Raw genomic sequence first — 55,954 nt, forward strand, 5'->3', positions numbered from 1 at the left:
AACCAGCGACCTGGTTCATAGGACAAAGCTCAACCACTGAGCAACACCAGCCAGATATTATTATTCTCATTTTAAAATACAATTTAGGCAGTGTCTTCCACTTGTGCTCCCTTCCTACCAGGTATGTGACTATTACAATACCCTATTCTCTTACAAATGGTTCACTTTAAAGGCCCTTTACTTGTCTGTAAACTAGAGGAAATAGCAGTCTCTCTCACACTGGGCTGTAGGGATGAAATAACACTACCTAGTGACTGGCATGTAGTTAGTTTTTATATAAATGTTAATCACTTATTACTATGTGTCCCCACTAAGTAAGGAAACTGACATTTAGCCTTTATTCATAAAGGGCCTGGCTCATGGTAGGCTTCGTGGGAGGGGGTGAAGCACTATTTCACTGGCTGGCACTCCAGTTCAAGCAAAGGCAGGAACAAACATTGTGTATGTAGACTATGAACTTTTTTAAAAAACGTATTTTTATTGATTTCAGAGAGGAAAAGAGAGGAGAGAGAGAGAGAGAGAGAGAGAGAGAGAGAAGAAACATCAATGATGAGAGGGAATCATTGATCGGCTGCCCTCCTGCACGCCCCACACTGGTGATCGAGCCCGCAACTGGGGCATGTGCCCTTGACCAGAATCGAACCCGGGACCCTTCAGTCCACAGACGGATGCTCTACCCACTGAGCAACCCAGCTAGGGCTAGACTATGAACTTTTGAAAATGTTTGAGCTGCGGTCGCGAGATTCTGATCAAAGATGGCTTTCAGGAAAGATTGGTGTGATGGATTAGAAGTCCCCTTCAAGGGTCGGCAAGCTCGCTGCTATGGTGGGACCAGAAAGGCACCGATGAAGCCCTGTGGTGGCACCTACGTCCTAGTTTTGCTTGCATCCGAGAGGGGATCAGGTCGCTGTGAAGGCCATTCTGGAGGGGGCTGCCGGTTCTGGGGTGGGAATGGAGTCCGATTTTGTCCCTGATTTCCAGGGTCCTCCAGCCCTGCTCCTCGTCCCCACTCCCCCAAATCCCCAAGATTCCTTTTCCCAGGAGTCCTTATTGGTTCTTCCCACACAGTCAGCTTCCCTCCGAGGCCCTCCCGGACCTGTCACTCACCTGCACGCAACCAATCAGCAGCCAGAGGTTGGGCCACTCGGAGAAGGGGCGGTTACTTCCTGCTTGCCCACCAATGTGCGTGCTCACAAGGGAGGGGCGGGCCTTGTGGTTGTGAGCGAGCCAATCACGGGCCCCCGGCGCCTGGCGGCTCCAGAAGCTGTTAGTCGCGCGCGAGCTTCCCCAAGATGGCGGTGGCTAGAGATGCCTGTGGCTTAGGAGAACTCGCTGCAGGGAACGGGCGGCGGCTGCACCTGGGCATTCCTGAGGCCGTGTTTGTGGTAAGAGACATGTTGGTCCTAGGCATCTTGATGCTAGGCCGAGACCCCTTCCGGCCGGGCGCACACCCTGGTCTTGACTGGGGGGAAGGAGTTGCGCTAAGGGATCCGGGAGAGCGCGCCGCATCCCCTCTTGCCCTCCGCCCATGTGTAGACTAAGCTGGGCTGGGATCCGCCGGGGGAAACGCAGTCCCAGAAGGACTGAGAGGAGATGGGGGCTTCGGGCGGGAAGACTTGGGAGCGGGGAGGTCCCTTACCCCCACCCCCTGCGCCAGGTTTCATCCTCCGCTGCCTGGAAAAGGGAGGCAGTGAGAGGCTTGAGTCTCAGCCTAGATGCGGGAGAGCCCGCCAGATAAAATGGTGACCTGGGATACAATGAGTAGGCAGAACATCTGGTGCTGGAAGTGTGAAAATAGGAAAGGAAACCTCCTCTGGTGAAGGAATGCAGTGTTTTGTTTCCTTGGAGATTAGGCTAAGGTGAGAATGTGAAGTCCTTGTTTGTTATGCTAAGGAATTGAGGCTCTATCCGGTAGGCAACGGGCTGTCACTAGGTGTCTAAATGAAGCCACGTTATAATCGCATTTGGCCTGGGGTACATCGTTCTAACAACTTAGTAATAAAATGTGTGGAGTTGAGAGAGGAGGCACGGAATGCAATTTGGAGGCTTCACAAAACAAAGAGGAAAAAGTAGATGCTGGGTCCGGAATCGAACCCAGGACCCTTCAGTTCACAGGCGGATGCTCTACCCACTGAGCAACCCAGCTAGTCCAAACAAAGAGGAAAAAGTAGATGCTTTCAATCTTGTTCTTCCATCAGGATGTTCTAGAAATAGTATTTGAAAACTGTTTGAATAATGAGAGAAAACCTGACTGGCCGTCCAGGCCAGTATTATGTCTTTTCCCACTCAGTTCTGGTTAAGCTACTATAAAGTCTTAATGGAATTTTCTCAACCTTTTGGATTGTATCTTATATTGCCTTGTCTCTTATCTTTTTGTTAATCATGTCTTACATCTTCAAAAGACCAGTTTCTTTTATTTGCATTACTTTTATATACACTGTATGTTGCATATTTGTGTTTGCTGATTCAATTGTGTAGTTATTCTCTTCAATTATTTTGCTTTTTCTCTCCCTGAGTGGTGCCATTTATTTCATTACATGTATCTCCCAGCTAATGGTAACAAGAGCTAACCTTTGTGGAGTGCCAGGCATTTTCCTAATGCTTTTACATAACTCTAGAGAAGGTGGTGCTGTTATCATGCCCATTTTGTAGATGATGAAACTGAGGCACAGAACCCGTGAGTAACGTGCCCCAAGCCACACAGGTGTGTAAATGAGTTACCCAGGATTTTAACTTGGGCAACCTGTGGGCTTCCAGAGCCTCTACTTACACATGCTCTGCCACGGGGAGACAGGGGAGGTATTTATCTTGCTCCCTGGCATTTTCTCCTGGTCCTAGCACAGTGCCTGACACATAGTATAAACTCATAACTAACGGTCACATTGCATTTCCACAGTGCCTTACATACCACATCATGGTGCTCAGCTATCGTTGACTTTACAAATCTATTTCAGGAGGATAAATTATCTGAGGGCTTTTTAAAGTCTTATCTTAAAATGCCCTTTCCCCCCCCCCTAAAATTGTTATTTTAAGAGTTAAAATTTCTACCGACATGATATAATAAGCCATCCAAGTTTTATGTAATTATTTTTACGTTCCTCAACTAATGAGAGTAGCATGGTATTTATTAGAGGAAGAACATTGCCTTCTAAATAGACCAGAGTTTGAATCCTGCCTCTTCTTCCCAATTGCTGTTTACTCTTGGATGTAATAAGTGTTAAATCTGATAGTGATCTTTTGGAAATCATATAAGACAAATATGTTATTTTCGTGTGTGTGTGTGTGTGAGTGTGAGTGTGAGTGTGTGTGTGTGTGTATTGATTTCAGAGAGGAAGGGAGAGGGAGGGAGAGATAGAAACATCAATGATGAGAGAGAATCACTGATTGGCTGCCTCCTGCATGCCCCACTACTGGGGATTGAGCCCACAACCTGAGCATGTGCCCTGACCGGGAATCGAACTGATCCATGCCGGCTGGGCACATCCCATCTTTTAACCAAGTCTTATGCTGCTATGGTTAATTCTCCTTGCTAGACTCTAATCTCCTAATAACATGTCCCATGTATTAGAAACTGACTTATTTCTCTTTCCTGCAGAGACTCTTCTAGGAAGATGGTATCTCCATTTTACATGCGCAACTCAATCATTGCCTCAGCTTCACCTTTTCGATTTCTTTTACTGCATCTCTAGTTTGATAGTTTCATAGTTCACTCCATTGCTGTGTTCCTCTTCCTTTTTCTTCTTGCTTTGCTTTGGCTAAAATATCCCCCTGTGATTAATAAGCATGGATAAGAATAATGATGTAAAGCCCTGGCCCGCTTGGCTCAGTGGATAGAGCGTCGGCCTGCGGACCGAAGGGTCCCAGGTTCAATTCCGGCCAGGGGCACGTGCCTGGGTTGCTGGCTCCATCCCCAGTGGGGGGCGTGCAGGAGGCAGCTGATCAGTGATTCTCTCTCATCATTGATGTTTCTATCTCTCTCTCCCTCTCCCTTCCTCTCTGAAATCAATAAAGAAATATATTTATTGGAAAAAAAAGAATAATGATGTAGAGATGCCAGAGACCATAGATTATTGGATTTAACTTACTTACAATGAAGGACCAGCAATGTAGGGTACATTTTTAAAATGCTGTTAGGTTTTACTGGTTCTGTTGGGCTTAATTATTCCTGTACAAAAGATTGTTCTGTTTGCCTTGTGAGTTTATTTTATTTCAACCACTTGATACTTACAGAGGTATTGTGGCTTGCCTTGGGAACCTAATGACCATATTTAGCATGATTTCTATGGTAGAACTTTCGAGTTAAGAATTTAAGTAATAAAATCAATAATCTTGGCATACAATCTGTTAATCATTTTGTGGCTAGGGCACATGACTGGGCAATGTGTTTGTTGGTAATTTTTATATTTATTAATAAGATCTCAGGGGGGATGCATAAAGCCAACAAGTTCATCATTCTTTCCCTATGCATAAATAAAAATAAAAAGAGGAAGGAGGAAGAGTAAATTAGCTACAAAGTGTATGTGCACTGCCCTGGCCAGTGTGGTTCAGCAGTTAGAGCATGGGCCTGTGGACCAAAGGGCCAAGGGTTTGATTCCTGGTCAAGGGCATGTACCTGGGTTGCAGTCTTGATCCCCGGCCCCCAGTCCCCAGACCCATCGGGCACATGCCAGAGGCAACCAATGGATGTATCTCTCACATCATGTTTCTCTCTCTCTCCTTCCCTCCCCTTGGGATGCCCTAGCTGGTTTCTCAGTGGTTAGAGTCTTGGCCCCTGGACTGAAGGGTCCCAGATTTGATCACTGGCCCCCATTCAGGGCATGTGCAGGAGGCAACCAATGGATGTGTCTCTCACATCCATGTTTCTCTCTCTCTCCTTCCCTCCCCTTGGGATGCCCTAGCTGGTTTCTCAGTGGTTAGAGTCTTGGCCCCTGGACTGAAGGGTCCCAGATTTTATCACTGGCCCCCATTCAGGGCATGTGCAGGAGGCAACCAATGGATGTGTCTCTCACATCGATGTTTCTCTTTCTCTCGAAATAAAAATCAATGGAAAAAATATCCTTGGGTGAGGATTAACAAAAAAACAAGCCTTGGGAGAAAAACTCAAGCTTTTTTTAAATGTGTTTTTTTAAAAATATATCTTTATTGATTTCAGAGAGGAAGGGAGAGGAAAAGAGAGATAGAAACATCAATGATAAGAGAATCATTGATTGGCTGCCTCCTGCACATCCCCCACTGGGGATAAAGCCCACAAACCAGGCATGTGCCCTTGGCTGGAATCGAACCCGGGACCCTTCAGTCCGCAGGCTGACACTGTCCACTGAGCCAAACCAGCTAGGGCTTCTTTTATGTTTTAAAAATAGAGCTAAAGAAGTAAAAAATCAGATTAGGCATGCAAATTCTAAAATTGTTTAAAAATATATTTTTATTGATTTCAGAGAAGGGAGAGGGAAAGATAGAAACATCAATGATGAGAATCATTGATCAGCTGCCTCCTGCACGGCCCCTACTGGGGATCGAGGCTGCAATCTGGGCATATGCCCTGACCAGGGAATCAAACTGTGACCTCCTGGTTCATAGGTCTGTGCTCACCCACTGAGCCATGCTGGCTGGGCTTAAAATTTGAAATGTATTATTTTTGATATTAAAGGAAGATGTGGATTCCTACATGAAACAGCCTGGGAATGAGACTGCGGATACAGTGCTAAAGAAGTTGGATGAACAGTATCAGAAGTATAAGTTTATGGAACTCAACCTTGCTCAAAAGAAAAGGAGGTAAGCATAGAAATTTCCAAGTTTTTAAAAAAGTTAATCATATATGACTTAAACTTTTAAAAAGTTGACATGTTTTTTTTTCAAGTTCCAGCTCTGATCTAAATACCTTTTATTGAAGTTCTATTTAGCAATCTTCTTCCTTAATGGTTAGTGCTTTTTATATCCTGTTTAAGAAATATTGGTCTCTTCCAAGTCCGTGAAGATATTCTCTTAATGCTTTATTCTTAAAGCTTTATTGATTTCTCATTCACATTGAGATCTATAATCCAGTTATTCAGAAGTATGTTGTGCTAAATTTCAAAGCAATTGTGGGATTTTCATACATGTTTCTTTGTCTTTTCCGCTTACTACAAATTGATAGTTGGATCTACTGTCTTGATCTTATTAAGGTTTTTTTGGCAACATTGCTTCATAAGTTTATTTATTGTTCTTCCATTAAGAGACATAGTATTTAGTTGTCCCTTTTTATGATACTCAAATGCCTAGATCCATTTATTATGAATTGCAAGAGGATGATGTTCTAATTCAGTTATTTCTTTTTTATTTATTAATAAGCTGGCATACTTCTATAAAAAGCATCCCCTCATGTGCTACTTGGGAAAAGTGGCTGAGGAAATCAGTTTACCTCTCAGTCTCTTTCCTTGCAGGAGTCTTAGCCCTGTAGTTCCTATCACCCCAGCAGCTCTCTGCTGCCTTCCAACAAAGAGGTGTATTTTCTCTGGCTCTTGGAGCCGTTAGAGGTGGGAGCGCTGGTCTGTTACCATCTTAACCTGAAATAATTTCTATCCTTTAAAAAAACCTTTTTCCTCTATTTTATTAGGTGCATGCAATCTGAGAATTATGTCATCTTGGTGAATTTAAGCCTATATAAATTTTATATAAGCATGTATAAAATTATGCTGATTGTGTTAAAATCTGTTTTGTTAGATACTTACAGCTACCCCAGCTTTTTTCTGGCTAATATTACTTGGTGTATCTTTTCCAATCCCTTTATTTTCAACCTTTTTATGATTTATATTTAAGGGTTTTCCATGTAAACAGCATATGGTTTATTGTTATTATATTCATCCTGTCTTTTTATATAAACAAATTATTGTTTTTAGATACTTTCAAGGTCATCTTCATTATAATTTGTCTATGTGTGGGGATAGCTTTCTTAACTTCTTAAATAACTATATTTGACCCTTGAGCAATGCAGGGGTTTGGGGTGTCGACCCCCCCTCTCCCCGCAGTCAGAAATCTGCGTATAACCTTTGACTATTAGTAGCCTACTGTTGACTGGAAACATTACTGATACATAGTGGATTAGCATATGTTTTGTATGTTATATGTATTATACATTGAGTCGCCAGACTATTATGATCTCTGAACGCATGATAATCTGGCCACTCAGTGTGTGTGTGTGTGTGTGTGTGTGTGTGTGTGTGTGTATGTGTATATATATATATATTAGAGGCCCGGTGCATGGGTGGGATCCGACCAGCCTGGCCAGGGGGAGGGGACATGGGCGGTTGGCTGGCCTGCCTGCTGGTCGAACTCCTGGTTGAGGGGACAATTTGCATATTAGCCTTTTATTACATAGGATATACACTGAGTGGCCGGATTATTATGCGTTCAGAGATCATAATAATCTGGCCACTCAGTGTATATTGTATTTGTACAATAAAGTAAGCTAGAGAAAAGAAAATGTTAAAATCATAAGGAAGAGAAAGTATGTATACAGTATTTATTTTAAAAATCCATGTATAAGTGGACCCACACAGTTCAAAACTCTATTCAGGGATCAACCGTGTATGTCAGCTTCCTGTAACTACTGTATGTATACGTCTGTGGCTTGCCTCTATCCATAGAGGATTTTACTTTGATTGGAACTGTGAATCTATACCAGCCTTGAACCACTTGAGTGCTGTTCCAAGTTCTTGAGCAAGTCAGGGGCCTAGGCTCAGGTCTATAGCTGGTATTGGCACCTGCCTTATGATGCCTACTTTTTGCCTGCCTTCTCACTGCTCAACTCGAAGCCTTTTCTTTTATTCTATTTTCCCTTTTATTTTATTTTTATTTATTTTTATTTTTTATTTTTTATATTTTTTTATTGATTTTTTACAGAGAGGAAGGGAGAGGGATAGAGAGCTAGAAACATCGATGAGAGAGAAACATCGACCAGCTGCCTCCTGCACACCTCCCACCGGGGATGTGCCCGCAACCAATGTACATGCCCTTGACCGGAATCGAACCTGGGACCTTTCAGTCCGCAGACCGACGCTCTATCCACCAAGCCAAACCGGTTTCGGCTATTTTATTTTTAAAAATATGTTTTTATTGATTTCAGAAGGAGGAAGGGAGAGGGAGAAACAGAAACATCCATGGTGAGAGAATCATTGATTGGCTGCCTCCTGCGTGCACCCACTGGGGATCGAGCCCACAAAACCTGGGCATGTGGCCTGACTGGGAATCGAACTGTGACCTGGTTCATAGGTTGACGTTATTCAACCACTGAGCTATTCAACTATTGAGCCACACCGGCCAGACCCTTTTATTTTTTTCTGAAATTCCCCTCACCTCTGTGATGTCAGCTATGTGTTTTTGCAGCAGATGGCTCTATGTAGCTTGAATACTAACCTTTTTCTTTGCATACGTTGCAAATCTTTCCTTGTAGTCTGTTATTTATCTTTAACTTTACCTTCAGCTATGTAAAATTTCTACAGTATTTCATAATTCTCTTGTGGCGATCTCTTTAATACATGAATCACATGCCTTTTATTTTTCTTTAACTGGAAATTTTGTGATTGTCATTTAAAAGTTGTTTTTTTTTTTTCCTATCATCTGTTAAATGTTTTTCTTCTCTCCTGGGATTGCCTGTTAATATGGATGTTGACACTTCCAATTCTGCCTTTCATTTCTTTTTATCATCTCTTCTCTTCTGCTGACTTTGTATTTCATTTGTGTTTTGGCAATTAGATGGATATCTGTGAGTCCTTTATTTCCACCATTATTAGATTTTCTATAACTAATCGTTTTGGTTGGTTCTTATTATATTTGCTTGTTTCTTCTTCATATTACCAATATCCTGTCTTTTCTCTTTGAGGTACTTTTAATACTTACTGTATAATGTTATTTTTAGTATTTAATTTTGTTTCATCTGATAGAGGTTGTTGAGTTTATTTTCTTTATTTAATTACAGTTGAGTTTATCAGATTACCATTTCTTTTCCCTGTCAGCTCATATTCTCTCAGGGATATTAGTTACTTTGGCCAGTAATGTATGTGGGGGTGGGAGTAATTTAAGTCCATCCTGGTTTGGAGGGGTAGGAAGAATGCTGCTGGCATTCAAATATAGGGCATGGCCACTAGACAAATGCTCCCTCTCCCTAACCAAGTAACTTGGCTTACAGGAATTCTCCTTTCCTTTGCCCTTGGCTCTCTTCACTGACAACACCCCTGGGTGTGGGAGTGGGGAATGGAGACTGCTGAGACCAGTACATACTTGTACTTATCTTCCCAGCTCCTCCTTTCCCTGGCCAATTCTACTGTTTTTCTACCCTGTAACAGTTATGGGGTAGGTATAGTGATTCACAGGGCAATTTAGAAGGAGAAAGTCCTTCCTTAGCCTACTCCGCCCCCCCCCGCCCCCATTGAAGACTTGGTCCACTTCCTTTCTAAGCTACTTCACTTCCCTACCTACTCCCAGGACCTAGAGATCTCCACTGTTCAAATAATAACAAAGACCAAGAACTGACCCAGTTGTCCATTACCAGGAGATTAGATAAGTTGCTTTGTATTCAGAATTGGATATTACACAGCAGTGAAAATGAATGAACAAGTCCTAGGGAACTAAATGAGGTTAAAAAGTAAACCCCCTAAAGTGCAGGAGATCGTTTTTATTGAGCTAAGAAACCAGTGAAGCGTATATTGTTTAGCGATTCACATGTATGTGATGAAGCGATTTGAAAAAGGATAAAGTGACTGTGAGCACACAGTTCAGGAGAGCCACTGTCTCTTGGGATGGAGAAAGGCGGGGAGGGATGTAGTGCTTGGACATGCACAGTGGCCTTGGCAGTCCGGTTCCTAAGTTGGCTGGGGCTGCAGCTGCTTGATTCATTAATGTGCTTCCTAATTTATGTATTACATACAATTTAGACATACAAAAATATATCATAGAAATAATTTACATGGCAAAAAACTCCATCTGAACATACTTGCGTTGTGTGTGTGTTAGATATTTTACAAATGAACACACCTAACTCTTTCTAACATTTAGGTCTGTGGGTCATTTTGACGTAATTTTTGTGAAGTGTATAAAGCCTGTGTCGAGATGTATTTTTGTGTGTGGATATCTAGTTCTAGGCTAGTAGTATTGCTGGTAGCTATTGATGTAACTTAACCTGTTGTATGTCATCAAACTCATCATGCCTATCATCATTTTTAAAAATTTCATCATTTAAAAATTTTTTTAAACAAATGACCTACCGTATTTTGTGGTGTATAAGATGACTTTTTAACCCAGGAAAATCTTCTCAAAAGTCTGGGGTCTTATATGCCGGAAAATACGGTACCTGTATCCCCAGCAAGCCGCTGTCCCAGTGCTGGAGCTGAGAGTGAGTACCGTATTTTCTGGCGTATAAGACCCCCGACTTTTGAGAAGATTTTCCTGGGTTAAAAAGTCGTCTTATACGCCGGAAAATACGGCATTTATAATTTAAAAGAGCATTTATCAACTTAAAGCATTTATCAAGAAAAAATTACCCAAAGCTTAAAAGAGTCACTTAAGTTATACTGTGTCATAATGTGGTGTGTTGCACAGTCAGGTGGATGTTGTACATTTCTTACAGTGTGACAAGTGTATGCCCTGAGACGCTGCCAGGGGACTTGGCTGGCATTTGGCTGACTGTGATGTATTTGTCTGTGCATTGAGTACTCGCCAGGAACAGCTACATGCAGCCCTGGAGAGGGAGTTGCTGGTTTCCAGTGGTTTCAAATTCAGAATATAATATTTGAATGCACGTTATTATTTTTTTTTAAATATATTTTATTGATTTTTTACAGAGAGGAAGAGAGAGGGATAGAGAGCCAGAAACATCGATGAGAGAGAAACATCGATCAGCTGCCCCCTGCACACCCCCTACTGGGGATGTGCCCGCAACCAAGGCACATGCCTTGACCGGAATTGAACCTGGGACCGTTGAGTCCGCAGGCCGACGCTCTATCCACTGAGCCAAACCGGTTTCGGCTGAATGCACGTTATTTTTAAAATTAATCCATTTAAAATGCAGTTTTGATCAGATGTGGAACCTCTGAATCATCTTTGTGGAATATGGTTTGCTCTTGAAATGTTAAGTAACGATGTGATGTCTGATAGAACAGGGCTTTGTGTACAATAGGTATTCTAGAAATACTGTTATCGTATCTAAATATGTTGGTAAATATTTATATCTTAAATATTTTGATAAACCTTATGAAATATCTTAAATATTTTATATTTGTAAATAGTCCTCAAGAACATATTCATAGAATAGGCAACGCTTGTAAGACTGTGTCCTGGTGTTTATGCTTGCTGCAAACCCCTAGGTTAACCTTTTTTCTTATTCACAGGCTAAAGGGCCAGATTCCTGAAATTAAGCAGACTTTAGAAATTCTGAAATACATGCAGAAGAAAAAAGTAAGTGCATTTTTGTTTATAAATGTGAGTGAATCAGGATACTTCAGAGATGCGTCTTTCTTGACTCTGCTCACTGGTACTTGATCTGTGCTGGGAGACCAGTCAGCCATCTCGACCACGTGTACTGATGTATGGACAGTGTGCTTCCATGATAAACGTGGTTTTGTGGCTTCCTCCCCCAAACCAGGTTTCATTCTAGGGCCCATACTTGGATTATTTTATTTCTATGTAGTTGCCAAATTTAAATGCAATTTGAAATTATTTCAGATACAAAAACAAGACGTTTTATTTTGCAGTAGCAGCATTGAAGGTTTTTTGTTGTTGTTACTGTTCTCCCCGAAAATAAGGAGGTAGTCCAAGACTTCTAGAGCTGGAAAGAATCTTAAACTTTATGTTTCAGATTCTCATTTCACAGCTGAGCATACAGTTACAGAGAAGTTCTTACCCAGTGTCACATAGCTAGTTGCTGGCAGAACTGGATTTGAGAATCTTCGGAGTCTTAATCCAATACTCATTAAATAAAAGAAATCTGTAAAAATTAGATTTCATAAGGATGTTGTATTAAAAGGTTATATGATTTATTACTTGACTAGTAGAATAACTGCATTTCTAGTACATTATTTTATGTCAGTGAACTTGGTAAGATTTCAGAACTGGTTGGTTGGGCATGAAACACTGATTAAGTAAGAATAATAGCTAACCCTTTTGTAGTGCCTGCTCTGTACCTGGCACTGGTGTGTGTGTGTGTGTGTGTGTGTGTGTGTGTGTGTGTGTGTTCGCACGCACGCTCTGCTTGTGATGGCCTTCAGAGGTGTGGGGACTATTATCCATATTTTACACATGAGGAACCTGAGACACAGAGGTTAAGTGATATGCCGAATTTACACAGGTGGTAGGCAGTTGAACCAGAATCCATGTCCAGCCATCTGGCTCCAAGCATTCATTTATTTTACCACTATACTTAGTTTGCATGATGGTGCTGTTTTTTATTTTTATTTTTTAAAATATATTTTTATTGATTTCAGAGAAGAAGGGAGAGAGAGATAGAACCATCAGTGATAAGAGAGAATCACTGATTGGCTGCCCCCTGCATGCCCCCTGCTAGGGAGCAAGCCCGCAACCCGGGCATGTGCCCTGACTAGGAATCGAACCGTGACCTACTGGTTCATAGGTTGATGCTCAACCACTGAGCCACACCGGCCAGGCACATGATGGTACTGTTTTAAATGGCTTAGATTCATCTGTGAGCTCTCTCCTTTATGACCTTGGCATTAAACTCGCCTGCTTATAGTACTGTCATTTTTTTTTTTAAGGAGTCCACCAATTCAATGGAGACCAGATTCTTACTGGCAGATAACCTGTACTGCAAAGCTTCAGTCCCTCCTACCGATAAAGTGTGTCTGTGGTTGGGGGTAAGTAAGTATAATAGCCACAGCTTTATTGGCTGACATTGTTTTCCCAGCACAGCAGTATTGTTTGAGCTACGTAAATGCTTATCTCCTTTTGGTCGTTGAAGGAAGGGGTGGGATTCGGGCGGTCCATATTAGAAATTGACTGAAACTAGGAGTGTGATGAAGATTGTTCCAAAAACCTGCGCAAGTCTCTCCCAAACAAACACAACTGACCAAACCCTACTTCCCTTCAGCTACTGCTTTATCTCTTATACGTAACGGAAGGCGGAGTAATAGAAGGAACTGCTGAACCTCAGATAAATGTTCCTTCCCAATAGGCATTTATAAGTTCTAGAGAGATCTCTCTAAACTTAGGAGGGGGGAAGATTATTATAAAAAAAAACTCTTGAGGTTAGAGTTCAATTTTTAAACCATACACTTCAATTTTAGATGATTTCATTGACCTTGCTTTGATGTTTCCTTTATTACTCCTCTCAGTCCCCTAACCAAGCCATTCCTGACTGTCTAGCTCAGTGGTTGCCAACCTTTCGGACCTCACGGACCACCAGTGGTCCGCGGACCACCAGTTGGTGACCGCTGGTCTAGCTAGCCATCCATAGGTCTTGTTAGCTCAGGCAAGTTCCCATACAAAAATAGAAAGTCAAGTGTACTGCTCCCAGCTTTCCCCACTGAGGACTTCCCCTTGCTGCTGTTTTGTGGACTCACCCCTGAGAGAGACCTATGAAAGGTGGACAGTTTAGTACACAGAAACTCCCCTCTCTGTCCCTTCGTTCCTCCTCCTGGTTTTTGTTGATTGTAATATTTTCAGAGTTGGTACACTTAATTCTATACAATCATTCCCACATTTGTTGAGTTTTACTTCTGCAAGTGGAACAGCTATTCACCACGTAACTCAAATCCTAGGGGTCATTCACCTTGGTTTCTCTTTCCCTCCACCCACATCCCATCAGCAGGCGGGGATGAGATGATTCCATACATTAGCCTGGGACAACAGGGAACTCTGGTAAGAATTACGGCTGGAGCCCACCTGACATCTCACACTAGGGTGAATTCCACATGGATCACATACTTACTCGAAGTGCTGACACCAGCAAAGTTTAGGCCAACTCCGAGATGACTTGTTTTGTAACCCTGAAATAGGAATGGTTTTTTTAGGCCACAAAGGTCGGAAATCGTAAGTCAAAAGACAACGGACAGGAAACTCATATTGCAGCAAAGCACTAAGCGGTTTGCAGGGGGACTTGGAGTTGTGTTTTGGGCATGTCAGTCTCTAGACGCCTATTAGACCGTCAAGTGCAGAGGCTGATAAGGCAGCGTTTGAGGAGTGGCTCAACTGAGGAGAAATTCTTGGCACAGCGTACTTCCTGAAGAACGATTGATGTTTTTTGGCATGAATGAAGTGTTTTTAAATGTAGTATCTGAATTTTTATGCAGTTTTCTAATTATCATGGATTGCCTTATTCAGTCGGTATTTTTGCAGCACCTACTTTGTGCCAAACACTTTCATTTTGTCTCATTTGATGCTTACAGTAATCCTGTGAGTGATTTTTAAATTCCATTTATCCGATGAGGAAAGTTGTTCAGGAAATGCTTGGTGGTAAGTCAGGTGATAGGAGGAGTTCGGAGCTGGGAAAGGTATGGTTCCCCCCTCCATGATGCATGCACCCCAAGTGTTGGCAGTAACACCAGCTCTTGAGAATCCCAGACACAGTCACCTTGCCTGCACCCCTAACATCTGTGTTGGAGGTAGAAGGGGGACAGTAAAAACTAGCTATTTTTCTTATTGAATCAAACATAGATGTATTGGAAAACTTTTAGACTGCTGTATCTTAACCTCAGAAACAGCTATTTAAATGGATTCAAATGTAACACTATTTAGTGTCATGATGGAAAGGTAGGATTTGGTATCTAAACATATTGGTTTTTATCCTAATTCTCCCATTTACTTACTAGCTATGCAAACATAAGCAACCTAACCTTTCAACCTGCTTTCTTAACTGTAAAGGTGAAAATAACTTGCCTTATCAGGGTTGTTACTAGGAGTAAATGATATAATGTATGTAAATATATTCTCTCACCCAGGGGTCAATAAACTTTTTTTTTTAGAGAGAGTGAAGGGAGGGAGGAGGGGGAGGAAGGGGGAAAGAGAGAGAGAGAGAGAGAGAGAAACATCAACATGAGAGACACATCGAATGGCCGCCTCCCGCACGCACCCTGACCCTGATTGGGCCGGGGTCAAACTTGCAACCATGTATGTGCCCTTGACTGGGAATTGAACCCAAGACGCTTTGGTCCGAGGACTGATGCTCTAGCCACTGAGAAAACTGGCCAGGGCTCAATAAACTTATAAAAGGTCAGAGAGTAAATGTTTTTGGTTTTGCAGACCACTTGGTCACTGTCACAACTACTCAGCTCTGACACTGTGGCTTGAAAGCAGAAGTGCGTGGAGGGTAGCTGGGTTCCAATAAAACTTAAGACAAAAGGCAGCCACCTGGATTTCGCCCAACCCCTGCTCTAACCTATAAAGCACTATGTAAATGTTCAGTAATTCTCATGACTTGCTCTCTTTCTCTCAGGCTAATGTAATGCTTGAATATGATATCGATGAAGCTCAGGCATTGTTGGAAAAGAATTTAACAACTGCCACAAAGAACCTGGATTCTCTTGAGGAAGACCTTGACTTTCTTCGAGATCAATTTACTACCACTGAAGTCAGTATCCTTTCTTAACAAGAAGCAAAGGGAGGGAAGGGTAAAGATGTTTTTAATGTTCTTACTTATATTGCTTAAATGAGAAGAATGTCCTTATTCTTAGACCAATCAGTCTTAGACCCAAGAGTCCCGCCAGTGACTCTTTCTGCCCTGACCCTCCCCCAGTGCAGCCCAACTTTTGCATCATCTCAATCAGTTATTCTCTCCCCCTTCCCCAAAGTGCCACGCCCTTTGCTTTTCCTCACTTTGTTCCTCCTGCCTGGAATGATTTCCTCCTATTATCTGGGTTACTTTAAAAAAATGTTTTTATTGATTTCAGAACGGAAGAGAGAGGGAGAGAGAGATAGAAACATCATTGATGAGAGAGAATAATTGATTGGCTGCCTCCTGCACGTCCCACACTGGGGATTGAGCCCACAACCCATGGGCACGTGCCCTGACCGGGAATTGAACCGTGACCTCCTGGTTCATGGGTCGCCGCTCAACCACTGAGCCACACTGGCTGGCCATACCTGGCTTACTTTTTATCCTTCATATTTCAGCACAAGCATCAGAACATTTCTGAACATTTTCTGACCCTCTCAGGGCGTTTTGTTGTTCCTCTGGGCTTACTTAGCACTTGGCACATAGTTCTTCATTTGTTTTTCATGTCAGACTTCGAGTTCTTCAAGTAGAGAAGCTGTACTTTCTCTCTCTCCTCCACAGTATGTAGCACCTGGCAGGCATTGAGTGCTTGGGTGAGGGAAGGCAGGCCTGTTTGAGGCCCAGAGCAGGGATGGTGTGTGACTTGAATGTAAAGACTTCATCTAGACCAGTGGTTCTCAACCTTTCTAATGCCGCGACCCTTGAATACTGTTCCTCATGTGGTGGTGACCCTCAACCATAAAGTTATTTTCGTTGCTACTTCATAACTGTCATTTTGCTACTGTTATGCATCGTAATGTAAATATCTGGGTTTTCCGATGATCTTAGGCGACCCTGCTAGCGGTTCTCAACCTGTGGGTTGTGACATTAGAACCGCTGCTGTAGAGCCTAAGACCATCGGAAAACACAGATATTTACATTAGGATTCATTAACAGTAGCAAAATGACAGTTATGAAGTAGCAACGAAAATAACTTTATGGTTGGGGGTCACCACAACATGAGGAACTGTATTCAAGGGTCGCGGCATTAGAAAGGTTGAGAACCACTGGTCTAGAGAAAAAAATCCCTGTATAAAATTCCCAGAAGGTAACATAGGAGCAAATCTAGATGACTTTGAATATGATGATGACTTTGTGGATACAATACCAAAGTCACTATTCATGAAAGACGTATTTGCTATGTGAGGGCCTACACAGGTGCTGCTTGTAGAAAGGAAAAGATGTAGGTGCTTAATAATTTTTTTTTTTTTTGGTGCTTAATAAATTGAGTGACTGTTCTGTTAAAGGGAAGGGTAAAATTATTGATAATTGTACTAATTTAAATATTACATATTAGATAAGGGGCTGTCTTTAAAACTGTTGACAGTGTCAAGCACATATATGTTAAATGTAATGCCACAATTGATTATATATGCTAAACAGTTGCTGATTTGACACCTTGACTTCATTTCGGTGGAATTTAGTGCCAGTATTTTCGTAGCAAATGATATTATAGCAAGATGGCTCACAACACTACTTGTCACCAGTATTTTGTGTGTGTGATTTCTGTCTTTGATTCAGTGTGTATGCATACCCAGTCACTGCAAATGTTATCTTTAGAATTGCACTTGCATTTTCTTTAACAATTCTTGCAGATATGGCCAGGGTTTATAATTGGGACGTAAAAAGAAGAAACAAAGATGATTCCGCCAAGAACAAAGCATAATTCTGGCAATGAAAAATGTGGTTCATTTTTCCAAACGTGTTCTTTTAAATATTCCAAGGTTTATTCTTAAAGGTTGACATTAGTTTGAATGTTTTTTTTAAACAGTAAGAATGATAATTAAAACTTTAAAAAGAGATAAACACCAACACCATTTTATTTATTTATGAAAACAAAAGTAGTTCCAAATATTTTATGGAATTAGCAGTATTTTTTATTTTTTATTTGCATTTCCAACATAGTAAATGCTACTTTCATCATTTTTTTTTGTTTGTTTATTATAAGAAAAGTCTTAATTGAAATGGCTGAAAACTGATGTATGCTGTGGAGGCTGAATTCAGGACACTTAAGCACAGTTTACTTTTTCTTTATTAAATGATGTTACTCTCATTTAAATATTTGCAGACTTGCTTTTCTTCAGCACATGTGGGGCTTTATGGTCCTCTGTTGCTGTTATTTATTATAATATTCTGTACTTTACAGGAAATGGTCATTTGCCTTCTAAGTTTTAAGAGGGCTATTAAGACAACACTTTTTCCTGTCCTCTGTCAGTGCACAGTGTCTTTGCAATGCCAACATAAAGATTTCAGCCAATATGAAATAACAAAATTACCCACTCAAAACTCTTGGCCAAGGTGATTTTGTATTTCTTAATTCTCCAAAAGCAGCTGAACAAAAATATTAAGATTAAAAACAACGGTTGAAAAGACTTGTGTGTTTTTTTGTTTTATTCATGTTAAAACCTTATAGGAATAGTAGTGGGTGTTACAGATTCTGGTAAAAACACAAATGTATTATTCCATTTCCATTACTTGTACAATGTTTTGTACTTGTATTTCGTGTTATTAAAACAGTGAAGTTAAAACTGGCATGACACCTTTTTCATGTCATTCTTTCTCAAGTTAACATGGGTCTTTTCACATACTCGTAAAGTTTATTTACTTGTACATATAACTTGCATGTCCTAAGAACTTCTGATGTTTGTAGAAAAAAATATAAAATCCCTTTGGAAGGATGGCAGATAAGCAAACAATTGAGAAGTTAAATCTGCAAGGTACCAAAGTTCCTTGAGTCAGTTTTTCTTCCATAATTTTAAATTTCCATGCTTTAGAATTTTTTTTTAATATATTTTATTGATCTTTTACAGAGAGGAAGAGAGAGGGATAGAGAGTTAGAAACATCGATGAGAGAGAAACATCGATCAGCTGCCTCTTGCACACCCCCTACTGGGGATGTGCCTGCAACTAAGGTACATGCCCTTGACCTGAATCGAACCTGGGACCCTTCAGTCGGCAGGCCGACGCTCTACCCACTGAGCCAAACCGGTTTTGGCCATGCTTTAAAATTTGAGGTTTATAAACATATTGCAATATTAAAAGTGCTACTTTTCCCCAAACTTTACTATGGTAAGAATATTGGTATAAAATGTTTTTGATAATATTAGTACTGGAATGATTTGCTCAGATATTTCTTAATTTAAGTCCATGAAAATGGAAATAATGAATTTTTGGGTATTCCAGGCAATAAAAAGAGACACAGCTCTTTAGAAATATATATATATACACTAGTGACCCCGTGCACGAAATTTGTGCACATTAAAAGGGAATTAATTAGAGGAAATATTTTAATACTGCTATTTGCCCTTTCTCTATAATAGAAGTGTCAGAGATGAAAGAAACTTAGTAAAATGTATTTGAAAATCTTCCTCCTGTCAGAGTCTGGGGCATGCCACAGGAACCAGAGTCAAGTCCCCACCCACCCACGTGCACCTTGAAATCTTGAGAGACCCAGACCCGGCGGGCCCCACCCCCATTGGGCTAGATCCAGACCCAGCCGGCCCCACCCCCATCAAGCCCCGCCAGTTGGGGAGCGAGGCCTCAGGTTGCCTGGCCCAGTGCCAGGGAGGGGGGCATGGCCTCAGGTCCCCATCAAGCCCTGCCAGGCAGGGGGTGCAGCCTCAGGTTCCCCGGCCCAGTGCCGGGGCGTGGTGCGTGGCCTGAGGTCCTCCGGCCCAGGCTGGGGCAGGGGGCATGACTCGAGGTCCCCCATCAAGCACCACTGGGTGGGGGGCTCGGCCTCAGGTCCCCTGCCCCAGCCCAGCGCCACACAGCCTCAGGTCCCTGCTGATTGCTTGTTTAGGCTCCTTAGGGAACTCGGCCTCTGCTGTGGGTGGAGCCATCTTGTGTTACAGAATCCCTGCCTCTGCTGTGGGTGCAGCCATTTTGTTACAGTGTGGTGGTCAATTTGCATGTTCCCTCTTTATTAGATAGGATACCTAGTATGTTGAGGAATGGTGTTAGGCTCTGTTAATTAAGTAAAAGAAAGATATTTAAATTCTGCCTTAGCCAGATCATTTCTCATTGTAATGGTTTACATTTTCAGAATAACATAGCCAACCTGATTTGATGTATTTTCAAGCTTAATCTGAATAGTAGCATAATATACCTAGGGAGGGGAAAAGGATTAACTACAAAACTTGATACTGAGTAACAAATATGTTGGAAATGTAACTGAAATTTAACTATTTTTGCATTATAAAACTGAGGTTTGTTTTAGAAAATGGAAAAGATTTTAAGTTTCACTTGTAGTCTCCCTTAATATTCTGTCTTCCATTTCTTTTTCTATGCATAGTTTTTTTAAATTTATTTTTATTTTAAAAATATATTTTATTGATTTTTTACAGAGAGGAAGGGAGAGAGAGAGAGAGTTAGAAACATCGATGGGAGAGAAACATTGATCAGCTGCCTCCTGCATACCTCCTACTGGGGATGTGCCCATAACCAAGGTACATGCCCTTGACTGGAATCAACCTTGGACCTTTCAGTCTGCAGACCAATGCTCTATCCACTGAGCCAAACCTACAGGGCTATGCATAGTTTTTTAAAATAACTTAAATATTTTTTTTCTCTGATTTTTATCCATTCTTTACTTAACATGGAATTTACTTATTATATAGTGCTATTACATTAACATACTAGTTTCATAGTTGAAGTCTAATGTAGTAGACTGTGATTCACAGACATTTGGGTGGTTTTAAATTGTTTTCTCTATTTAAGTAACAAAGAATTCACTTTACATTTTTATATAGGGCTTTTTCTTGTATTTAAGATTTTCCCCCCTGAGATTAGATTACCAAGAAAATGTAATTATGGTGTTAACGATTACAGCATTTTATTTTCTGGGGTTAACAGAGTAGTTTTGTGAGAAGCAACAGCAGGGGCTGATAGAAAGTGCAGTTCATTCCCACCGCCTACCCTCTACCATACAGACACGGATGGCCTTATCCAAACTGCATAGCCAGAGTGAGATCCAGCTCCTGAATTTCCCCTCTCTGTACCATGATGCCTTGCTCCTTTATGACTAAAATTGGTAAAAATGTTGACTTAAGTTCAATCCTTTAATGAATGAATACTCTTCTTTGTCTGTATGTTTGCTGTTCTCTGCCCTAATCTTCAGTGATACCTTTAAGGGTCTTAAGCCATTTCTTAAAGGTTTAGTTATCTTGGTTGGTTCTAATCTCATACCCTTTTGATAGCCATGTCTGTGCCTCTTTGGTATTAAGGTGGAATTGTGCCATCTCTGAAGACACTGCCAACACCCATCACAGCTGCACATTTAAACTCCCAGGACCTGGATAGGCCATGTCTGACACCAGTTGACTCTGAAGGACACGAGACAGGCAAGACACCATGCCAGGGGGCAGCTTTAGGCACAGTTCTGTGGGAATTCTGGCAGCAGTCCTCACAAACTACACAGATGGGTGCAGGAGCCCCAGGCTTAGAAGCCCGAAGGGACCACTACCTCCTGGAAAAATCCCCCGTGCATAGCATCCTCATATCCTGGCCAGGGACAGGTCCCAAGAACACCAGGTGCACTGCACTGGGAAGCCAGAGCTGTGGCTCCCAGCAAGTGTTTACGACCACTGACAGCCCTCCCGGCTTGGACACAAGGTGCCACCCAGGGCAGTGGTCGGCAAACTCCTTAGTCAACAGAGCCAAATATCAACAGGACAACAATTGAAATTTCTTTTGAGAGCCAAATTTTTTAAACTTAAAACTTCTTCTAACGCCACTTCTTCAAAATAGACTCTCCCAGGCCGTGGTATTTTGTGAAAGAGCCACACTCAAGGGGCCAAAGAGCCGCGTGTGGCTCGCGAGCCGTGGTTTGCCGACCACTGACCCAGGGCATGTTCCCTGAATCAAGTTCACCTGGTCACACAGCTGATGGTCCATCTTCATCAGGTTTCCAGGGGCAACCGAGCTAGAAAGCTAACCCAAGGTCACTTGGTCACCTTGAAAGGAGGAAGGGGTTTGGAACACCTCTCTCTTGTAGCTTGTTGAACCTTGCATAATCATGGCCCAGTTTTTACAATGGTTTACTTTTTCCAGTTCCTTTTACATAAGGCCCCTTGGCTAATAACTGCCTCCGCCAAAAAAAAAAAAATATATATATATATATATATATAGTAATAATCATATATTTTCAAGGGCCAGAGGGAAGCTTTTCTGTCCGTGTTAGGTAAAAATAAGGCATCAGCCGGGAAGTCCAAGTAGTTAGTCTCCAAAGTTTCATAATTACACAATGGGTTGGAGAGCTTTTATCTTCTTGACTCAAAAACCAAGTGATGCCATAATTTTAGACTATTAGTCATTATAGAATGACTTTTTAGAATTGTGGCCAAAATTGATTAAATTTCTCATGCTTATACTTTTTATTTTGATACTTTATAATTACAACCAGCGTCATAAAGGAGATGGGCCTGCTGATTAACCGTATTTCCTACATATTAGTACTCTGTACAAATTGTGAGAAGGAACCATTTAAAAAAATATTATATATCCTATATAATAAAAGAGTAATATGCAAATTGACCATCACTCCAAGACACAAGATGGCCGCCCCCATGTGGTCAAAGATGGCTGCCACAAGATGGCTGGCAGGGAAGGGCAGTAGTGGGCAGTTCGGGGTGACCAGGCTGGCAGAGGAAGGCAGTTGGGGGAGACCAGGCCAACAAGGGAGGGCAGTTGTGGGGGAAAAGGACTGCAGGGGAGGGCAGTTGGGGGGGACCAGGCCTGCAGTGGAGAGCTGTTGGAGGGGACCCAGGCCTGCAGGGGTGGGCAGTTGGGGGGGACCAGGCCTGCAGTGGAGGGCTGTTGGGGAGGACCCAGGCCTGCAGGGGAGGGCAGTTTTGGGCTATCAGGCCAGCAGGGAGGGCAGTTAGGGGTGACTGGGCCAGCAGGGGAGGGCAGTTGGGGGCAACCAGGCCTGCAGGGGAGGACAGTTAGGGGCAATTGGGCTGGCAGGGGAGCAGTTAGGCGTTGATCAGGCTGGCAGTAGAGTGGTTAGGGGGTGATCAGGCTGGCAGGCAGAAGCGGTTAGGGGCAATCAGGCAGAGTCAGGTGAGCGGTTAGGAGCCAGCAGTCCTGGATTGTGAGAGGGATGTCCGACTGCCCATTTAGGTCCGATCCCTCAAGCGGTCCCAGATTGGAGAGGGTGCAGGCTGGGCTGAGGGACAACCCCCCCCCATGCACGAATTTAGTGCACCGGGCCTCTAGTATATATATATATATATATATATATATATATATATATATATATATATATTATATTGATTGATTTCAGAGAAGAAGGGAGAAGGAAAGAGAGATAGAAACATCAATGATGAGAGAGAATCATGGATCGGCTGCCTCCTGCATGCCCTACACTGGGGATCGAGCGACCTGACTGGGAATTGAATGGAGACCTCCTGGTTCATAGGTTGATGCTCTACCACTGAGCCACGCTGGCAAATGTCCCCTTTTTATAAGGACACCAGTCATTTGGATTAGGGGTCTACCCTACTCCAGTATGACCTCATCTTAACTATTTACATATGCAAAGACTCTATTTCCAAATAAAGTCACATTCACAGGTACTAAGGGTTAAGACTTCAGCATAGTTTCTTGGGGAACACAATTCAACCCTTAATAGTTGCTATGCACTCAGCTACCACCCTGGTCCAAGTCACCAACATGTCTCCCCTGGCTCATGGCAACACCTCCTGATTGCTCCCTGCTTCCACCTTTGCCCTCCTTCAGTCCATACTCTACTTTAACTTTTTTAAAAAATCCTTACCCAAGGACATTTTTCCATTGATTTTTAGGGAGGTAGGGGGAGAGACAGAAACATCAATGTGAGAGAGACACATCAATTGGTTGCCTCCTACACTCACCTGGACCAGGGCATGGGATTGAGCCTGCAACCCAGGTTCATGCCCTGGATGGGAATGGAACCTGGGACCCTTCAGTTTGCAGGCCAATACTCTATCCACTGAGCCAAACTGGCCAGGGCCTTTGGTCCATACTCTAAAGCAGTGGTCACCAACCGGTGGTCCGTGGACCACTGGCGGTCTGTGAGTTCCTAAAGGTTGCCGACTGCTGCTCTAAGGAAGCCAGAGGAGAGGGATCTTGGTACAATGTAAGTCAGAGCAGGTGTATCTTGCTCAAAACTTCCTAGTGCCTCCCATCTCACTTAGAGCAAGACACACTCCTTAAAATGGTCGACCAAATGCTACTCAATCAGAGTCCCCCACTCCCTTTCTAAACTCATTTTCATAAGATGGCTTCCAATCTCTTCATTTATCCCCTAACATTCTTCCCCTTGTGCATTCGGCTCCAGCACACCTGTCTCTCTGCTCTTCCTGGAATGAACTTGTTTTGCTCCTATCTCAGGACTTTTCCACTTGTTCTCTTTTTCTGGAAAGTGCATCCTAGGAATCTACAGATAGCTACATGGCTCACTCCTCAACGAGGTTGTGAGGTTGCCACTCAAATGTAACTTCATAAATAAGCTTCAGCCCTAGCCAGTTTGGCTCAGTGGGGGAGGGCAGTTAGGGGCAATTGGGCTGGCAGGGGAGCAGTTAGGCATTGATCAGGCTGGCAGTAGAGTGGTTAGGGGGTGCCATTTATTACTGAAGGGTCCCAGGTTCGATTCCGGTCAAGGGCACATGCCCAAGGTTGCTGGCTTGATCCCCAGTAGAGGGCATGCAGGAGGCAGCCAATCAGTGATTCTCTCTCATCATTGGTGTTTCTATCTCTCTTTCCCTCTCCCTTCCTCTCTGAAATCAATAAAAATATAAAGAAAAAATAATAAGCTTCATATGACCATTTGCAATTATTACCCTCCCCCCACACAAATGTGTATTCTTATTCAACATCCTTGCTTTAGTTACTCCTTAACAGTTAACTCTAACTGTGTGCCATGGTTTGCCAGGGGAAGTTCTGATTTTTAAAAAGATATATATTGATTTCAGAGTGGGAGAAAGATAGAAACATCAGTGATGAGAGACAATCATTGGTCAGCTGTCTGCTGCACACCTCCTACTGGGGATCGAGCCTACAACCCAGGCATGTGCCCTGACCAGAAATCGAACCATGACCTCCTGGTTCATAGGTTGACGCTCAACCACTGAGCCATGCCAGCCAGGCAGGGGTAGTTCTGATTTTTACCTGCAGTTAACACCTATTGATTATTTAGTGGCCCCTTCTACTTTCTTTTTTTTTTTAAATTTCTTTATTGATTAAGGTGTCACATATTTGTCCTCATCCCCCCATTCCCATCCCCCACCCCTCCCCACGGATGCCCCCACCCCCCCTGTTGTCCTTAACCATTGGTTAGGCTCGTATGCATGCACACAAGTCCTTTGGTTGATCTCTCCCCCTTACCCCCACCCTCCCCTATCCTCCCTCTGAGGCCCGACAGTCCGATCGATGCCTCCTTGTTTCTGGGTCTGTTCTTGTTCATCAGTCTATGTTGTTCATCATTTCCCCTAGATGAGTGAGATCATGTGTCCCTAGAGATATACTTATAAGAACTGAATGTGAGACGAGCAATAATAGTTATGCTGACAGGCAAATGAATCAGTCTGTAGTGAGTTTCTTTCTGGACCAACAGTTCTTTTGAGACCCAATTTCAGTGTCCACCAGTTCCTTATGTGTACATGTCGGCACTGACTTTTCAGCTCTGGATGGTGGACAAGTGGTGGTAATGCAGGTCTGATTCCCTCTGGTTTGGTCTCGCCCGGACCCAGGGGCGCGCGGCCTCACCTGGACCTGGGACCCAGCATCATTCAGGCTCCGGGGCGCGTGGCCTCACCCGGACCCAGGTGTGCGTGGCCTCACCTGGTCCCGGGATCCAGCCTCACCCGGACCCAGGGGCGCGTGGCCTCTCCCGGACCCAGGGGCACGGCCTCACCCGGACCCGGGATCCAGCTTCACCCAGACCCAGGGGCGCACGGCCTCACCCGGACCCAGGCACGCGTGGGGCCCCTTCTACTTTCAATAGTGTCCCAATTTGGTTGGGATTTCTGGCCAGAGCACAGAAAAGGGAAGCCCAAGGGAACTGGAGAGTACTGGGGTGAGACACCGAGAGGGAGGAGCTCTGGAAAGCAACCCCATAATGTTGATTACCAACTCCTGGGTTCCCTATGTGTTCCTAACTAGCATACTAAAGACTTCCAGAACTGAACAAAAGGGTGACCACCGCCCAATTTTCCGACTGGCCACTGGGTGGTGCATGAACACAGGAAAGATCAGAGGCAAAAGCTTTGAAAACTGAACCAGCAGAAGAACAACAGCCCACAGAGGCCAGGTTGGAACATGTGACCTGAACCCACTCAGATAAATTGTCAGCTGAAACAAAAATAATGTTCTTGACAGAATGTTAAATTCCCTTATTATCTAACTTAATATATGTGTAAACCGAGACTCAGAGATTGACTCACACATACATTAACTGGTAGAGTCAGAATTTGAAACCATGTTTGTCTTATTCCAAAATTCATACACTTAACCACTATGTTAAATACCCATTTGAAAAACAAAAAGAAATCTGGAAGGAAGAAGACTGAACTGTAACCAATCATTTTTTTTTCAATTTTTTTATTAAGGTATTATATGTGTACATATCTTACCATTGCCCACCCCCACTCCCATATATGCCCTCACCCCCCAGTGTTTTGCATCCATTGGTTATGCTTATATGCATGCATACAAGTCCTTCGGTTGATCTCTTATCTCCCCACCTCTCCCTAACCTTCCCGCTGTAATTTGACAGTCTGTTTGATGCTTTACAGCCTCTATATCTATCTTTTTGTTCATCAGTTTATAATGTTCTTTATTATCCACAAATGAGTGAGATCGTGTGGTATTTTTCTTTCATTGACTGGCTTATTTCGCTTAGCATAATGTTCTCCAGTTCCATCCAGGTTGCTGCAAATGGTAAGAATTCCTTCTTTCTTATGGCAGCATAGTATTCCATTGTGTAGATGTACCATAGTTTTCTGAACCGATGGCTTGAATGCAGTTGACCACAAGAGCCAGAAGAAAGAGAGAGGGTCCTAGCCGGTTTGGCTCAGTGGATAGAGCGTCAGCCTGTGGACTGAAAGGTCCTGGATTCGATTCTGGTCAAGGGCACATGCCTGGGTTGTGGGCACATCCCCAGTAGGGGATGTGCAGAAGGCAGCCGATCAATGATTCTCTCTCATCATTGATGTTTTTCTATCTCTCTCTCCCTCTCCCTTCCTCGCTGAAATAAATAAAAATATATTTTAAAGAAAAAAAAGAGGGAGGGAAACAAAGTCCAGGGGGTACAATGGTAGACTGGCAACAGTAGTAGTTGATTGCCTGAAGATCTTAAGGAAGTTTCTTTTTTTAAAAAAAATACTTTTATTGATTTAAGAGAGGAGGGGAGAGGGAGAGAGAAACATCAATGATGAGAAAGAATTACTGTTCCGCTGCCTCCTGCATGCTCCACACTGGGGATCAAGCCTACAACCCAGGCATGCGCCCTAACTGGGAATCAAACCGTGACCTCCTGGTTCCTAGGTCAATGCTCTACCACTGAGCCATGCAGTTCTGGCGATTTTAAGGAAGTTTCAAACATGGTTCATGGGATAGAGTGGAAAAACAGAGCTTGTAGTCAGAATGGAATTTTAGAGACTGTATAACATTTGGTAATGCTTCATGATAGGACCGTGTGTGTATTTTATATTTGAAGTGAAGTAACAGGGTCATTGGATTAAAGTAGGGAAAGAACACAATCATTCATTCAGAATTTGATTATTCAAGCATATATCTATTTGATAAGTTGCAGAAATACTGGTGAACAAGATGAACATTTTTGCTTTCATGGAGCTTACAATTGCAGAAGTAGGCAGAAGCCAGATTATACATGGCCTTGTTCTCATGTTAAAAAATGTAAGGTTTAGTCCTAGCCAGTGTTGCTTAGTGGATAGAGCATTGGCCCACAGACTGAAGGGTCTCAGATTCTATTCTGGTCAAGGGCATGTACCTCAGTTGCAGGCTGGACCCCCGCCCTGGTGCATGTGGGAGGCAACTAATGGATGTGTGTCTCTCTCTCACGTTGCTATTTCTCTGTCTCTCCCCCTTCCTTTTACTATAAAAATTAATGGAAAAATATCCTCCAGTGAGGATTAACCAAAAAAATAAAAATAATAAAAACATAAAAAGAAATGTAAGGTTTATTTTGATTTTTGTTCTAAATGTGATGAGAAACCATTGGTGGGTTTTATGCAGGGGACTGACGTAATCTTATTTCTGTTTTGAAAAAGATTATTCTGGCTGTTACATTGAAAATGTATCATGGGAATAAAAGTAGAAGTGGGAAGACCAATTAAGAAGATATTGAAGTAGTTTAGGAAAGAGTTGATAGTGGCTTGGACAAAGGTGATGGCAATGGAGATAAAGAAAAATGGCTATTTTTAAAATCCTCACCTGAGGATATGTTTTTCAAAAATTGATTTTAGAGAGAGAGAAGTGAGAGAGAAACATTGATCTGTTGCCTCCCCTATGGGACCCCCTCCTCCCGCCCCCCGCCAACCAGGGATTACACCCACAACGTAGGTATGCGCCCTGATCAGAAATGGAGTCTGCAACCTTGTGGTATACAGGGCAATGCTCCAACCAATTGAACCACTCGGCCAGGGAAGACTTGTATATATTTTGAAAATAGAGCTGACAGTGTTTGCTGATGGATTTGATATGGGGAATGAGAGGAAGTGAGGGATTTAGGATAACTTAAGTTTCTGTGTTGAACCAAGGGTTGGGTGGTGGTGGTATTCATGGAGATGAGAAAGACTGGGGTGGAAGGAGCACATTTTGATAGATGTGGAATTCATATTGGATATGTTGAGTTTGAGGAATTTGTGGATGTGTTTAGTAGGCAAGTTGGCTGAATTGGTATAATGCTCAGCAGAGTGCTGGAGCCCTTCATTTGGGACTCATCAATGCAAAGACAGTAACTCAAGTCATGAGAGTATGTGAGATTGCCTAGGGAGAGGAGAGGATGGAGAGCGAGAAAAGAATCAGGCCTCCAACAGAACTGAAAACACTTGACTCCTGAGAGGCTTGGAGTAGGAAGAAATCATTCTACCAACACTATGCTGGCCAAGGTCACTCATGACTTCATGCTCCCTCAAACCCTATGGATATACAGTGTGTCTCCCCCCACCCCAAATTTAACAGCTGATAGCTCAATTTTAAAAATGAAATGTACTTTAATAAACACTGCCTTTATAATTATGCAAACAGTGTGTACACATTTTGGGGGGACACCTTATATTTTAGTCCTCATCTTTTTAAAAAAATTATTTTATTGATTTTTTACAGAGAGGAAGGGAGAGATATAGAGAGTTAGAAACATCCATGAGAGAGAAACATCGATCAGCTGCCTCATGCACACCCCTACTGGGGATGTGCCCGCAACCAAGGTACATGCCCTTGACTGGAATCGAACCTGGGACCCTTCAGTCCGCAGGCCAACGCTCTATCCACTGAGCCAAACCAGTCAGGGTTTAGTCCTCATCTTTATGAACCCACTGCTGCATTGTGATACTATTGTCCACTCCTTCCTGTGGAACTGTACTTTCCAAGTTTTCCATTCTTCCTTATGTTTCCTTCACCTTTTTAAAAAGATATATATATATATATATATATATATATATATATATATATATATATATATATAATTTCAGAGAGGAAGGGAGAGAGGGAGAGAGAAGCATCAATGATGAGAGAGAATCGTTGATTGGCTGCCTCCTGCATGCACCCACCAGGAATCAAACCATGACCTCCTGGTTTATAGGTCAATGCTCAACCTCTGAGCCACGCCAGTTGGGCTCCTTCACCTTTTTTTCTTTTTTTGTATACCCTAAACTCTGTTGCTCTCCAGGGAAGACTAAAGAGTTAGACTTTATGTTGAGCTGTCAGGAAGGACTTCTGGAGCCACATCTTTTCTAGGATCAGAAAGCTGCTTGCAAATTTTGGAAGCTGTTAGTTCCAGAACTTGATGGAGGAGAGAGAGAATTCCAGATGGAGTGAAGAGCAAGTACAAAGGCCTTGAGATGTGAATATGCTTGATGTGTTTGAAGAACAGGAAAGAAACCTGTATAGCTGGAGTAGAATGATAAAGAGAATAGTGCTAAGGAACAAGGTTACAGATGCTATGGGATGGAGACGGAATTCATTTTTAAGTGTTCTTCTGAAGGCCATTGGGGAGGACTTTGGGTTCTAAGCTAAGTAAAATGGATAACCACTGGGGAATTATGAATAGATGATAGCTTATAACTAATGTCTTTTAAAAAAATATATTTTTATTGATTTCAGAGAGGAAAGGAGAAGGAGATAGAAACATCAATGATGAGAGAGAATCATTGATCGGCTGCCTCTTGCACGCCCCCTACTGGGGATTGTGCCTGCAACCCAGGCATATGCCCTTGACGGGAATCAAACCTGGGACTCTTCAGTCTGCAGGCCACCGCTCTATCCATTGAGCCAAACTGGCTAGGGCTATAACTAATGTCTTATCAGGCTTCCTCTGGCTGTTGTATGGAGACTGGACTATGGGGGACTAGAGTGGAAACAGGGAGATCAGCTATGACAATAGCTCAGGCAACAAATTATAGTGGCTAGGACTAGTGTGTTAGCAGTGAAAACGGAAAAGCTGTCAGATTCTGGTTATACTTTTAAGATAGAGCAAGCTTAACTTCGAGATAGATAAAATGTGAATTGTGAAAGAGAGGAGTGTAGGATGACTCCAAGGTTTTTGGCAAGAGTACATGGGAGGACAAAGTTGCCATTTATTGAGAAGGGGGAAGCTATGGGAGGAAGATTAGAAGCTATGTTACATTTTTGATGCCTAATAGACATTCAAATAGAAATGTCGAGTAGAGCAGTTGGTTATAAAGGTCTGGAGTCCAAAGAGACTAGTTAGACTCATTGGCTTAATGATGGTATTTACAGGCATGGGGCTGAGTACAGTCACCAAGAGAATTAATATAACGGAAGAAAAGATGATCAAGCCCTGGGGAGTGTTTTAAGAAGAATGGAGTCATAAACTATATTAAATGCTGTTGCATCATTGGTCTTTCCTTTCTTCCTTCTTTTCTCATTCACTCATGACTATAAACGTGATAAAGCTATGCCGAACTCAGCCTACTTATGCCCAGACTCAGAATTAAATATCTTTTCTTCTTTTACTCTCATCTAAATATGTACTATAGCCTGGCTGGGTGTGGCTCAGCAGTTGAGCATTGACCCAGGAACCAAGAGGTCACCGGTTTGATTCCTGGTCAGGGCACATGCCCGGTTGCGGGCTCAATTCCCAGTGTGGGGCATGCAGGAGACAACCAATCAATAATTCTCTCTCATCATTGATGTTTCTATCTCTCTCCCTCTCCTTTCCTCACTGAAATCAATAAAAATATTTTTAAAATATGTACTGCAAACCCTAAACAATGTTCTGAACAATTATGTCCCAAACTGGGCCCCACACTGTGTGATCCTGATGCAAAAAGCATACCATAGTAGGACTTAAAAAGCTGAGGCAATTTAACCTGGAGAAAAGATGACTTTGCAGGGAAGACAATAGTTATAATCAGCTACCTGGCTTCAGAATTTAAATCCTTGACTGAAAATCGCAATGATTCAGATATAGGCTTGACAGAAACAACTTTTCAAAAAATGATTTCAACATGATGATCATATAACTTTCAAAAATCACATTCTCTTTCTGGCTTTGAGATACTGGTAAATACTGTGCTGCATAGTATATGTCATATCTAGTTGATATCCTTGGTAGTGGCTGCTACGCTGTAGAGACAGATTCTGGAAATAGCTACAACACACACTTGGAATCTCACAGTCACATAATCAACCATTTTACTAAATACAAGCATAATTTCATTCACATACAGCTAAAGAAAACATTTTTTCACATTTCATTACAGTGCACAACAAAGTGAGGAAAAGTATACAGTACATTTTATTCTGGAATATGATATGATCTATTCCAACATGCAGTTGTGGTCTTTGTTACAAGTTAATCTTTTCTTTGCCTATGTAGTAAAATAGCTTCTAAAGCTTTATCCTTAGTATTGTATTAACACCTGATTTTTTCACACTTATTTTCTAAAACCCACTTACTGCAGTGACAACAGCACTGAAGTCTACTAAAATGATTGTTAAAGTTTCTAGAACTTGTTTAAGCAATTAAGTTCAGCCACCTTTGCTGGATCTATGCTGAGTATTTAAAAACCTGCCTAAAAATGCAAGGAATGGGAAAAGTATACATATAATGTATTTTAGTCAAGAAAACTGGAGAGAAGTTTTGTTTCTATCTTTTGTTTTGAACTGACAGAATCCAGTCAACTCTCATTTATCCAGTGGATAATCTTGCTTTCAGAATCTTTTAAACACAAGTATAGTAGTTGATAAACTTTGTGTTAACCCAATTCACCATCTTTTATTTGTCGTCTATAATCACAAAACTGGCCACTTAGTCACTCCACCCAAGCCTGGTCATGTTAAAGGAATGTAGAAATCATGATTGGTTCACTTGTAGTTGATGCTGCAGGTTGGTCCAAGGTGGTTTGTTTCCATCCTTTTCATTATTTGGCTTCTTTATTCTGGCTGAAGTAAATCCCCAAACTTTCCAATTCAATCACATTCACACTGAAGTTTAACACTATATCTCAGAGCAATTTAACCATTCTCAGGCTTTCCTATCACCATGAATATGAGAGGTCTGACTCTCATCAGACTTGTTTTCTGACTGTGAAAAGTATGGCTTTTGCCTAGCTGAACTGGCTACAATACAAAAAATAATTTAAAGCATCACATCTCTTCAAGAAGATAATGAAACCTCAAGCCAACCATTCCGATTTTCTGATGCAGTTATCTGTTCACCTGAGAATTGAGCTGACTTTCTAGGGGAGACAAGAATCTAGTATAGGTATATGGCAAACAGATGGCCAAGGTCATTGTGAGGTGAGTATTTTATCCCCATCCCACTTCCCACTGCTGTATTTGGTTCCTTTCCATAATATGTCCACTGTGTTTCAGTGATAAGAACACTTCTAGCATACACAGTTCTAATGTGTTTTCAGTTGTGCAATTATTCACTTGGTTAAAGCCCTCTATCAGTAACACCTGAATTGGCTTTACCTTTGATTCATCCCTAGGTTGCCTCAGGATTATTATAGCTGAGTTGTAATCAATAAGGAAACATATCCTAACATGTAGAGAACATTTATTTACAGTCACATCTCTTCCAAAGTGAACAGATTAACAACAGTTCATTCATCTGACAGCAGGACGATGCAGTGAAACAAGAACTAGGAGTCAAGAGACCTTCACCTTGGCCAAGTGCATCTCCCGCCTCTTAGCTGACCTTCGTAAAATGGGGATGAAATCTCACAGGCCTGTTATGATGATCAAATAAGTAAGCAAAGTGAATGTAATGGGTTTGTAAGGGTTATAATAGCGCTTCCTGTTGGGCAGGTACTCAAGACAGGATCGATGAGTAGTGAGGGTTTGCCTCTCTTTTTGGAGGCAATCCCGACATCGTTGCCATGACCTGAAAGGACAGGCACATAGTTTACCTCTAGATTGCAGTCGCCAATGCAGTAAAACCCCAGGCATGGTCAGAGGGCAAAGGGCATGGCGTTCGGGTTAGTGTTTCTTGTACTTACAGGGTATTTTGCGTGGGACAATTTCTTTCACACTGCTGGCTATTCTATCACAAGGGAGTACATTTTCCCTGATGTGATAATAACAGTGTGTAAGTAGCCTCCCTTTTCATATTGACACCATTTTTACCAGAACACCAGATCTTGAAAGTGTCTTAGTAAATAGCTGGTCCACACCCCTCATTTTACAGATGAGCTCTTTAGAAGCTAATCGGTACTTTTTTTTTTGGTGCCGAAACCCGGGAATGAATAATCAGTACTTTTTAACCAAACAAAACCCAGCACACACACTTGGTACAGGATAATCTCATGGATTAAGATGACCTCAGTCTTTTAAAAATTTTTGTTAATTGTTCCCAATGATATACTTCTCCCCCCTGCCCCTTACATAATGTCTTTTTGTTCATGACCTATGAATGAGCTGAAATACCAAGAAACAGTTGTCTGTGGGTGTATTTTTTCTGGGGCCTGGCTCCCCAAACCTCAGGCTCTTGACATGTGGTCCACAAAAGGCCCATGGAACAGCCACTGCCCAGCATGGGCCACAAAACAGTGCCTGGTCCATGGCAGTAATTTAGTCCCCCAGTCACAGCACCCAGGCTCCCCCATCCCCCTGCCTACAACCTGTCAGAGTGCCCCTTGGGAAGGAGGCTCACTTGGTGTCCAAAAGGAAGGTTGAGTTCTCTTCAGTCACACAAGGATTCTATTCAGGTCAACCACTTTCAAGTTCAGATGGGAGAGCATGTTTTGGAAATAAAAAGGCCTGACTAGCACAAACATCTCCTCTCTGATTTGACAACCTCTTCGGAAGAGTGAACCACATTTGGTACAAATCCACTCTTCACCCCTTCCCAGCCCTCCTGGATTGAGATATCCCCCCTTTTAACCAGCTCATATATGTCTTTCGTCAGGTCTGTGAAGGCTTTCTCCACATTAATGGCATCTCGGGCTGACGTTTCAATGTACTTCATGCCGTACGCAGCAGCCAGTTTCTCTGCTTCATGGCGAGTCACTTGCCTCTGTGTATCCAGGTCACACTTGTGACCCACCAGAACAAATACAATTTGGTAGGGCTGAACGTGTACTTTGGTCTCTTCTAACCACTCATGGACATTCTGGAAGGACCTGCGGTTGGTAATGTCAAATAAGAGAAGACCACCTACTGAGTTCCTGTAGTAGGCTCGAGTGATGGATCTAAAACAAAAGAGAAAAGTAAAGAATGAAGGCCACGCCCCAAATCCTGTATTTCTTTTATATTTTTGTTGTTGTTAATCCTCACTTGAGGATATTTTTCTATTGATTTTTAGAGAGAGTGGAAGTGAGGAGGAGAGACACACAGAGAGAAACATCGATGTAAGAGTGATGCATCGATTGGTTGCCTCCCACACCTGTACAGACCATGGACAGGTATTGAGCCTGCAACTGAGGTCCATGCCCTTGACCAGAATCAAATCCAGGACCCTTCAGTCCACAGACTGCTCTATCCACTGAGCCAAACCGGCGAGGGCCAAAATCTTGTATTTCAATGAACTCATTGTATTCTAATGTTTCTGGTTACTGGCAGTTTAGTAAAAATGATTTTTTTTAGCAACAGACTACAAATGTCATTCTATAATAATAATAATGATAGGTGAATTTTCAATTGGGCAAAATTTTGAGTTGGCATCTTCTAGAAATGAAGGCTCATGGGCTTACAGGCATTTCCCCTCGATTCAGATAGAACCACAGCTAACTCTCTCACCCCCACATCTGAGTAACCAAATGAGACTTCCTGTTCTGCCAAATAGAATGTCACAGGTTATCATGAGGCAAAATAAAATAATGGATGCCAAAGTGTTCTGTGACTTGTAGAGCTCATTATAAATTCTAGTAGTTGAAACAGAATTTTTAAAAATGAATTTATGCCCTAGCCAGTTTGGCGCAGTGGCTAGAGCGTTGGCCCGAGGACTGAAGGGTCTCGGGTTCAATTCCTGGTCAAGGGCATGTACCTGAGTTGCAAGGGCCGGCCCCAATTGGGACACTTGCGAGAGGCAACCAATTGCTGTGTCTCTCTCACATCAATGTTCCTCTCTCTCTCTCTCTCTCTCCTCCCCTCCTGTCTCTCTAAAAAAATTAATTGAAAAATATCCTTAGGTGAGGATTAAAAAAAATAAATTTGTGGTAGTTGACAGAAAAATGCTCATAAGTATATAGGTATATTGCAATACACTCCATTCTCTCCCCAATTATCATTACCACACTTGTCTTTCTATCATTCTATTATTATTATTTTTAAAATACATTTTTATTTATTTCAGAGAGGAAGGGAGAGGGAGAGAGAGATAGAAACATCAATGATGAGAGAGAATCATTGATTGGCTGCCTCCTGCATGCCCCCTACTGGGGATCGAGCCCAAAACCCAGGCATATGCCCTTGACCGGAATCAAACCTGGGACCTTTCAGTCCAAAGACCGACACTCTATCCACTGAGCCAAACCAGCTAGGGCCCTTCTATTATTATTATTATTATTATTTTTATCTAACAGGGGTCTTCAGTCTCTTCTGTGAGGAGAAACACAACTTTGTTTTTATTTTCCAGGCCGTTAGGAATAGGAAAGAGAGAGATGGTCTGTAGAGGGCTCGAGCAAAGTGCCTATCAGCCATGTTTCCTGGCACATTTCAGAGAGGCTGAATAAGGAGGCACCAGTTGGGAAAAACCACATAAATAGCCGAAGCTTCCCTTTAAAATGACATGATTTATTTAGAGCAGTGGTTCTCAACCTTTCTAATGCCGCGACCCTTGAATACAGTTCCTCATGTTGTGGTGACCCCCAACCATAAAATGATTTTCGTTGCTACTTCATAACTGTAATTTTGCTACTGTTAATGAAGTAGCAACGAAAATAATTTTATGGTTGGGGGTCACCACAACATGAGGAACTGTATTCAAGGGCCGCGGCATTAGAAAGGTTGAGAACCACTGATTTAGAGCATTGTAATTAGAATATATTTGCTGTACTTCTTAAACAGAAGAAACCTCATCTTTTAAACTTCTTTTATATATATATTTTTTTCTTTATTGATTTCAGAGAGGAAGAGAGAGGGAGGGAGGGAGAGAGAGGGAGAGAGAGAGAGAGAGAGAGAGAGAGAGAGAGAGAGAGAAACATCAATGATGAGAATCATTGATCAGCTGCCTCCAGCAAGTCCCCTAATGGGGATCAAGCCCAAAACCCAGGCATGTGCCCTTGGCCGGAATCGAACCTGGGACCCTTCAGTCCAAAGGCCAATGCTCTATCCACTGAGGCAAACCCGCTAGGGCATCTTTTAAACTTCTTGATTAGAGGAGCTTCATTATCAATATACATTATACTACTTTGCTTAGAGCATTTTAGAGCTTATTAGAGGGTATAGATTATTTGCTTCTATGATTTGCTTTAGACCAGGGGTGGGGAACCTTTTTTCTGCTAAGGGCCATTTGGATCTTTATAACATCATTCTCGGGCCATACAAAATAAATCAACTTCAAAATGAGCCTGCTGAATTTGGTCAAACATTTAATTAACTACCCCTAATGCCTTGGCAGGGCCAGACCAAATGATTTCTTGGGACTTATACGGCCCGCGGGCCGGACGTTCCCCACCCTTGCTTTAGACTATTGTGCTTTTTGATCTACGTCTATTTTTAGGTTTTCTGTCTTCTTGGATGGAGGAGACAAAAATGAGCGACTCATTTTTGCTTCTTAAGGCTTAGGACAGATGGCCCAATGGTAACAGAACATTGTCCAGAGGATTAAAGTCCAAACTAGATGATGGCAAGAGTCAACCTTACAAATGAGTTCAAGTCTCTAGCACCAGGCAAATCAGCCCTAGGGAATGAAAACAGTTCGAATTCCCTTATGTTTGAAGATTCATGGATACATGATCAAAGGCTTTGATTTGTGAACAGCTTGGCTCAAAAAATCAATCAGCAAGCTGTAGATCCCTTCAAAACTCTAAAATACATCATTACACTAGTACTTAGAAAGTAACAAAGCCCTATCTAAGCACAACATAAGGATGCATAAAAATGAAAACCTTCTGTACATCAAAACATTTTCTTGAACGAAGTTCGAAGGCAAATGACAAACTGGGCAAATATTTTACCATGTACGTGATAGAAAAGGATACCGTACTTTCCAGTGTATAAGACGACTGGGCGTATAAGATTTTCCTGGGTTAAAAAGTCGTTTTATAAGCCAGAAAATACGGTATATTGGACTATATTGATGGGATTATATATAATGGATTAGATATATTGGACTACCGTATTTTCCGGCGTATAAGACGACTTTTTAACCCAGGAAAATCTTATACGCCCAGTCGTTTTATACGCTGGAAAATACGGTACATATTCCTAACTAAAAAGAACCTTTACTAATCAATATCACCCAATACTAATAAGCAGTGGGTATGAAAAGGCTCTTCATACAGATGGTCCCATAAATACAAAAAGACACCTTTCTTCACTGACAGTCTGAGAAATGCATTCTCAAGTTCAAAGTGAACCTGTACAGGGTGTTTGCCAGTGTTGTTTGTGGAAGTGGGGAGCTGGAGACAACTTCAGTTTGTAGTGATCTCTTCTCCCTATCCGCTCTTCAACTATCTAACCAGTATCTTCTATGCTCAACTAGTGTTCAATAGATAAATGAATCAGTGATCAGAAACATGGGTGATTGAGGCCTTTTGATCTAGTTCGTGACGCTCTGTGTGACTTTAGCTCAAGTTGCTCTCTCAAAGTTTTCTGGGTACCTTGCTCTCTGCCACGTCTGTCTATCATTATACATGCTGTTTCCTCTCCCTGGACTTTTTTCTGTCATACTCATCAAGCCTCCTCTCCTCCAGGTAGCCTTCCCTCCCTCTGTCATTGCAAATGATACACACGCCGAAGGAAAAACAGAGGGTTGTACGAGAAAATCAAACCTGTTCATTGATTACTCACTACGTGCTGAGAGTTCTAGTAGGGAGTGAGCATACAGACATAAACAAGACTCTCTGTTGTATAATTGCTGATTGTCTGTCCCCTCCCCTCCCATGCCAGCACCGAGGTTCTAAGAGGGAAGGGCCTCTGTCTGTTTTGTTTACATGGCATCCCCTTGTGTAAGTTTCCTCAGAAACAAGCCTGAATCTGGCATGGAGTGGATGATGACTGAATGTGTGCTGGTTGCAAGGGGGAATCAATCATTTAGCCGCTGACTTTCATATATACGTATATATAGTGCATGTATGTATATATCTGTATCTATATATGTAACACAATACATCTATATCTGCACCAATGTCTACCTCAGTATCGTCTGTATATACCTGCCTATACATGTTGGGATGACCTGGGGACATTTTTAAAAGTATGTAGCATAGGGACCGAGATTGATGAATTACAGTGATCAATTTCAACTGATTTGTTAGCTACCAAGGGGCAGGTTGGGCGAGTTGCTGTGCAAGCAATACATATTATTGACCGGCCTTCCTTGCCAGGGCGCTTCTGTCCCTGCAGGGAGCTCCCAGCTAGCTGGAGGTGGGCTTCATCAGAAGCCCCCAGACCTTCGGGATCTCTCTACGGGTGGGCGGGCGCGACCAGGACCAGGAAGTCCTCTATCCCCAGGGGCTTTGCAAGCTCCGAAGGCCCTCCCTCTGCTCGCGGGGCCCCGGCTGCGCTCCCACCTGAACCTCTCTTGACCCGCGGTATCCCAGATCTGGAGCTTGATGCGTTTGCCTGGCTCGATCTCCACCAGACGGGAGAAAAAATCCACCCCCACGGTGGGGTCCGAAACCTGGGCAAAGCGGCCCTCGGTGAAGCGGCGGATCAGACAGGACTTGCCCACCGTGGAATCCCCGATGACAATGAGCCGGAACTGGTACAGCCAGATGGCCTCCATGGCTGGGCTCCGCAGGTCTCCTTATCCCTGGCCCTGAGCGGCGAGAGGGGGCGTCCCGCCGAGGCCCCCCCGCCCCGAGAGTGCGGCTCGGTCCGGATCTAGATGGGCTGCGAGCACATCGCTTGACTGGGAGCCCGAGGCGAGGTAGGCCCAGGCGCTGGGAGAGCGGAGGGATGGATGCTGCGCTCGCAGAGGTGATGAAATGGCAGCAGCATCAGCACCACGCACTCTGACTCATCACTGACAACCGGGCTACTGTAATCCCCCGCATAGACGCGACGCCTGCCGCCGCACTGTCTGTAAAAGGAGCGCACACAGAAATGGCCCCAAACCGCTGGGTCCCTTCTCTAGTTCCTCCACCCAACCCGTTCTTAATTTAAAATGTTACCTGTCAGAATTGCAAAAGTAGTACCTTTTCTTAAAACCAGGAAGCAATACAAAAATGTACACAAGAATAAAAGGGCATAATTATCTGCGCCCCTTCCTCCCCAAGATATTAACAGCTTGGCGTATATTCTTCCACATGGATTTCCTTGAAAATATATATGTATATATAATCATATATATATACACATTAAGATATATGTGGCCCTAGCTGATATGGCTCAGTGGATAGAGCATCGGCCTGCGCACTGAAGGGTCCTGGATTCAATTCCGGTCAAGGGCACATGCCAGGGTTGTGAGTTCAATCCCCAGTGTTGGGCATGCAGGAGGCAGCCAATCAATGATTCTCTCTCATCACTGATGTTTCTATCTCTCCCTCTCCCTTCCTCTCTGAAATCAATAAAAATATATTTAAAAAACAAAAATATGTGTATACATATATACTAGTACATTTATTGCTTTTTGATTTTACAAAAATTCAAAATAGACCTGACACTCGCTTTTTGAAATTAACAAAAAAAAATCATAGACACCTCTCCATTTCCAACTAATTTTCCTTTTGCCATTACAAATGCTCTTAAATACAGTCACACATACATTATTTACATTAGAGAGAGTCTTACAACATGGCTTAGGAAGTCAAAGGATATGAGCATTTTAAATGGAGTGGATATGGGCATTATATGTAGTTTGCAGAAATATTGACCAATTTAAATTCTAGTCAGCAATTTGTGAAAAGACCATTTGTTTGCACTCTTCCAAGCATGGTATGTTATATTCTCTCATGATTCTTTCCAATCTGCTGTAGTTAAATAAAAAGGTGTGTTTGCTTTATTTTACATTTCTCTGACTGCTAATGAGGTCAACGCCATGTCTTGTAAACTGGCCATTTGTATTAACTATTCTGGGAATTGCCTCTTCATATCACATGTATTTTTTCTGTGTAGTCTTTTATAATTGCTTTACCCATTTTTTGTTCGAAAAAACCCAGTTTTAGTGATATATAATTCACATGTCATATAATTCACTCACTCAAAGTATACAACTTAATAATTTTATTTTATTTTTAAAAATATATCTTTATTGATTTCAGAGAGGAAGGGAGAGGCAGAGAGAGATAGAAACATCAATGATGAGAGAGAATCTTTGATTGGCTGCCTCCTGCACACCCCCTACTGGGGATTGAGCCCGCAACCTGGGCATATGCCCTTGGCCAGAATTGAACCTGGGACCCTTCAGTCCGCAGACCGACAGTCTATCCACTGAGCCCAACTGGCTAGGGCCAATTTAATAATTTTAGTACAGTCATAGAGTTGTGCAGCCATCACCACAAATCTAAAATATTTTAATCACTCAAAAAGAAGCTCCTACCTTTTGGCCAACAGCCTCTTTCCCTTCTAGGCAACCACTAATCTACTTTCTGTCTCTACATTTCCCCATTCTGGACATTTGATCAAATTGGAATCATACAACATGTGGCCTTTTGTGTCTGGCTTCTCTCACTAGTATGGTGATGTTTTCTGAGTTTGTCCACATTGTAGCATGAATCAGCACTTTATTCCTTTTCATGGTTGAGTAATATTCTATTGTGTGGATAAACATTTTATTTATCCAGTCGTCAGGATTCTGGACATTTGGGTTGTTGCTAACTTTTGGCTATTCTGAATATTTGTGTACAAGTTTTTGTTTGCACATGTGCTTTGAACTCTTTCGAGTTGAAACCTAGGAGTGGAATTCCTTAGTCCTATGGTAACTCCACGTTGAATCCTTTGAGGAAATGTCAGACTGCTTTTCACAGTGGCTGCACCATTTACATTCCTATCAGCAGTGTATGAGGGTTTCGATTTCTCCCTATCTTCTCTAACAGTTTTTATTTTCTGACTCTTTGATTCTAAAAATCCTAGTGGATGTGAAGTGGTATCTCATTGTGGTTTTGATTTTAATTTTCCTGATGACTGAGGATAATGTGAATATTTTCACATTCTTATTGACCATTTGTATATCTTCCTTGGAGAAATGTAGGCTCAGATCGTTTGCCCATTTTAACTGTATTGTCCTTTTTTTTTTTTCTCTCCCCTGCTGGCCTGATCTCACCCCCAACTGCCTCTTCCTGCCTGATCACCACTAACTGCCCTCTGTATTGTCTTTTTATTATAGAGTTGTAAGAGTTCTTCATATATTTTAGATATATGTCCCTTATGAGATATACTGTATGATTTGTAAATAGTTTTTCCCATTCTGTGGTGTTGTTTTTTGCATTTTATTGAGGGTATCCTTTGAAGTACAAAGTTTTAAATTTTGATGAAGTAACAATTATCTACTACTAGAGGCCCGGTGCACGAAATTCGTGCACTGGGAAGGGTGTCCCTCAGCCCAGCTTGCACCCTCTCTAATATGGGACCCCTCGGGGGATGTCCAACTGCAGGTTTAGGCCCGATCCCTGTGGAATCGGGCCTAAACCTGCAGTTGGACATCCCTCTCACAATCCGGGACCACTGGCTCCTAACTGCTCACCTACCTGCCTGATTGCCCCCTAACTGCTCCCTTGCTGGCCTGATTGACCCCTAACTGCTCCTCTGCGGGCCTGATTGCCCCCAAATACCCTCCCCTGCTGGCCTGATCACCCCCAAGGCTTTTATTGGTATAGATATGACCCTGCACAGAAAATTTTACTAACCCTGCTTTACAATAAGGGCTTGATGATTGAATCATTAGGACCAGACACCAAGATTTCCTTTCTTTGAATAGTGGAGAGAATACTTATCTTGTCTTTAAGTTGCCTGGAAATTAAAAATGAGATAATGACTTAGAAAAGTATAAAAGCACCATATAAAGACAACTGTCTTTTTAATGAAGTGGCAAAATGAAAAACACTTTTTATTCTCCCCTTCCTTCCTTTACAGCTTTTATTTAAACTTTGAAATTTATAAAAATTTTACTCCAATTTTCATTTCTTTACATTCAACATTATTTTGTATTGGTTTCAGGTTTTATATTAGTTACAGAATAGTGGTTAGACAATCATATACTTTACAAAGTGTTCCCGATATTTCTAGTACCCACCTGGCATCATACCATCATTACAACACTATTGACTATATTCCCTATTTAAGTGACAATGGGTTTACAGGTTCCTTTCAGTCTTTCTTTTGTGTTGCTCGTCCTTCCTTTTCTTTCTCACTTCTTTCCTCATTTTCTTTATATAGTATGTCAATTGGCCATCAAAGCTCAGTGACGGCACTGGGACACGCTTCATCCATTTTACAGACCAGGAAACTGAGGCCAATTCCAGTTGGCTGTGGAACTTGACTCAGCACACAGGAAGCCCTCAGAGCCATGCTCTTTGTGCTTCCTAAGGGGCAGCCGCCCAGCAAACAGAACAAACCTTCCAGTCAGGTTTCCAAGCCTCCTTCTCAAGCACCTCTTCATTGCGGATGCTCCACATTCTTTCCTCTCCCCCTATTCTTTACTGCCCCCCCCTTCTCCGAAGCAGGTGGAAAGCTTCCCACTCACTGCCTAGGCATGCTCTGCCATGGGGCAGGGTGTTGCGAGCTTGCTTTTGGGTGAAGGCAGGAGCAGTAGTCACTGCCTCTGAAGTGTGAAGGCCGCCTGAGCGAGGCCCATTAGCACTGGGAGCTTCTCTGAATCACATCAGTCAGTCCAGTACCCTGCAGTGCAGCACCCCTCCACTGAAGTGGCACCAGCCCTCAACCCCCGCCTCAGGGGTGAGGGTCTTTGCCCCTCTGCCAGGAGTCCTTCCATGCCCCTTGATCCCTGGCTGGGCCCACCCACGTCTTGGGGGCACTGCAGAACCTCTGTCTCTGCAGATGAGGCAGATCCCTGCCCTAGGTCTCCGAAAAGCTATGAATCTGTGGCCAGAGGCCTGGTCTGGGTCTCAGCAACCACATGCCTGCAATGTTCCCAGGGACCCTGGGAGTGGCTGGGTGAGTCCCACCTCACCTCCCCGGGGTGCCGATCTCCCCAGGGACCCACGGGAGAGGCTGGGCCGCCCGGCCATGCCCCCGTTTTGCTGATCTCCCCAGGGACCCCCCGGGAGCAGCTGGATGGCCCGGCCACGCCCCCCGGGTTGCCGATCTCCCCAGGGACCCCCGGGAGAGGCTGGGCCGGCCCAGCCATGCCACCCCGCCCCCTTGCCGATCTCCCCAGGGACCCCCGGAGCGTCTGGGCAGCCAGGTCTCCCCTCCCCGGGGAAGCGATCTCCCTAGCGACCCTTGGAACTAAGAGGACTGGGCGCCGCCATCTTGATCTTCTCAACGGCCGGATAGGCCACCCAGAGTCCCGCCCCCCAGCCTCCTGCTGGCCCAATCATGGGCATAGCAGAGGTGCGGTCAATTTGCATGTTTCTCTATTATAAGGTAGGATTTTTTTTCTTTTGTTGCTTGTGCTTCTGGTGTTAAGTCTAAGAATGCTTTGCCAAATCCAAGATCATGAAGATTTATGCCTATGCTTTCTTCTATGAGTTTTTTAGTTTTAGCTTATACATTTAGGTCTATAGCCTATTTTATAAAAAATATCTAATAATTTCATATTGTGTTGAAATTATAATGTTTTACATATATGATGTTACATAAATATTATTAAAATATTATTCAATTAAGTTCTCTTGTTTTTACTTTTTTTCACAATGTGACTACTAGAAAATCTGAAATTATACCTGAGGTTAACATTTGAGGCTCACATTATATATATGTATATATTTAATTTAAATCCTTTATTGTTTAAAGTATTACATAAGTCTCCTTTTTCCCCCCATTGACCTCTCTCTGGCTGCCCCCACCCCCCAGCACATGCCCTTACCACCCCCCCTCTGTGTTCATTGGTCATGCTCATATGCATGCATACAAGTCCTTTGGTTGATCTCTTATTCCCCTCACCCCCCGCCTTCCCTCATAGGTTGGACAGTCTGTTTGATGCTTCTATGACTCTGGATCTATTTTTATTCATCAGTTTATGTTGTTCATTATATTCCACAAATGAGTGAGATCATGTGATATTTATCTTTCTCTGACTGGCTTATTTCACATAGCATAGTGCTCTCCAGTTCCATCTATGCTGTTGCAAATGGTAAGAATTTCTATGGCCTATTTTTAAAATTAAGTTTATTGGGGTGACAGTGGTTAATAAAATTATATAGGTCTCAAGTGAACATTTCTATGATACATGAAAGTCATATCTTCTTCCATCACCATATATTTGACCCCTTTAGCCTTTACTACCTCCCTCCATCCCCCTTCTAGCTGGTAACCACCACACTGTTGTTTGTGTCCATGAGTTTCAGTTTTATATCCCACATATGTGTGAAATCATATGGTTCTTAGCTTTTTCTGTCTGACTTGTTTCACTTAGCATGGTATTTTCTTGTTTGTTTGTTTTGTTTTTGTTAATCCTCACCTGAGGATATTTTTCCATTGATTTTTAGAGAGAGTGGAAGAGAGAGGGAAAGACAGAGAGAAACATCGATGTGAGAGAAACACATTGATTGGTTGCCTCCTGCAAGAGCCCCAACCAGGGTCAGGGCCAGGGAGGAGCCTGCAACTAAGGTATGTGCCCTTGACTGGAATTGAATCCGGGACCCTTTGGTCCACAGGCCGATGCTCTATCCATTGAGCCAAACTAGCTAGTGCTAGCATGATATTTTCAAGATCTCTCCATGTTGTCCCAAATGGAAGTATTTCATCCTTTTTTTTCTCCTCTCTCCCTCCCTTCCACCTATTTCATCTTTCTTATGGCTAAGTAGTATTCCATTGTCTACATGTAACAAATCTTGATCCAATCTATGTAAGGACACTTTGGTTGTTTCATGTCTTGGCCACCATGAATAATGCTGCAATAAACATATGGATGCATAGATCTTTCTTAATTTTTATGTATGCTGTGAGGTAGAATTACAGTTTTATTCTTTTTCATGTGGCTATCTAGTTGTCAAAGCAGCATTTGTTGGAGAGATTATTCTTTTCACATTGAATGACTTTGGCACTCTTGTTGCAAACCTACTGATCATAGACTATGGATTTATATCTGGACTCTCAATTTTAATTTTATTGTTCTATATGTGCAGTCTCATGCCATTATCTTGATTGTTGTAGCTTTGTAGTAAGTTTTGAAAATAAGAAATGTGAGTCCTCCTGTTGTGTTATTTTCCAAGATGGTTTTGGCTATTTAGGACCCCTTCCAATTTCATATGAATTTAAAAACCAACTTGTCAATTTCTGTAACTAAGGCAGCTGGGATATCGATTGGGATTTCATTGAATCTGTAGATCAATTTGGGGACTGTTGCCATCTTAACAAAATTAAGTCTTCCAATCCTTGAACATAGGAAATCTTTCCATGTATTTAGATGTTTTAAAATTTCTTTCAATAATGTTTTGTAGTTTTTAATTTACAAGTTTTATACTCCTTTGGCTAAGTTATTCTTAAGTATTTTATTCTTTTTGATGCTATTGTGAATATGATTATTTTTTCTAATATTAAAGCATTTAAAATTTTTTGGAATTGTTTTCTTAATTTTATTTTTGGATTGTTCATTGCAAGTGTATAAAATACAATTGATTTTTATATTGATTTATATTTTCCAACTTGCTAAACTCATTTATTCGTCCTAATAGCTTTTTAGTGTATTCCTAATCATTTAGTCAAATGGTTCTGCATTTTTTCAGATGATCATATGATTTTTGTTTTTACTCTCTTGACATGATATATTACATCAATTGATTTTTGAATGTTGAGTTAACCTTGCATCCCTGGTGTAAATCCTACTTGATCATAGTGTATAATTGTTAAAATATGTTTTTGGATTTGGTTTGCTAGTAGTTTCGAAGATTTCTACATTCATATTCATAATATTTATTGGTCTACAGTTTTCTTTTATTGTCCTTGTCTGTTTTTGTTTGTTTATTTGTTTTTTGTTAAAGCTTTTTAAAAGCTTTTTGTAAAAAGCTTTTTTGTTTCCATTGGTCCAATGCATGGGAGAGGGCTACAGGGTGGTTAAAAGAATGGCTAGGGGTTTCAGGGAGCGGCTCAGGCAAGAGTCAGATACCATGGGATGCAGAGGAGCCCCTTAAAGACATCTGGGCTCCAAAGGCTCCTAGTCATGCTTTTTGAAGAGATACTCACCCAACCCAGCTTGGGGTGGCCAGGCTGTGGAGGTGAGTCAAGTGTAGCCCATCTTCTTGATGAGTTTCACCTGCTCACCCAGGAAGTGGTTCTGCAGGAAGTTACAAAGCTGAGGGTCTGTGCGGGTAGAACCAGGGCTGCAGGTCCAAAAGGGCTCCCCTCCAAGGGTTCAGGCTCTCCTCCAAGGCCATGGTGGCTTTCATGGCATCCTGAGTTTTGCCCACTCATCTTGGGGAGGCTTCAGCACGTTCTGGAGAGAATGCGGCCACCGCTCTGGGTTTCTCAGCTAACTCTAGGAAGAAGTGGCCCACGCCCTCCAGAGCCACATGTTCACCGTGGAAATAGAGGCCCAGAGAGAGGTAGGTGTGGGGCCCGCAGATGCAGGTTGGCCAGGCGGTTGATGGCAGCCTCCATCTCAGTGGAATGATTCTGACGAATTTGGGAGCTCATGGTTGTTCGGCAATAAGGAGGTAAGGTCAAAAATGGTGTTGACTGGTCTCAGAGGCCGAGGATGGTTCCTAAGGTGATGATTGGAAAAGAGATTGGAGGCGGGTTGGAGGCTCAAATTTTTTTTAGTTTGTTTGAATCACTACTTAAAGTCCATACACTGCTATTAGGTGGTATGATTCTAAAGTCTCTTTTAATATATAATTGCACCACCTACGCTTTTTTTCCTTTGCAATTTATTTGTTCAAGAAACTCGGTCTTTTTTGTCCTGTAGAATTATCCATGGTCTGGAATTTGCTCCTTGCCTCCCTAAGGTATTGTTTAACATATTCTGCTCTTCCTTGCATTTCTGTAACCTGGTATTTAAATATAGGGTTTGAGAGATTTATGTTTGATTATTTTGCATGTGATCTTGGGTACTTCCATCTGGACACAATAAGGTCCCTTTTTGTGATGTTAGAAGCTCAGCTAAAGGTATTAATAATCTTTTCTCAGATTCATTATTTCATGAAGGTTTACAAAATGGTTACATTTGTATTGTATCGTTCTTTACTTATTAGCTGGACTCTTTCTATAAAGAGAAACTTCTCTGTATAAAGGTGATTATTATAGTCGGAGATATGATTATACATAAAACAAACAAGAATTGTGCTTGATTCTTTCCCTGTATTCACCAGTTTTCAATATAATGAATTGTTTCTCTAGAGCAGTGGTTCTCAACCTTTTTAATGCCGTGACCCTTTAATGCAGTTCCTCATGTTGTGGTGACCCCCAACCATAAAATGATTTTCGTTGCTACTTCATAACTGTAATTTTGCTACTGTTATGAATCGTAATGTAAATATCTGGGTTTTGCGATGATCTTAGGCGACCCTGCTAGCGGTTCTCAATCTGTGGGTCGCGACGCACAGGTTGAGAACCGCTGCTGTAGAGCCTAAGACCATCAGTTCCACCTTTGGCTCCTGAGTCCTTTGCACAGGAACCTGTTGCTCGTTTCTAGCTTCCTTGCTGGTGGTATGATATGATGTTACAGCTTCACCAGGCACCTATTCTGTCCCAGACCTGGAATCAGCTGTTTCTGCAAGGAACCCTAGGTTTTTTAGTGAAAATGTTATTTTGAAACTGCAATTAGGTTTCGAGGCATTTTCACGAGGAGTAAATTATCTTCACCGGGAGTAAAACCATTTCAAGAAACCAGTTTCTTTGCTCATCCACAGAAGAAACTCCTCACCTGTTAAAGTTGTACATGAGATTGCAGTGATTGAGTCCCATCTCCAGGCTCCACTCCTAACTCCAGTTCTCCTGCTGCTTCCACTACATCTGCAGTTGCTTCCTCCATTGAGGCCTTGCACCCCTCAAAGCCACCCATGAGGGTTGGAATCGGCTTCTTTCAAACTCTTGTTAACGTTGATATTTTGACCTCTTCCTGTGATTCACAAATGTTCTGAATGGCGAATCCTTTCCAGATGGTTTTAAATTTACTTTGCTCAAATACATTAGCAGTGGTTCTCAACCTTTCTAATGCCGCGACCCTTTAATACAGTTCCTCATGTTGTGGTGACCCCCAACCATAAAATTATTTTCGTTGCTACTTCATAACTGTAATTTTGCTACTGTTAATGAGTCATAATGTAAATGTGTTTTCCGATGGTCTTAGGCTCTACAGCAGCGGCTATAATGTCGTGACCCACAGGTTGAGAACCGCTAGCAGGGTCACCTAAGACCATCGGAAAACACAGATATTTACATTACGATTCATTAACAGTAGCAAAATTACAGTTATGAAGTAGCAACGAAAATAATTTTATGGTTGGGGGTCACCACAACATGAGGAACCGTATTAAAGGGTCGCGGCATTAAAAAGGTTGAGAACTGCTGCATTAGAGGAATCAGTATCCATGGCAGCTGTAGTTCTTGTCTGGTTTTAATATCAGGGTAATATTGGCCTCATAAAATGAGTTGGGAAGTGTTCTTTCCTCTTATGCTTCTTGGAAGAGTTTGTGAAGAATTGATATTAACTCTTTTTTTTAAAACGTTTGCTAAAATTTAGCAGTGATGTCATGTGGACCTGGACTTTTCTTTGTGGGTAGTTCCTTGATTACTAATTTAATCTCTTCATTTGTTATAGATTGTCTATTTCTTCTTGAGTTAGTTTCAGTAGTTTGTATCTTGGTAGGAATCTCTCCATTTTTCCCCTTGAGTGTGCTTGTTAGTTTTTTGAAGTATACAGTAATTCCCCTTTATCCACAGTTTCACTTTCCCAGGGTCAACTGTGGTCTAAAAATATTAAGTAGAAATTTCCAGAAAGAAACAATCATACGTTTTAAATTGTGCACCATTCTGAGTAGTATGATGAAATCTTGTGCCACCCTGTTCTGTCCTGCCTGGGATGTAAATCATCCCTTTGTCTAGTGTATCCATGCTGTACACGATACCCGCCCATTAGTTGCTTAGTAGCTGTCTTAGTGATCAGATTGACTGTCATGGTACTGCAGTGCTTGTGTTCAAGTAACTCTAATTTTACTTAATAATGACCCCAACGTGCAAGAGTTGTGATGCCAGCAGTTCAGGTATGCCAAATAAAGGTCATGTATTCTATTTTATTACCAGTTATTGTTGTTAATCTCTTAACTTTGCCTAATTTATCAATTAAACTTTATCATAGTATGTATGTGTGTATATATGTATAGGAAAAAACATAGTACAGTATATATAGGCTTTGATACTATCCATGATTTTAGGGATCCACTAAGGGGTCTTGATACATATCCCCTGTGGATAAGGAGGGGAAGCTGTTGTTGGAATCATTTGTATGTTTTCATTTAGTTTTTGGATTATTGTTCTTCTATCCTTGTTGATTTTATTTTATATTTTTAATATGTAGAAAATTAACATACCGTATCTCCCGGCATATAAGACGACTTTTTAACCCAGGAAAATCTTCTCAAAAGTCGGGGGTCATCTTATACGCCGGGTGTCATCTTATAGGGTGGGTATATCCCAAACTCTATATTTTGACTGGAAAAGTTGGGGGTCATCTTATACGCCCAGTCGTCTTATATGCCGGAAAATACGGTAATTATAAAAATGTCTGCACTATTCAAAAATATATACACAGGAATGATAAAACTTCCTCTCTTCCCCACCCTTTTCACTCCTTGTAGGTAGCCAATGTTATTTGTTTCTGGTTTACGTTTTTTGTGTTTCATCTGTAAATGTTCTTTTATTTCCCTTCATTTGTTACATAAAAATTAGAGTAAACTTTTCTAGACTTATCTTTTTAACTTAATGATAAACATTCTAGACATCACAGTTTGGTTCATAGATATTTTCCTTATTCATTTTCATAGCTGTCTAGTACTCCATTATGTGGATGTACCAAGTTTGCTCAACAACTTGCCTATGTATTGGTATTTAAATTGTTTATAATATTTTTCAATTATAAACAATGCTGCAATTAATAATCAAATATGTATGTTTTTATATTGTTAGAAGTAAATCTTGAGGTAAATTCAGAAAAATGGGATTGCTGAGTCAAAATGTAAGTACATATGTAAAGATACTGTCAAATGACCTTCTACAAGTATTATATTAGTTTGCAGTTCTGCCAGCAACATATGAGAGATGGTGAGAAATGGTATCTCAGTTTTGTTTTAATTTTTATTTCTGTAATATTTCTCAAGGGCTTTAACTCCTCTTCTAGGGAAAGGGTTAGTTCATTTTCAACTTGATCCATGATAGTTGTATCATGTTAGGTGGAATAATGACCTTGTTATTATCTCCATTTGAGATTATTATTTAAGGCAGTGGTCGGCAAACTGTGGCTCGCAAGCCACATGTGGCTCTTTGGCCCCTTGAGTGTGGCTCTTCCACAAAATACCACGTGCGGGCGTGCACATACAGTGTGATTGAAACTTCGTGGCCCATGCGCAGAAGTTGGTTTTCGGCTCTCAAAAGAAATTTCAATTGTACTGTTGATATTTGGCTCTGTTGACTAATGAGTTTGCCAACCACTGATTTAAGGAGCTGTGTATGGGTGTCAAGTTAATAAGGGGTCAACTGTGGTGTGTAACTCAACTTGTGATGGGTAATTCTGTGTCAACTGGACTGGCCATGGGGTGCCCAGACTTAACATTTTATCTGGGTATGTCTGTGAGGGTGTTTCCAGATGAGATTAGCATTTGGATCTGTAGACTCAGTAAAGTAGATTTCCCTCCCCTTTCTGAGTGGCTATTATAGAAACTGTTGAGAGACTAGATAGAACAAAATGAAGAAAGTGAAGTTCATCTCTTTTCCTGCCTCAGTAGTGGACCTGGGACATCTCATCTCATCTTCTGCCTTTGGACTGGGAGTTACACCAGCAGCTCTCCTGATTCTTATGGATTCAGATTCTGCCTGTGTAATGCCCTATGTGTAGTAGAGTGCAGAGAGCTGCAGCTATCCTCATGTCTCCAGTGGAGCCTCTTCAGAAACAGCCAGGCCATAGAGACTAAATCATACCCCAAAAAGGTACATTGATGGTGACAATAAAATCAACAAGTTTTGAAAATGATCTGCCTGTGTGTGTGTTCTTGTGAATTGTCTGATGGTAGGGAGGAAGGGAGAATAGGAAGAGGCAGGTTTGTGAGAAGAGAGGAAGGTAGAGTCCAGCAGAGCTGTGGATCAGACTGGCAGGTCAACAGTTACACAAACATTGGGTACAAGGACTGGGTCATGACTAAGCACTGAAGAAAGATTTCCCTCCTTGACACTTTAACATATAGGCAAGGAAGAAAAAACCTTGGTGTTTCTGTGGAAGGGGGTATTGGAAGAAAAAAAGAAGGGTGACATCAGGGTTTAGATTACCAGAACTCAGATGGGGAGATATCTGATATGAGGGAGAGTGGGGTAGTGTGTAATAACAAGTTGGACTCCATTTTTGTTGTTGTTTGACCGTTGACAGTTGTGAGGCCCTACTCTTTTCCTATCTTCTGCCCCACATCTGGGCAAGTGGATAAAGAACTCTGACAGAACGTTGAACCACAGTAGCCCCAGTTCACCCCAGGGCCAGCTCTTAACTATCAAAGCCCAAATCAGTCTCCTTTCCCAGCTCTCTCAAACCAGTCTTGGTCCTGCTCTTCCCAGAAAGCCTCATTATGTGAGTTAATAAACTATTGATTCTCTATGGGGTGACTACAACAAACTCACATACTTCATAGAAGATTAATTAATGCTGTGTGTGTGTGTGTGTGTGTGTGTGTGTGTGTAATGGTATTTTAAGATACCAGTATTTTATTTATTTACTAGAGGCCTGGTGCACGAAATTTGTGCATGGGGGGTGGGAATGGGGGTGTCCCTCAGCCCAGCCTGCACCCTCTCCAATCTGGGACCCCTTGAAGGATGTCCAACTGGTGGGATCGGGCCTAAATGGGCAGTTGGACGTCCCTCTCACAATCCAGGACTGCTGGCTCCCAACCGCTCGCCTGCCTCTGCCTGATTGCCCCTAACTGCTTCTGCCTGCCAGCCTGATCACCCCCTAACCACTCCACTGCCAGCCTGATTGACACCTAACTGCTCTCCTGCCAGCCCGATTGCCCCTAATTGCCCTCCCCTGCTGGCCTGGTCACCCCAAACTGCCCTCCCTTGCAGACCTGGACCCCCCAACTGCCCTCCCCTGCTGTCCTGGTCCCCCCCAATTGCCCTCCCCTGCAGGCCTGGTCCCCCCCAACTGCCCTCTCCTGCAGGCCTGGTCCCCCCCCCAACTGCCCTCCCCTGCAGGCTTGGGTCCCTCTGAACTGTCCTCCCCTGTAGGCCTGGTACCCCCCAAGAGCCCTCCCCTGCTGTCCTGGTCCCCCTCAACTGCCATCCCCTGCAGGCCTGGTCCCCCCCAACTGCCCTCCTTGCTGGCCCGGTCACCCCTAACTGCCCACCCTGCTGGCCTGATTGCCCACAATTGCCCTCCCCTGCAGGCCTGGTACCCCCCAACTGCCCTCCCCTGCAGGTCTGGTAGCCCCCACAACTGCTCTCCCCTGCAGGCCTGGTCTCCCCCAACTGCCCTCCCCTGCAGGCCTGGGTCCCCCTGAACTGTCCTTCACTGCAGGCCTGGTCCCCTGCAACTGCCCTCCACTGCAGGCCTGGTCCCCACCCCAACTCCCCTCCCCTGCAGGCCTGGTCCCCCTCAACTGCCCTCCTCTGCTGGCCTGGTCACCCCTAACTGCCCTCCCTGCTGGCCTGATTGCTCACAACTGCCCTACCCTGCAGGCCTGGTCCCCCAAACTGCTCTCCTCTGCAGGCCTGGTCACCCCACAACTGCTCTCCCCTGCAGGCCTGGTCACCCACAACTACCCACAACTGCCCTCCCCTGCCGGCCATCTTGTGGTGGCCATCTTGTGTCCACATGGGGGCAGCCATCTTTGACCACATGGGGGCGGCCATCTTGTGTCTTGGAGTGATGGTCAATTTGCATATTACTCTTTTATCAGATAGGATTTATTTATTTATTCATTTAAATATATTTTTATTGATTTCAGAAAGGAAGGGAGAGGGAGAGAGATAGAAACATCAATGATAAGAGAGAATCATCAACCGGCTGCCTCCTACACACCCCCTACTGGGGATGAGTCCACAACCTGAGCATATTCCCTGATCAGGAATCAAACTGTGACCTCCTGGTTCATAGGTCGATGCTCAACCACTGGGCTACTCCAGCCGGGCAAGATACCAGTATTTTAGGAAGTAAATATTCCTTTGGTGCCTAGTATGTGTCAGACATAGTTGTACGGCCTGGGCTATAGCTAGAAGTTGTGCAGAAATCTTTGAGGAGTTGACATTTGACTTGAGACCCGAATGATGAGATGGAGTGGGTAGTGTGCAGATTTTGAAGAAGTGTATTTTAAGTAGAAGGAACATCAAGTAGTGATGTCATGAAGTAAGACCAGCAAAAAATATGAACAGCAAAAAGACCAATGTTCCTAGAGCACAGCGAGAGAGGGGCAGAATGGAGATAAACAACTGAAACTGGAGAGGCCAACAAAGGTGAGGTCTCACAGGGTTTTGCTAATAAGTGTACACTTTATTATTAGGGAGAAAGTTAAAAATAGAGTTACTTGTGCCTTGAAAGCAGTTCTCATTATACCATGAGACTTTTTACCTAAAACTAATATAGATATGAGATGATAAAAATAGCAGTGGGGAATGTTAGGGGCAGAAATATTAATTATGTCTGTTATCCGTGATTGTTCTGTTCTGATTAGAAAGCACATTCTAGTATTGAGATCCCTCCTACTTTGTTCTTCTTTCTCAGGATTGCTGCAGCTATTCAGGGTCTTTTTTTATTCCAGATGAATTTTTGGAGAGTTCGTTCTAGGTCTGTGAAATATGGCATTGGTATTTTAATGGGGATTGCATTGAATCTATAGATTGCTTTGGGTAGTATGAACATTTTAATAATGTTGATTCTACCAAAGCCTCTGTTCTCAAAACTGCCTGGCACTGGCACAAGAACAGACATATAGATCAATGGAATAGAATAGAGAACTCAGAAATTGACCCAAATCACTACGCTCAATTAATATATATATATATTTTTTAATAAATCTTTATTGTTCAGATTATTACAATTGTTTCTCCTTTTCCCCCCCATATCTCCCCACCACTCGGTTCCCACCCCTCTTCTGTCCTTACCTCCCCACCGTTGTCCTTATCCATAGGTGTATGATTTTTGTCCAGTCTCTTCCCGTACCCCCCACACAGACACCCCTTTCCCCCTGAGAATTATCAATCCATTCCCATTCTATGCCTCTGATTCTATTATGTTCACCAGTTTATTCTGTTCCTCAGATTTTTAATTCACTTGACTTTTAGATTCACTTGTTGATAGATATGTATTTGTTGTTCATAATTTTTATCTTTCTTCTTCTTTTTCCTCTTTTTAAAGAATACCTTTCAGCATTTCATATAATACTGGTTTGGTGGTGATGAACTCCTTTAGCTTTTTCTTATCTGTGAAGCTCTTTATCTGTCCTTCAATTCTGAATGATAACTTTGCTGGGTAGAGTAGTCTTGGTTGTAGGTTCTTGCTATTCATCACTTTGAATATTTCTTGCCATTCCCGTCTGGCCTGCATAGTTTCTGTTGAGAAATCAGCTGACAGTAGTATGGGTGCTCCCTTGTAGGTAATTAACTGTTTTTCTCTTGCTGCTTGTAAGATTCTCTCTTTGTCTTTTGCCCTTGGCATTTTAATTATGATGTGTCTTGGTGTGGTCCTCTTTGGATTCCTCCTGTTTGGGGTTCTGTGCGCTTCCTGGACTTGTAAGTCTATTTCTTTCACCAGGTGGGGGAAGTTTTCTGTCATTATTTCTTCAAATAGGTTTTCAGTATCTTGCTCTCTCTCTTCTTCTGGCACCCCAAAAATTCGGATATTGGTACGCTTAAAGCCATCCCAGAGGCTCCTTACGCTATCCTCACACTTTTGGATTCTTCTTTCTTTCCGCCTCTCTGGTTGGGTGTTTTTTTCTTCCTCATATTCCAGATCTTTGGTTTGACTCTTCGGGTACGGTGGTCTACAGTTGAGTGTCTGTATATTTTTTATTTCAGACAGTGTATGCATAATTTCTGACTGGTCCTTTTCCATTTTTTTGGTATTCTCATTAAGGTCCTTGAAGGTCTCTTCAAGTTTCTCAGCGGTTTTTAGAA

At 42.4% G+C, this 55,954-nt stretch overlaps 2 protein-coding genes across 2 annotated transcripts; one reads left to right on the forward strand and one right to left on the reverse strand.

Annotated features, from left to right (window-relative positions):
* Window positions 1–1,268: 1,268 nt before the first annotated feature.
* Window positions 1,269–17,474, forward strand: VBP1 (VHL binding protein 1). The gene is made up of 6 exons (XM_008159519.3): window positions 1,269–1,385; window positions 5,648–5,772; window positions 11,361–11,427; window positions 12,741–12,839; window positions 15,416–15,554; window positions 17,329–17,474. Exons 1-6 carry the CDS (start codon window positions 1,293–1,295, stop codon window positions 17,397–17,399), a joined length of 594 nt encoding a protein of 197 aa, XP_008157741.1. The 5' UTR covers window positions 1,269–1,292; the 3' UTR covers window positions 17,400–17,474.
* Window positions 17,475–34,186: 16,712 nt separating this feature from the next.
* On the reverse strand, window positions 34,187–39,314 carry RAB39B (RAB39B, member RAS oncogene family). Its single transcript, XM_008159520.3, has 2 exons — window positions 39,100–39,314; window positions 34,187–34,614 (listed from the first exon to the last, which is right to left on the reverse strand). Exons 1-2 carry the CDS (start codon window positions 39,312–39,314, stop codon window positions 34,188–34,190), a joined length of 642 nt encoding a protein of 213 aa, XP_008157742.1. The 3' UTR covers window position 34,187.
* Between the last annotated feature and the right edge of the window lie 16,640 nt (window positions 39,315–55,954).

The sequence above is a fragment of the Eptesicus fuscus genome, chromosome 1 (genome assembly GCF_027574615.1).
Source record: "Eptesicus fuscus isolate TK198812 chromosome 1, DD_ASM_mEF_20220401, whole genome shotgun sequence".
Taxonomy (NCBI): Eukaryota; Metazoa; Chordata; class Mammalia; order Chiroptera; family Vespertilionidae; genus Eptesicus; species Eptesicus fuscus.

Coding starts and splice junctions, on each gene's coding strand:
- VBP1 (XM_008159519.3), top strand. CDS start 1,293: ATGGCGGTGGCTAGAGATGCCTGTGGCTTAGGAGAACTCGCTGCAGGG. Junction 11,428..12,740: donor AATACATGCAGAAGAAAAAA/GTAAGTGCATTT, acceptor TTTTTTTTTAAG/GAGTCCACCAATTCAATGGA. Junction 12,840..15,415: donor AAGTGTGTCTGTGGTTGGGG/GTAAGTAAGTAT, acceptor TCTTTCTCTCAG/GCTAATGTAATGCTTGAATA.
- RAB39B (XM_008159520.3), bottom strand. CDS start 39,314: ATGGAGGCCATCTGGCTGTACCAGTTCCGGCTCATTGTCATCGGGGAT. Junction 34,615..39,099: donor GCGGGTCAAGAGAGGTTCAG/GTGGGAGCGCAG, acceptor CTTTTGTTTTAG/ATCCATCACTCGAGCCTACT.